The sequence below is a fragment of the Ailuropoda melanoleuca genome, chromosome X (assembly GCF_002007445.2).
Source record: "Ailuropoda melanoleuca isolate Jingjing chromosome X, ASM200744v2, whole genome shotgun sequence".
Lineage (NCBI taxonomy): Eukaryota > Metazoa > Chordata > Mammalia > Carnivora > Ursidae > Ailuropoda > Ailuropoda melanoleuca.
This window is the reverse complement of record NC_048238.1, coordinates 64579280-64651368: the sequence shown is the minus strand read 5'-3', so window position 1 is coordinate 64651368 and position 72089 is coordinate 64579280. Positions and strand designations below refer to the sequence as shown.

The 72089-nt window shown below is 36.8% G+C and overlaps 1 protein-coding gene, 1 non-coding gene and 1 pseudogene across 2 annotated transcripts; 1 reads left to right on the top strand and 2 right to left on the bottom strand.

The window, feature by feature from the left end:
- Positions 1-1924: 1924 nt before the first annotated feature.
- LOC100466038 (polyadenylate-binding protein 4-like) lies at positions 1925-3771 on the bottom strand. Its single transcript, XM_011236261.2, is given in 2 exon segments — positions 1925-2967; positions 2970-3771. Coding segments are annotated over 2 exon segments (1845 nt in total).
- A 33054-nt stretch (positions 3772-36825) lies between these two features.
- LOC100465540 lies at positions 36826-37173 on the bottom strand. The gene has a single exon (XR_002144461.1). It is a non-coding gene; the product is annotated as a cyclin-dependent kinase 2-associated protein 1 (transcript).
- Positions 37174-54209: 17036 nt separating this feature from the next.
- LOC100466283 lies at positions 54210-54721 on the top strand (annotated as a pseudogene).
- The last annotated feature ends 17368 nt before the right edge of the window (positions 54722-72089 follow it).

Here is a 72089-nt window from a genome sequence, read left to right as displayed (position 1 = left end):
CTTCACTCAGGCAAGCTACAACAATAAAACTGTGAGTTTTTCAAACCACCCCCATAACGATTCATATTTTGTTTGTGGGTCCAATGCTTATGGCTTTTTTTGCCAGTCAGTTGGGCAGCTTGTCATCTCACCCATCACTTGGCCCTGTTCTAACTGTACAGTCACACTGAGTTTGAACAATTATTGCCTATTTAGGTCAGAGGTCAAATCCTTGCTTCTCAAATAAAGGGGCAATCTGTGTTTGGGGCAAACACACTCTTTTGTAAAACACCCATTCTTAGCAGATGGTAGAAAGACCAAAGAACAAAGAAACTAAAAGATTCTAAATCAGTCCAGATTTGCCACTGCTTGGAATGGGTTTTATGCCGAAGTTGTTCCTGAAGGAGCAGCCCGTATGGAGTGCTGAAGAAGTTTGTCTTAGTACCCAATTAAGTAATGTGAATTATATATTTATACATGGAGAACATCTGAGATACTGGAGTAATCCAAGGTTAAAACATGAAACTATAAATTTTTTAAATTTGAATTTTTTATTTTCTCCTTACATTTGTGCATTAAATTTTTCCTTCTTCCCATTTAGCTAAGAGTTTACCTGCCAGTTATTTTAGTCTAAGCTGTACTCTTTAAGTTAGCATGCATGAAACCCTAGTAATGGAGATTTTGATCATAGTAAACCAAGTAAATATAGCTCAAAACATAACTTTTCTAGTTTCTTTATTTTTAGTTCCATTTTTAAGAGTAGGACTTGTTGAATGCTATTCACTAGCCCTGTCTTTTTATTAGATTATAGGTCTGAGTTATCAAATATTTCATTTCTTTACACAATTTTAACTAAACAACTGCTTTATGAAAAATCCTAAAATTTTATCTCTCATACAGAACAATTTTTACTACAAATTGTTTGTATGAAATCTAAAACTGTTCTTTCAACAAAAATTTTTCAACAAAAATGATGTATTTAACTTTAAAACAAAGAAAAATATAAATCTTTATGGATGGCATTATTTTTTCTGATCTATTTTTCTTGTCTTTGGTCAACAGTTTGGATTTAGTATAATAATAAAAAAGGAGGAAATTTTGCTTTAAAAAATTTACATGGTATTGTCTCTGTTCTTATTCAGTCTCTTAAGCTTGTTTACTTAAAATGCTTTAATTTAGGTCAATAATATGTATTTATATATACTGCAATTTTCTTTAGAATTTTCCATTTTATATTGTAATATTTTGTGAAGCTATTCATGAAATAGTTGTAGCTATTGGAATCTTTCATATTTGTACCTTCTGTTCATCTTTTACTAAAGAATTTTAAAACTCAAATTACATTTCCTTTTGGAATAATTGAGTAATTGCCAAGTAAAATCCAAATACCACATTCTAGAATGTAAAACACTGGTGTCATTTTATACTACTTATAAGAAAAATGTTAAAGATAAAAACTGATTTATTGTTTTCTGTGTAATTTTGCCATAGTCCTTCTACATCCTTTGAAAATACTATATTTTAATTTTTTCTTTCCTCTTTCTCTTTTTTATTTCCTGTCCTTATATTCTGTATTTACTTTAATTTTTTAAAATTTTTAAAAAATTATTTATTTGAGAGAGAGCACAAGTAAGGGGAAGCGGCAGAGGGAGAGGGTGAAGCAGGCTACCCACTGAGCAGGGATCCCAACTTGAGGCTCAATCCCAGGTCCCCAGGATCATAACCTGAGCCAAAGGCAGTCACTTAACCAACTGAGCCACCCAGGCACCCCTCTGTTTACTTTTAAAAAGTGAATAATAAAATACCAGTAGTGAAACCTGACATTTGCTTGGTAAAGTATAAATTTATTTTTCTTTTAAAAAATTGTTTTTACTCTCATCATTTTCTCCAATGCTTATGCTTTTTGTTGTTTGGAAATTTCATTTCTCCAAGCAGGAGCTTCATTTTACATAAATTGGATACTGGGAGTGCTGTTATTAGCTTTCAGGGCAATAACTTGAGCTTGGTTGGACTGCAGAATAAGGATCACTTCATTAATCTTGGCACGGAGAAACTCAGGATATTTGAGCATATGAAGAATTTCGGCATCATCCATCTCCAACAGTATTCCAGAGATTTTTCCAACCAGAGTTGGGTGAATGGATTGAACCAGAGGTACCAGCTTTTCACCCAAGATACTCTTCTGAGTTGTAGCTGATGCCAACACAGACACATTTGAAATATCATGACCAACAGGGATAGGCTTCTGAATAGATGCTGGCCTTCCTACTTTAAATTTAAGAGGCCTGCGGACATCTGCAATACCTGGAACTTTTTTGAATCTTTGGTTTGCATGTGGTCTTAAGGCAGAAGTTTGAGGGTAAACAGCTATTTTGGAGGTTGTCATATTGGTGATTTGATAGGTTGACTTGACCCCTCGCACTTGTGGCTGTATGAAAGTGCTGATTGATGGCTTAGGTGTTGCTGAGTGGATAGCATAATGTATATTCTGAGATGGATGATATTTGGCCCTTACCACAGGCTTGCAAAGATGTGCACTGCCACATTGAGACTGAGGAAGCATTGGTATGATGTTATTGGATGATGTTATCTTGCGATAGTTGAGTATAGGATTATCTCCATCTCTCACAGCTGAGATTCTTTCCATATAGTTCTTGGTGAGGAAAGCCTGGCGCTCATCCTTACCTTGTGCAATAGCTACATACAGTGGTTTGGTGATCACAATTTTTCCATTCATTGCCATGACAGCTTTATTAGCTTCCTCAGGAGTTGTGTAGCAAACAAAACCAAAGCCTTTTCTGTGGCCTGCCTCCATCATGACCCTGGCACTATAGATTGTGCCAAAGAGGGAGAATTCTCTTCTCAGTGGTTTGTCATCAATATCATCTTCAAGATTTTTCACATAAAGGTTAGCACCCTTGCATTTAGTGAGTTTACACTGTTTTATTTGTTCAAATTTATGTTTTAGTTCAGATTGTCTCTCTAGTTTTTTTGGGCTCTATAAACATAAACTTGATTTCCGTTAAGGACCTTTCCATTCATCCCTTCAATGGCTTTCTTGGCATCTTCAAAATTCTCAAAATTCACGAATCCAAAGCCTTTGGATTTTCCACTTTCATCAATCGTAACTCTTACACTTAATACAGAACCAAACTCACCAAAAACCTCTTTAAGACATTCATCGTCTACATCATCTCCAAAATTCTTGACGTAAACATTGGTAAATATGTTTGCTTTAGCTCTGAGCTCTGCTTCCCTTACTTTGCGAGGTTTAAACTGCCCAAGAAAAACTTGGCTACCTTTCAGCAGAATGCCATTCATCTTTGCAATGGCCCTTTTAGCGGCTTCTGATTTCTCAAAATGCACAAATCCAAAACCCCTTGATCCGTTTTCATCGGTTACTACTTTACAAGAAACAATGTTTCCAAAGACAGAAAATGTATCATAAAGGGACTTATTATCAATAGAGTTGGCAAGATTTCTGATGAATATATTGCCCACTCCACTCTTACCAAGTGATGGGTCACGCTGGGACCACAAAATACGCAGTGGCTTGCCATTGATAATATCAAAGTTCATTGTGTCCAGAGCCCACTCAGCATTGGCCCGCACCAAGAAGTTCACATAAGCGTAGCCCAGAGAGCGGCGTGTTAGCAGATCACGGCACATCCGAATTGAAAGGATTGGCCCAGCAGAACTGAATTTCTCATACAGCATTGCCTCATTCACTTCGGGGTGCAGGTCTCCGACATAGAGTGTGGACATTTCAAACTGGGGAACTGAAGCACTCATCTTAGGTTAGGTCTTGAGCGAAATCTTGAGGGAGGTCTCAAGCAGGCGCCAAGACCAGATCTCTCTCAGTGTAAGACAGTCAACGAAAGGAGGAATGGAGGCCAGATACTCTCTGCTTGGCTCCAGCCACAGTCCCAGAGGGAACTCAGCCCTCGAAACCTGATACTAGAGACCCGCGGTTATGGTGAGTCATGAACATTGCCTACAGATACCCACCATCCCGGATTGTGATGCAGTCTGGGATTGTTTGACGTCATATGCGTAGGCGGCACGTGCGGAGGGGGGAGAGGCATGTGGGCAGCCTTTGATGGCGTCTTTTGTCTGTGCTCTAAACCCAGAAGTTCTTTGTCTCAGCCACCTCAGGCAGCCTAGGGCAGCAGCCATAACTGCTCTGTGGGGTGCTTCGAGGCAAGAAATATGCCTCCAGGCAGTAAAAATCAGGTAATTCAGTGGTCTTTTTCTGAGTTTACTTTTTCTTATCTCTAACTCACCACCTCTATTCTCCCCACCCCCACTCCTCCCCTCTCTTCACCTTCTCTCCTCTGCTCCACCCTTCCCCACACTCCATATGTGCGCACATGCGCGGGCCTGTGCACACATAAGCGCACATGTCTGTGCTTTCTCTTTGAAGGCTTTTTGGGGGCAAGCCGGAGAGGGAGGGGCAATGTTTTTAAAAAAAATCTCCAAATGGATTCACTGCTGTTAACAGCTTGGTTGGGCTTAGGCTTTAAGGTTACTGCTTATCTTTGGTATTAAAATTTTGCTTCAAAATAAATACCAGCAGCTTAAACCTTAGATGTTTCTGCAGTAGGAAAATATCACGTTTAGAGCAAAATGAAAGAGCACTCTATTATTATTCTGTCTTGAATTGACTGATGGAAATTTGCTGATGTACTGTTAATTTTTTACATATAAAAATTAGTAAGAATTAGGGGTTACTAAAAAAAATTGAGATGAATTCTCCAAACCACTCACTGTTCATCCTGTTTGGGGAATTCCTGTACATATGTATTAATGGAGAATGGACCTTGGACTCAAGTTTAGGAAATAGACAATAATTCCCTAATTTTCTAATGATTCTTTAAACTCTAAAAGGGTATTATGTCCTCTTCTGGTTGCTTCCAAAAATAACCTTCATGTGAGAGAATAAAGGGTTTTTTTTTCACTGTATAGGTCTTGTATTTTATTTTGTTTTATTTTAATAGGTTTATGTAAAAGTATTTGCAAATTGTAGGGCAGAGCAGTAAAATAAAACAAACATTTATTGAGCGACTTGATTGTATTAATTCATTGGGTCTATACAACCTAATGAATTTAGTACTTTCATTGCTGTTTTACATATGAAGAAACTGAGGTACAGGAATATTAAGTAACTTGACAAGATTGTATAAACTAGTAAGTCTCAAAACTAGGATTTGAACATAGGCAGCCTGGCACTCATTCTTTGTTTCTACCCCACATCGCCTTCCTGTAATAGGGGGGAAATGTTTGTTTTTCTCTCTATGTGACCCATCACTATAGATTTCAAACTAAACTTCTGTGGGCCCTGAAACAATAGCTCCACAGATTCTGAAAGAAATCTACGGTTCTAAGAAAATCTAGTGTTTATTAACACTCTTAATGTAGTTGGCACTGTCTAAAACTTTGGAACTGTATTCAAATGTATCTATTATATATGGTTGAGCAGATTATTCACACTTAAATTCTTGGACATTTACTAAGATCAGACATTTTCTGATCAATTGTACTGATGCTGAGCTTTGAGTTTTTTGAACCCCAAACCCAGTAAATAATGTGGCAAGGTGTTATACCTGCATTTAAGCCAAATGTGTACAGAAAGTTTGTGCATTTTAATTTTAGATTTAGCTCTGTTGTCTTTTTAAAATTCATATTGTCTCAAAATGAATTTAAAAATTTAAAAATCTACTTCATAATACTTCAAAATAAGCTTTTATTCCTGGTTATTTTCTATGCCAAGATAATACCCTAGTTTATAGTTTATACTGTGATTATCCATGAAACTATATATTATTATTTTTATATTTTAATTTTTTATTGTTATTTTAGTCATCATACAGTACATCATTAGTTTTTGATGTAGTGTTCCATGATTCATTGTTTGTGTATAACACCCAGTGTTCCATGCAATACATGCCCTCCTTAATACATTATTAATAAGATTTAGCAATGTAATGAAAAATAAACACTAACATTTTCATTAAGAGTTGTATAAACACATACATGCATAAATAATAGTAGTAGCACTACTATTACTTAGCAGAGAAATTTAAGTTACTGTCCTCTATATGATGTCATCCACACCATTAAACATTTACTAAGATTTAGAAATTCAGTAAGCAAAAATTCACTGCAAATTTTAATATGTTGAGGATCATTAACTTCACTGTGTCAATTTGTTAAAGGGACAAATAGTGATTTTACAAATAATTAGATTTAACAAGCAGACATGAATTTATGCCCTTCTTGCTTTTAAGATGCATATAATGATAGATGTACTGTCATGCAAGCTGTTGTTTTTAGGTACACAACATCTCTTAAAGTCCTCAAGAAAATGAAATATTTCATGTCAATTACTGATCAGTGACTGTGTAAAATGATTAGTGGCTTTTCTTCTTTTAGTTACTTTTAATTAAAGCTCATTCATCATAGCTTAGAAAGATGGAATGTTTTCAGGCTGTTTTTATTAAAAATGGCAGTAAATCTTTAAAAGTACATGACGATAGTTTCAGGTCAATAAAATTGTTTTCATAGTAGTTGAAATTTATATAAACTGCATTGGTTCCTCCTTCTCTCTTCTAAATATGTTCCTTAAGACAAATTTGGAGGGGTGCCTGGGTGGCTCAGTCAGTTAAGCATCTGCCTTCAGCTTAGGTCATGATCCCAGGGTCCTGGGATGGAGCCCCACAGCAGGCTTCCCACTCAGCAGAAAGCCTGCTTCTCCCTCTCCCTGCCACTCCCCCTGTTGTGCTTTCTGTCAAATAAATAAATAAAATCTTTTAAAAAAATTTGGAAAATATTTTTTTAATAATATCAGGTTTCATGTATTTTTGTAATGCCACACTTATGATATCATGGCCTTATGAGAAATACCTGTAGGGAAGGAAACAGATTTTCATTGTACCCTTCAAAATCTTCTGGCTGGTTTAAGAGATAAATTGACATAAGGCAGATTAAGAGGAGAAAAAAAATACAAAATTTAGTTCAATGTGCACAGAGGCCCAATAATGAAATTGAGACCCAGGTAGTTTTTATACTTTTTAGACAAAGAGAATAACTCTGTGAGGAATTGACAGGAAAATGAAAAATTAACTCTGGGATTTTCAATTACTAAGGAATTCTAAACAGAATTTGAGCTGAAGTAGTAAATAGGTAAAAAGTAATTAGGTTTGTTTATACAGCCACCCTTCCTTGCTCTAAATTTCCCATCTCTAGTGATAAGGATGTCTCTTTACTTTCTGGTATAGAGAGGGTACCTTTTATATGGGAGATTTATTTCTTGCTTTCTGGAGACAAAAAGGGGGAGTCAGAGGTTTTTTTTTACTTTGGGGGGTTTTTTGCATTGTCTATCTTGTATGTAAGTTTTATTTAGAATAATCAATATGCCAAAGTCGTACATTTTCATTTTGGAGTGGCCTGTCCTTGTTCCCTACATACCTCTTCTTTGATTTTTTTTTTTAGTAATTCCTACTGGACTTCTCTGTGCTATGGCCATCGATTTTTACATATCGCAAACAAATCTCTATGAAAGGATTAAAATTAATGACATTCAAGGTCAGATGCGAGATAAATTCCACAGTGAGGAAAATGACCGAATAACAAGCTCTCAAATCTTTATACTAAGAAAGATGAATTAATAGTTTTAATTAGGAAAAAAAAACTAATTGCTGAAATACATTTATACATTTTTAGTTCACATTTTTAGCTAAAGCTATAAAATCTAATGTACTTTTTTGAGAATATAAAGATTCCCTCTAAGTTCTGAATGTGAATGAGCACCTCTGAATGAGATAAGATTTTTCTGGAGAGGTGTTCAGGTCTACTGGGCTGGGAGCCAGAAATATAATGTCCTGGTTCTCCTCTAACTTGTAAAGATAATTCTTTATCCTCTCTGTGCCTACTGTAAGGATGTTATTAGAATAAGAATATTGAGGTATTATTAAGATTTTTATGGCTAAATGGAGACAAATGGTGACACAACTTTATGTTACCTTACAGGTGGTACTTTACCTTTCCTTTTTTTTTTTTCAAGCAAAGGCTATTTGACAAATCAATGTAGGTTTTTAAAATTAATATCCTCTTATGACATGAAATCCTTACTTGAGATTTTTACATTCATATTACTTATGAATTGAAAGTTTCAAATTTAAAAAAAATCAGCAAATTGATAGTTTTGATTCAATAAACATTTATTAAAATAGTAACTTTATATTCTAAATTTTAAGACAATATTGGGAGACTCCTCTTTTCCAGGAGTCAGTGAGTGAAAGGTAGATATCAGTCAAAAATTTCTCAGTAGATTCTCTTTAGTTTCTAACAAAGGTAGGATGAAGAAATGATCAGATATTACCTGGATGGGTTTCTTGGCCCTTCAATAGTAAAGTTTCTCTATTTTCTCTGTTGAACTTTGTATTAGGGGTTTCCAGAGAACAGAACAACAACAACAAAATAGGATGTGAATAAGACATGTGTATATCTATAGCTATCTATCTATCTACCTACCTGTTTATTGAAAGAGACAGAGGAAGAGGGAGAGGGAAAGAGGAGAGAGAGGGGTGTAGGGAGAGATAGTGAAAGAAGGAGAGACAGAGATTTATTTTAAGGAATTGGCTCATGTAATTGAGGGGCCTGGAAAATCCAAATTCTGCAGGGCTGGCTTAAAGGCTGGCAATACAAGGTGGTGTGTTGATGTTTCAAGAGTTGAAAGCAATGTGGAGGCAGAATTCCTTGCTTTTTGAGGGACCTCAGTCTTCTTTCCTTAAGGCCTTGAACTAATTGGATGAAGACCACCCACATAATGTAGGATAATTTGCTTTACTCAGAGTCCACTGATTTGAATTTTAATCTTATCTAAAAAATACCTTCACCCCAATATCCAGACTGGTGTTTGATCAAATATCTGCATACCCTGACCTAACCAATTTAACATATAAAAATAACCCCCACATCTATTTTGCTCACCCATCTTTTCTCTGGCAACCACCAGTTTCTTCTCTGTATTTAAGAGTCTGTTTTTTGTTGTTGTTGTTTGTTTATTTATTTGTTTTTTGGTTTGTACATTTGTTTTTGTTTTTTATATTTTATTTATTTATTTTTTAAAAGAATTTATTTATTAGAGAGAGAGCAAGCCGGGAGTGGGGGGAGGGGCAGAAGAGAGAGGGAGAAGCAGACTCCCCTCTGAGCATGGAGCCCAATGTGGGGCTCAATCCTGGGCTTCTAGGATCATGACCTGAGCCGAAGGCAGATGCTTAACTGACTGAGCCACCCAGGTGTCCCTGTTTTTTGCTTTTGTTTTTTTTTTTTTTAGATTTGCCTTTCTCTGTCTAACTTATTTAAATTAGCATACTACCCTTTAGATCCATCCATGTTGTCACAAATGGCAAGATGCCATTCTTTTTTTATGGCCTACTAATATTCCAGTGTGTGTGTGTGTGTGTGTGTGTGTGTGTGTGTGTGTATAACATCTTCTTAGCCCATTCATCTATTAATGGACACTTGTGTTGCCTCCATATCTTAGCTATTGTAAATAAGGTTGCAATAAACATATGCATGCATATAACTTTGCAAGTTAGTATTTTCATATTTTTGTCCAGATCATAATGTATTTTTATTTCTAATTTTTTGAGGAACCTCCATATTGTTTTCCACAGTGGTTGCACCAATTTACTTTACCACTGACAGTGCACAAATGTTCCCTTTTCTTCACATCCTTGCCAACACTTGTTATTTCTTGTCTTTTTGATACTAGCCATTCTGACTGGTATGAGATGATATATCATTGTGGATATCTGTATTTTTCTGATGATGACTGAGGGATCTTTCCATGTGACTGTCATCTGTATGTCTTCTTTGAAAAAATGTTTATTCAGGTTTTCTACCTATTTTTAAATCAGATTGTTGTTTTTATGGTTTTGAGGGGATTATGAGGTCAAACATCCAGTTAAAAAAATAATCATCATAGAAATAGTCAATATAGTCAGTAATATGTCATAATGTATAGTGACAGATGGTGTTGAACATTGAGTAATGTATAAAATTGTCTAAACAATATGTCATACACCTGAACCTAATACAGCATTGTCAGTTATACTTCAATATGAAACAAAAAGTAACCATTATAAACTTCCAGTTTTAAGCAGAGATTCAAGACCACACTCCCACTTTCTGGAGGAGTAGAGAACAAGAGGGTTTCCCACAGTTAAGTACAATGCACAAAAGCTTTTCTTTGTTGAGGTGAGCAATTTTATACAATGCTATCAATGGCTTAGATCCCAGGAATTCTCTAGAAAATGTAGTGTTTTGTGTAAGGAAAATAATGGATGGCCAAGGCAGCTTACCCCGTCATTAAAACATTATATCTACAGTATAATGTACTCCCCACATAGAGTCACACTTGTGCCAATTTCCTCCACCCATTCTTTGCCAGGGCTGCTATGTAATTCAATCAATTCAGAGTGTAGGCTATGACTACCCTATCAGTGCTTCTTAGAACTGGGAATGTCTGGGGCTCTAATCCCTGGGCATTGGCACACACAGTTTGAATCAGGGATCTTGAAGGTTGGGCCACAAATATCTCATAGCTCACTTGATAATTGAGTTGACTTTGCAGCAGGACATAAAACACATAAAATTATCTAACAGAACAACAGAATTAACATTGGGTCACTGTTGTATGCCTGTTACCATGTTTTGCCCATATTGTTACAGGATCTCTGTAAGGTGGATAACATCCCCATTTTACAAATGGGAAAACCGAGGTGCAAAAGTTGATAATTAACCCATTTTCGCATAACTTTTAAATATAAGATTCTTGATTGAATTCAGGTTTTTCTAACTGAAGAATATAGTGATGAGCAAACAGGCATGGGTCTATTCTTCTGGAGAAATGCTTTTTTTATTTTATTACTGTTTTAGCACATGCTATAAGCAGTGCCACGATGAGAAAAATATTAGATTCGTGAAAGAACTGTGTTTGTTAATTTCTTTCTGAGCAAATCAAAACCAAAAGCTGTGTAATCAAGCAAGACTGTTTTCACTCTGCCCTTTTAATCTTCCAGACAGATACAAGGGATGAGAGATAGTACATATCTTCTTTTTACTGAATAAAAGTCCCTTGTCATATTTGGCCTCCTAAACTAAAAAGCTTACTGTCATTCAGCTTTGTTTTCAGCAGAACTGATTACCAGTGATGTTCTTCAGCAGTATTCTGATTCATGCAGCTTGTTGCTTGACACTTCATAAATGAAATGTTTAATACATCTTTAACTATAATAATAGTGTCAGAATTCATGGTTCCATAGTTAAATATCTGTCAGAATTTCCATTACAGAACTTATTTTCTCTGGTTTATAAATATACAAAAACTGGGTGTAATGAAACTTGAATTACATAAGCTAATTCAGTGAGGAGTTAAAATACAGGAAATTAGTTACACTTCATCATCAGTATCTTCCTATGTAAGGCAGAGGAAGGTTCATGAAAAGATACAGTAAAATAAACAGTGAATAACTTGGTCTTCAATTTTGCTACTGGCTATTGGTCTATTCAGGTTGTCTATTTCTTCCTGTTTCAGTGTTGGTAGTTTATAAGATTCCAGGAAGGCATCCATTTCTTCCAGTTTGCTTAATTTGATGGCATATAATTGCTGGTAATAATTTCTAATAATTGTTTTTATTTCCATTGGTGTTAGTTGTGATCTCTTCCCTTTCATTCATGATTTTATTGATTTATGTCCTTTCTCTTTTCTTTTGGCTAAGTCTGACCAGAGGTTTATCCATCTTATTATTCTTTCAAAGAACCAGCTTCTAGTTTTGTTGATCTGTTCTACTGTTTTTCTTGTTTCTATTTCATTGATTTCTGCTCTAATCTTTATTGTTTCTCTTCTCCTGTTTGGTTTATTATGTCTTATTTGCTGTTCTTTCTCCAGGTCATTTAGGCATAGCGTTAGCTTGTTCATTTGGGATTTTTCTACTTTTTTTGAGAGAGGCTTGGATGGCTATGTATTTCCCCCTTAGGACCGCCTTTGTAATATCCCATAGGTTTTGGACCAGTGTGTTTTCATTCTCCTTAGTTTCCATGAATTGTTTCAGTTCTTTAATTTCCTGGTTGACCCAATCATTCTTTAGGAGGATGCTCTTTAACTTCCAAGTGTTTGAATTCCTTCCAATTTTTTCTTGTGATTGAGTTCCAGTTTCAAAGCACTGTGGTCTGAAAATATGCAGGGAATAATTTCAGTCTTTTGGTATTGGTTGAAACTTGATTTGTGACCCAGTAAGTGGTCTATTCTGGAGAAAGTTCCATGTGCGTTCAAGAAGAATCAGTATTTTGTTGTTTTAGGGTGGAAGGCTCTGTACATATCTATGAAGTCCATCTGGTCCAATGTGTCATTCAAATTTCTTGTTTCTTTGTTGATCTTCTGCTTAGATGATCTGTCCATTGCTGTGAGGGGAATGTTGAAGTCTCCTCCTGTTAATGTATTATCATCAATATGTTTGTTTATTTTGATTGTTAATTGGTTTATATAATTTGGCTGCTCCTGTGTTGGGGGCATAGATATTTACAATTATTAGATCTTCTTGTTGGATAGACCCTTTAAGTGTAACATAGTGTCCCTCTACATCTCTTATTATGGTCTTTGTTTTAAAATCTGATTGTCTGATATGAGGATTGCTACCCTAGCTTTCTTTTGAGGTCCATTAGTGTGGTAGATGGTTCTCCATCCCCTCACTTTCAATCTGGAGGTGATTTACATTCAACATGAGTTTCTAGTAGACAACATATGGATGGGTCTTGCTTTTTTATCCAATCTGCAACCCTGTTTCTTTTGATGGGAACATTTAGCCCATTTACATTTAGAGTGACTATTGAAAGATATGAATTTAGTGCCATTGTATTGCCTGTAAAATTCCTATTTCCATAGATTTTTTGTTTCTTTCTGGTCTATGTGAGTCTTGGGGTCTCTCTTCATTTATGGAATCCCCCTTAATATTTAGGCTGCCTTGCTGGTCTCATATTCTTTCAGTTTCTGTCTGTTCTGAAAGCTCTTTATCTCTCCATCCATTCTGTATGACAGCCTTGCTAGATAAAGTATTTTTGGCTGCATGTTCTTCTCACTTAATACTCTGAATATGTCTTGCCAGCCCTTTATGGCTTGCCAGGTTTCTGTGGACAGATCTGATGTTATTCTGATATTCTTCCCTCCATATGTAAGGAATCTCCTCTCCCTGGCTATTCTCCGGATCGTTTCCTGGGCTGTAAACTTGCAAGCTTCACTATTATATGTCAGGGTGTTGATCTATTTTTATTGATTTTGGGAGGGTTCCTCTCTGCCTCTTGGAGTCAAATGCTTGTTTCCTTCCCCAGATTACGGAAGCTCTAAGATATGATTTGCTCAAATATACCTTCTAGCCCTCTCTTTCTCCCCCCAACTGACCCCGGGTATCCAAATACTTCTGAAACTGGAACGTTTCATTGCATCATTAATCTCTGCAATCCTTTTCTCATGTGCTACTACCAGCCTGTCTCTGTTTTCCTCTGCTTCCTTGTTTTCCATCAGATTGTCTTCTAAATCACTAATTCTCTCTCTTCTGCCTCATTTACCCTGGCTGTTTTCCAATGGAGATTGCATTTTATTCATAGCATTTATAAGATCTCATTTCTGTCCTTAGAGAGTCTATATTGTCATTAATGTTTTTTTTCAAGCCTAGCTATTGACTCAACGTTGCTATCCTGAATTCTATCTCTAACATTTTGCTTATATCCATATCCATTAGATCTGTGGCAGATGACATTGTCTCTGTTTCTTTTCTTTTTTGGGAGTTCCTCCTTCTAGTCATTCTGTTGAGGGATGGTTGAGTGAATGAGCAGAGTCGAATATATTAACCACAACCCAAGCAAGAAGCACCCTAGTAAAATCCAGAGTGGCTGGAAGCCACCACTGATAAAACAAAGCCAAAATGAAACACAAGAATAAAATTTATAAAATTAAAAAAAAATAAAAAGAAAGCGCAAGGGGAAGCAGGGCTATAATCTCTCAGTGTAGACAAAGAAGTTTGTTTCAGTTGTTCCTGGGTGTATTTTGGTCTGCTTGTTAGAGGGCACTACTTCTCAAAATTACTAGGAAAGTAAAACTTGTATATATAAAAAGGTAAAATTGAATAGTGAAAAAACGACTACAATGATGTATATATCTATAAAAAATATAGGTGTGAAAAAGCACAAAAAAATAGGTATGAAAAAAATATAGGTGTGAGAAAGCACAAGTGAATAGTGAAAAAAACTATAATAAAGCATTTATCTATAAAAAATATAGACGTGAGAAAGCACAAAAAATACAGGAGTGAAAAAGCACAAAATATAGGTGGAAAAATATGCTATGAAATATAAGTTGGTATACTAAACAGCTAGTTGAGATGAGAAGATAAAGAGAAAAAACAGAGGAAAAGCATAAGAGAAAGAATAAAAAGAAAAAGAGTATCATCTGAAAAATAAACCGTGAGGCAACACCTGGAGCTCAATATACAATTTTCCCCTGGTGGTGGGATTTTATGTGATCCCTAGGGCTGTTGTCCTCTTGTTCTCCCAGCCCATCTTCTGTGGGAGGGGCCTGCCATGCTGTTTCTCAGGTAGCCCTGCCAGTGCGGAGTTGCCCTGCCCCTTGTCAGGGGGGTGGGCTCATTGGGAACCAGATTACTGTGCTTTTGTTCTCTGGCAGCTTTCAAGTCTCTTCAAGAGGGTCAGAGCAAAAATGGCCACATCCAAACCTCTGGCAGTCTGCTCTCTTCACTAAATGCTCCAAGACAGTCTCTGTTTCTGTGTGCGCTGCTGAAAACTGCAGCCTCCCACGGTGCAAGCCCACAGTGACTCTCTCACAGGTCCCCCCAGGGGCCTGGGAGAATCCTTGCCCTTTATGCTTCTAAAACCTCGTTTGGCTCGGGCTTGCACAGGCACCCGCATCTTCTGGGTCTTTTCTGGGCACTGCTCTAGAGCCCTTTCCCGGCCGCTAACATTCTGTGATTCTTTGCCCGGTCTGGGACAGGCTCCTGATTTTTTTTTTTTTTTAGGCTGCCCAAGACAAGAGCAATTCTCAGCCAGCCTGACTTGCAGTTTATGATGATCCCCACTGAGAGACCCTTCCTGGGCTCACTGACCTTAAGCTGGTCCCTGGCTCCACTGCTTGGGCACTCTGCCCGTTTGGCTCTGAGGCTTCTTGTATCCCAAGCCCACAATGCTCTACCTATAATTCTGCCTTTTTATTTCAGAGAGGGATGTCTCTCCCTAGAGCAGATTTCTAAGGGTTCCAATTTTGCCCTCCAGTGTTATATCACTTTCCAGGTGCCAGCTTATGGAGGATCCCTCCCCCTTCTGTTAATATTCCAATAACTCCCTGCAGATTCACAACTCTACACATCCTATCTCTCAAAAAAGCCGTGTTTTTCTTCTTGTAGAGATCCAGATATATACTCTTACATCTCAGGCTGATTTCGTGGGTGTTCAGAGTGGTTTGTTAGGTATCCAGCTAAATTCAAGGGACCGGTTGAAATGGGATCCCTTACTCCTCCACCATTTTGCCTTCCTGAATTCAGTCCCTTTAAATTAAGGATTGTTTTATGGCCTAGCATATGGTCTGTCCTGGAGAATTCAATGTGTGCTTAAGAAAACTGTATATCCTATTATTGTTTGGTGGAGTACTCTATATATGTCTGTTAGGTCTATTTGGTTTATTGTTTTGTTCAAGTCTTTGACGTCTTGTTTGATTACCTTACTGGTTCTTGTAGTCATTGTTCAACATGAGGTATTAGGAGTTCCCAACTATTATTGGTGAATTATCTATTTCTCCCTTCAATTCTGATACACATTTTTAAAGGACCTTGTTTTTAGAGCAGTTTCAGGTTCACAGCAAAATTCAGAGGATTATACAGAGATTTTCCTTATACCTCTGCCCCCATACATCCACAGCCTCCTCTGTTTTCAACATCCCAACTGAAGTGCTATATTTGTTACTTTTTTAAAGATTTTATTTGTTCATTTTTAGAGAGAGATCAAGAGCATGGGAATAGGGGCAGAGCAAGAGGAAGAGGGAGAGAAGCAGACTCCCCACTGAGTACAAAGCCCAACACAGCCCTTGATCTCACAACCCTGGGATCATGACCTGAGCTGAAATGAAGAGTTAGACGCGTAACTGACTGAGCAACCCAGGCGCCATTATTTGTTATAATTGATAAACCTACAATGACACATCATTATCACCCAAAGTTCATAGTTTACATTAGAGTTCATTTTTGGTGTCATACATTCCAGGGATTTGAACAAATGTATAATGACATGTATACATCATTGTAATATCATGTCATTGTAATTTCAATTTTCACTTCCCTAAAATCCTCTGTGCACCCCTGTTCATCCCTCTCCCATTCAATTCTGTAAGTTTTTGATTCGTGTATTTTGTGATGCTGTTACGTGCTTGTAAGCTTCTAATTGTTATCCTCTGGATGGATTAACACTTTTTTTAAATTAAATGTCCCTCTTTATCTCCGGTAACAAAATTTTTTTTTAAAGATTTTATTTATTTATTTGACAGAGATAGAGACAGCCAGCGAGAGAGGGAACACAAGCAGGGGGAGTGGGAGAGGAAGAAGCAGGCTCACAGTGGAGGAGCCTGATGTGGGGCTCGATCCCATAACGCTGGGATCACGCCCTGAGCCGAAGGCAGACGCCCAACCACTGTGCCACCCAGGCGCCCCTGTTTTCTTTTGTTTTTGATATGCATTTTGTTTGATATTGGTATAGCCACTCCAGCCCTTTTGTGGTGGCTATTTGCATGATATATCTTATTCTATTTTTTTATATTCAAACCATTTATATCTTTAAATCTAAAGTTTATCTTCTGGAGATGGTGTGTAGTTGGATTTTTTCTTCTAGTCTGAGAATCTGTGTCTTTAGTTGTTTAATCTATTCATATTTAATGTTATTGATAAAGTCAGATTCATATCTTCCATTTTATTTTTGTTTCTGTTTATCTCATATTTTTTTTGGTTTCTCTCTCCCTCCTTTAATACTGTCTTTTCATCAACTATATATTTACCAGTACAATATTTTAATTCCATGAAAATTGTTTCACTACTTTTTAAATTATTTTCTGATTTTGTCCATTTGTTCTTACAGATGTTATTTACTATCTGGTTCATTTCTTGACATCAGTAAAGCTTTGTTTTCACCCCCCTCTTTCATGTTGTTCTTTCTTTTCTTTTTCTTTTTTTTCTTTTTTTAAACTCTTTTATGTCAGTCACCATACAGTACATCTTTTATGTCAGTCACCATACAGTACATCATTAGTTTTTGATATAGTGTGTTGTTCTTTCTGAATATATTACATTACTGCTTGTTACAAGACCAACAACACAAACACTCATAGTTTCATACAATTGCTTTTTAAATCAGTTAAGAGAAGAAATATGTATTTATTTTGACTTATAATTCATAATTATCTTTATCAGTGATCTTTATTATTTTTCATGTAGATTCAGATTACCATGCAAGGTCACTTGCTTTCATCCTGAAGAATTTTGTTTTGAATTTCTTTTTTTTTTTTTTACTGCTTATTAGTTAGATGGTCTTTTTTTTTTAATGATTTTTTATTATATTATGTTAGTCACCATACACTACATCCCCGAATTCTGATGTAAAGCTTGATGATTAATTAGTTGCGTATAACACCCAGTGCACCATGCAATACGCGCCCTCCTTACTACCCATCACCAGTCTATCCCGTGCATATGGCCCCCTCCCCTTTGAGGCCCCCAGTTTGTTTCTCATAGTCCATAGTCTCTCATGTTTCATTCCCCCTTCTGATTACCCCCTTTCTTTATCCCTTTCTTACCCTACCGATCATCCTAGTTCTTATGTTCCATAGATGAGAGAAATCAAATGATAGTTGTCTTTCTCTGCTTGACTTATTTCACTTAGCATTATCTCCTCCAGTGCCGTCCATGTTGCAGCAAATGTTGAGAATTCGTTCTTTCTGATAGCTGAGTAATATTTCATTGTATATATGGACCACAACTTCTTAATCCAATCATCTGTTGAGGGGCATCTCGGCTCCTTCCATGATTTAGCTATTGTGGACATTGCTGCTATGAACATTGGGGTGCATATGGCCCTTCTCTTCACTACGTCTGTATCTTTGGGGTAAACACCCAGTAGTGCAATGGCTGGGTCATAGGCCAGCTCAATTTTTAACTTTTTAAGGGACCTCCACACTGTTTTCCTGAGTGGCTGTACCAACTTGCATTCCCACCAACAATGTAGGAGGGATCCCCTTTCTCCACATCCTCTCCAACAATTGTTGTTTCTTGCCTTGTCTATCTTTGCCATTCTAACTGGCGTAAGGTGGTATCTCAGTGTGGTTTTGATTTGAATTTCCCTGATGGCTAATGATTTTGAACATTTTTTCATGTGTCTGTTAGCCATTTGTATGTCTTCATTGGAAAAGTGTCTGTTCATATCTTCTGCCCATTTTATGATTTGTTTATTTGTTTCTCGTGTATTGAGTTTGAGAAGTTCTTTGTAGGTCTTGGATACCAGTCCTTTATCTGTAGTGTCATTTGTAAATATATTCTCCCATTCCGTAGGCTGCCTCTTAGTTTTTTTGACTGTTTTCTTGGCTGTGCAGAAGCTTTTTATCTTGATCAAGTCCCACAAGTTCATTTTATCTATTGTTTCTCTTGCCTTTGGAGATGTGTCATGAAAAAGTTTCTGTGGCCGATGTCGTAGAGGTTGCTGCCTATATTCTCCTCTAGGATTTTGATGGATTCCTGTCTCACATCAAGGTCTTTTGTCCATTCGGAGTTTATTTTTGTGTATGGTGTGAGAGTGTGGTCAAGTTTCATTCTTTTCCATGTAGCTGTCCAATTTTCCCAGCACCATTTATTGAAGAGACTGTCTTTTTTCCACCGGATGTTTTTTCCTGCTTTATCAAAGATTAGTTGCCCAAAGAGCCGAGGGTCCATTTCTGGGTTCTCTATTCTGTTCCATTGGTCCATGTGTCTGTTTTTGTGCCAGTACCATGCTGTCTTTGTGATCACAGCTTTGTAGTACAGCTCGAAATCCGGCATTGTGATGCCCCCAGCTTTGTTTTTCCTTTTCAACAGTTCCTTGGAGATTCGGGGCCTTTTCTGTTTCCATACAAATTTAAGGACTATTTTTTCCAGTTCTTTGAAAAATGTCCTCGGTATTTTGATCAGGATAGCATTGAAAGTGTAGATTGCTCTGGGTAGCATAGATAATTTATGTTACTTCTTCCAATCCATGAGCATGGAATATTTTTCCATCTTTTTGTGTCTTCCTCAATGTCTTTCAAGAGTGATTTATAGTTTCTAGAATATAGGTCCTTTACGTCTCTGGTTAAGTTAATTCCAAGGTAACGTATGGTTTTTGGTGCTATTGTAAATTGGATGGATTTTCTAATTTCTCTTTCTTCAGTCTCATTACTCATATAGAAATGCAACTGACTTCTGAGCATTGATTTTGTATCCCGCCACATTACTGAATTGCTCTATAACTTCTAATATTTGAATTTCTTTTAAGATGGGTGTGCTAGGAATGAATTCTTGGTTTTCATTTATCTTGAACAAATACATGTCTTAGTTTTGCCTCCATTTTTTGAAGTTAGTTTTTGAGGTATGTATAATTATTGGCTAATGGTTTATTTTTTTTTCCAGTATGTTGAACATACCTTTCCTCTGCCTTCTGAACTCCATTGCTTCTAATGAGAAATCAGCTATTAATAATAGTGGGGGTCCCTTGTAACTAATGAATCTTTTCAATCTTTCTGTTTCAAATTTTTTGTTTTTATTTTTGTCTTTCAACATTTGACTATGATGTATCTGGGTATTTATCTTTTTTTATATTTACCCTGCTTGGTCTTTGTTGAGGTTTTTGGATATATAAAGTTTTTCATGAAATTTGGGAAGAGTTCAGCCATTTTCTTTCTTTCTCTCTCTCTTTCTTTCTTTCTTTCTTTCTTTCTTTCTTTCTTTCTTTCTTTCCCTTCCTTCCTTCCTTCCTTCCTTCCTTCCTTCCTTCCTTCCTTCCTTCCTTTTTCTCTCTCCTACCCTTCTAGTACTCCCATCATGTGTGTGTTGATTTGTCTAATGGTTTTCCACATTCTCTGAGATTCTGTTCATTTTTCTTATGCCTTCTTTCTGTCTATTCTGGTAAAATAAGAGGCCTATAGTTTAGCTCATTGGTGTCCCAAAATTACTGTCCTCATTTTTATTGCTTCCTACCAAAAATCTCATTCTGAGAGTAACCTTAGGCTTGAATGCCCCCACCCCTTAAAGTTGGTTCCTTTTAAAAGAGCTTTTGAGATATTCATTATTAAGCCCTTTCTCCTCCTCTGAAAAATTTTTGAGCCATGACTATCGATTTGGGAGTTTGAACAGTTACCTACTTACCTAATAGTGATTCCTCTGCTTTAGGAGCATGGATCTGAATGTGGGAGGGAACTCTGGACTTCTCACTTGGACTGTGGTTCAAATTCCACAGACTCCAATGTTTTTATCATGTATTGCATATTTTATTCAAGAAATGTAATTTAATTTAATTTAAACTCTTAGATCAATTACTAAAGGTTTAAATTGTTGTTCTTCTAAGTAATTTTATTTTACCACTTATACATTTTTCATTGGCGAGTGGGTCCAAAGAGCTCCCCACATTTCAATTTTGGAAGTGGAACTCTAGCTAAAATTTAATTTACTTCCTTTCCCACTGTAGAAAAAAATAACTGTTTTGGCACAATTTTTTAAAAATATTCTTTCTTTTACTTTTATTTAAATTCAATTAATTGACATATAGTGTAGAGTTTCAGAGGTAGAGTTCAGTTGTTCATCAGTTGCATATAATACTCAGTGCTCATTACATCATGTGCTCTCCTTTATGCCCATCACCCAGTTACCCCACCCCCCACCAACTCCCCTCCAGCAACCCCCCAGTTTGTTTCCTATAGTTAAGAGTCTTTTATGGCTCGTCTCCTTCTCTGATTTCATCTTATTTTTTTTCCCTCACTTCCTCTATGATTCTTTGTTTTGCTTCTTAAATTACACACAGGAGTGAAAGCATATGATAATTGCCTTTCCCTGATTGACTTATTTCGCTTAGCAAAATAGTTATATTTCCATCCACATCATTGCAAATAGCAACATTTCATTTTTGATGGCTGATTAATATTCCATTATCTATCTATCTATCTATCTATCTATCTATCTATCTATCTCTCTATCTATTAATCATCTATCTATTTACCTATCTTTACCACATCTTCTTTATCCATTCATCTGTCAGTGGACATCCAGGCTCCTTCCACAGTTTAGCTATCATCGGAATTGCTGCTATAAACATTGGGGTGAAAGTGTCTCTTCATATCACTGTGCTTGTATCATTTGGGTAAATCCCTAGTAGTTCAATTTCTGGATCATAGGGCAGCTCTATTTTTAACTTCTTGAGGAACCTCCATACTGTTTTCCAGAGCAGCTGTACCAGCTTGCATTCCCACCAGTAGTGTACAATGGTTCCCCTTTTTCCACAACCTCATCAAAATTTGTTGTTTCCTGACTTGTTAATTTCAGCTATCCTGACTGGTGTGAGGTGGTATCTCACTGTGGTTTTGATTTTTATTTCCGTGATGCCAAGTGATGTTGAGCATTTTTTCATGTCTCTGTTGGCCATTTGTATTTCTTCTTTGGAGAAATGTCTTTTCATATCTTCTGCCCATTTCTTGACTGGATTATTTGTTTTGTGGTTGTTGAGTTTGATAAGTTCTTTATACACCTTGGATACTACGCTTTTATCTGATAACACATATTCTCCCATTCTGTAGGTTGTCTTTTGGTTTTCTTGACTGTTTCCTTTGCTGTGCAAAAGCTGTTTATCGTGATGAAGTCCCAATAGTTTTGCTTTTGTTTTCATTGCCTTTGGAGACAGCAAGAAGTTGCTGCAGCTGAAGTTGCAGAGGTTGCTACCTGTGTTCTTCTCTAGGATTTTGATGGATTCCTGTCTCACATTTAGGTCTTTCACCCATTTTGAGTCTACTTTTGTGTATGGTGTAAGGAAATGGTCCAGTTTCATTCTTCTGCATGTGGCTTTCCAATTTTCCCAATAGTATTTTTGAAGAGACTGTCTTTTTTCCATTGGATGTTCTTTCCTGCTTTGTTGAAGATTAGTTGACCATAGAGCTGAGGGTCCATTTCTGGGTTCTCTATTCTGTTCCATTGATCTATGTATCTATTTTTGTGATAGTGCCATACTGTCTTGATGATTACAACTTTGTAATATACCTTGAAGTCCAGCATTGTGACGGCGCCAGCTTTGGCTTTCTTTTTCAACTTTCCTTTGGCTATTCAGGGTCTTTTCTGGATCCATACAAATTTTAGGATTATTTGTTCCAGCTTTGGAGAAAATGTTGATGGTATTTTGATAGGGATTTCTTTGAATGTGCGATAGCTCTGAGTAGCATAGACATTTCAAAATATTTGTTCTTCCAATCCATGAGCATGGAATATTTTTCCATTTCTTTCATAAGTGTTCCATGGTTTTCAGAGCACAGATTCTTTACCTGTTTGGTTAGGTTTATTCCTAAGTGTCTTGTGGGTTTTGGTGCAATTGTAAATGGGACCAATTACTTAATTTCTATTTCTTATTCTCACTGTTAGTGTATAGAAATGCAAGTGACTTTTGTGCATTGATTTTATATCTTGCCAATTTGTTGAATTCCTGTATGAGTTCTAGTAATTTGGGGGTGGATTCTTTTGGGTTTTCCACATAAAGTATCATGTCATCTGTGAAGAGTGATAGTTTTACTTCTTTGCTGATTTCGATGACTTTTCTTTCTTTCTTTTTTTTCCTAATTGCTGAGTCTAGAACTTCCCTCTTAGGACCACCTTTGCTGCATCTCAAAGTTTCTAAACTGTCATGTTTTCATTTTCATTTGCTTCTATGAATTTTTTAAATTCTTCTTTAATTTCCTGGTTGACCCATTCATTCTTTAGTAGGATGCTCTTTAACCTCCATGTGTATGTGTTCCTTCCCAATTTCCTCTTGTGATGGAGTTCACATTTTAAATCATTGTGGTCTGAAAAAATGCAGGGAATAATCCCATTCTTCTGCTTCTGTTTGAGACTTAATTTGTGACCCAGTATGTGATCTGTTCTGGAGAATGTTCCACACGAACTTGAGTACAATGTGTATTCTCTTGCTTTAGGATGGAATGCTCTGAATATATCTGTGGAGTCTATCTGGGCCAGTGTGTCATTCAAAGCCCTTGTTACCTTGTTGTTTTTCTCCTTAGATGATCTGACCATTGCTGTGAGTGTGGTGTTAATGTCCCCTAATATTATTGTGTTATTAACAATGAGTGTCTTTAATTTTATTATATTTGGCTTATATAATTTGCTGCTTCCACATTAGGGGCATAAATATTTACAATTATTTGATCTGCTTGTTGGATAGTCCCTTTAATTAAGATATAGTGTCCTCCTTCAACTCTTATTACCACCTTTGTTTTAAAATCTAATCTGTCTGATATAAGGATTGCTACCTCAGCTTTTTTTTTTTTATGTCTGTTAGCATGATAAATATTTCTCCATCCCCTCTCTTTCAATCTGGAAGTGTCTTTGGGTCTAAAATGAGTCTCTTGCAAAAAGCATATTTACAGGTCTCACTTTTTATCCAATCTGATACCCTGCATCTTTTGATTGGAGCATTTAGCCCATTTTCATTCAGAGTAATTATTGAAAAATATGAAGTTAGTGTCATTGTATTACCTGTAAAGTCACTATTTCTGTATATTGTCTCTGTTCCTTTGTGGTCTTTGTTACTTTTGGGGTATCTCTTTGCTTAAAGGATCCCCTTTAATATTTCTCACAGGGCTAGCTTAGTGATCACAAATTTCTTTTTAGTTTCTGTTTGTCCTGGAAGGTCTTTATCTCTCCTTCTATTCTCAATAACAGCTTTGCTGGTAAGGTATTCTTGGATGAATACAAATTGATAACTTTTGCCAAATCTTTCAATTATTTTATTTCCATTCCATGTTAGCTAGACCTGCCATAACGAAATACTAGTGACTGGGTGGCTTAAACAACAAAAAATAATTTTCTCACAGGTATGGAGGTTGGAACTCTAAGATCAAGGTGCTGGCAGGATTGGTATTTGGTTATACCTGTCTCCTTGGCTTATAGATGGCTGTCTTCTCTCTGTGTCCTCACATGGCCTCTTCCTCTGTGTGCATGTACTCTTGGTATCTCTTCCTCTACTGGTAAGGCCACCAGTCTTATTGGATTAGAGCCCCACATTTATGGCCTCATTTAACCTTTTTTTAAAAAATGATTTTATTTATTTATTTGACAGAGAGAGAGAGAGCCAGTGAGAGGAAACACAAGCAGGGGGAGTGGGAGAGGAAGAAGCAGTCTTCCAGTGGAGGAGCCTGATGTGGGGCTCGATCCCTGAACACCAGGATTATGCCCTGAGCCAAAGGCAGATGCTTAATGACTGAGCTGCCCAGGCACCCCATGGCCTCATTTAACCTTAATTATCTCCCTAAAGGCCCTTTCCCCAAATACAGCTACATTGGGTGTTAGAGCTACAACCTAATTTTGGGGCCTGTTCTGTGAAAGGGAGGTATATGCAAAAAGACCTTCAAAGGCTGATGGAGCCATAATACTGAAAACAAAGTCTGAGAAGTACAGCCAGATGAGAAATGGTTTCTCAAGGGAACTTACAGACAGGAGCATGTCTTGGACACTCACAAGCCAAGAAGATCTCCCCAATCCCACCTCCCTCAAGACCTGCTTTTTTAGCCCTAGGGGCTAGGAATACATTATGAGGGACCACCCAAGAGGAGAATATTCCAGAATAGGTGTATGGCATGGTCATATCTCCAAGGCAGATCAAGGATGTTATGCCCTAAAGATGTACTTAAGGGTGTGGTTAAATAAATGGAAAGAATGTGGGAGGAGAGGGGGTTGTGCTTAAGAAGTTTTCAGAACAGTCATCATGGTAGATTTGTCCAAGATGGCTTTAGTGTGGTTCACACAGGGCAATACAAGTCAATTCATGATATTTTCAGTATATGGATGAAACTCTCCACACTAGCATTTCCAATATTTCTCCCTCCTGCCTGACTTATTGCCAAGAACTAAATCTTGGCTACTCATATTCCTGTCAGGACTCTGGTTAGGTTTCCTTGAGCTGCCCTTTACTCCCAGGATCTGAACAAGCTCTATGAGATACAGTTTGACAACTTGATATATGCCTCAAATGACTCATCACCACAAGATATCATGCATGGCAGGGGGGTTGCTACCTGGGTGGCTTAGTTGGTTAAACATCTGACTCTTGATTTTGGCTCAGGTCACGATCTCAGGGTTGTGAGATTGAGCCCCACATCAGGCTCTGTGCTGGGCTTGGAGCTTGCTTAAGATTCTCTCTCTTCCTCTCCCTCTGTCCCTCCCTTGCCCTCAAAAAAGATACCAGGCACAGGTCAGGTTTATTTTTGGATGAGCCACTCTCCAGACCACTTATGAAATCTGGTGAAATACTTAGGTCATGCATACCCTTATATGAGAGGTAACCATGACAGTGGACAACATCACTAAGAGGACAGACATCTTAGATTCAATAAGTTAAACAAACAGCAACGTATAGTTGAAGGATTTCCATACACCTACCTCTTGAAATTCACTGGACTAGATACCCTCAAGATTCAACTCATGGGTTTTTATTTTAATGCAATCTTTTATATTAATATTTCTGTTGGAGCTCCCCAAATCCACCACTAATTTTGATGAGTTGCTACATGGGCTCATAGGACTCAGCATGCAGTACTCAAAGATAAGATTTATTATAGTGAAGTGATACAAAGAATAGTCAGCATAGGGGAAAGGGCCATGGGAAAAGTTCCAGAGAACACCAGGTCAAGTTTCCAAAAGTTCTTTCCCAGTAGTCACACAGGATGTGCGTAATTCTTTTAGTATCAAAATTTAACAACACATATGAATTGTCATCTACTAAAAAGTTAAGTATAGACTCAGTATCCAAGGTTTTTATTGATGTCTGGCCATATAGGGACCTTCTGCCTAGTAAGTACCAAAATTCCAGACTCCCAGGAAGAAAGAAAGTGTAGCGTAAGCCATCAGGACTGTACAAAATGTCTAGGCATAGCAAATAGCCCTTTTCATTTAGCAGAAGTTTTATTTTGTAGAGAAGTCTTTACCATATAGGTTCCCAGATGCCAGCCATGGATCAGCCTTGTAAGCAGACCTTTCTAGGGATCAGAGTCTCACACCTGCTATGTTAACTTTTTTTTTTTTTTACATTTCAGGCATCATTCTTTTAAGATGCCTGATCTTCCAGGACTCCAAAACAACTGATCTTCCAGGACTCTAAAACAACTGACTCTAAAACAACGCTACACTACTCCAATTGTATGGAAAATATTTTGCTTGCTTTCTATTTTAAAAAGACAGGTAGGTGAAGAGACCTCCTTTTGTGCACCTTTCTGTTTCCTTCCCTGCTTCAAAGGCTGACATGTAAGGATTTCATGCTTGTAGCTGGAGTGGCAATCTTGCAAGTATGAGAAGTCCAAGAGAATCTCACAGATGCTGACTTAGGTCCTTTGCATCATTAACACTTGAATAAGTCCTGAAAAAAAAGTGAATAAATGTAAAGTTTCAAAATTTTACAGTAAATGTAAATATAGTAAATGCTATTTATTATTATATATGGTAGATAGAATCCTATAAAAATATACATGTTGTGATGCATGCTTTTATGTAAGATAGTAACAACGTGCCCTTTAAAGTAATTACCAGTGTACTTTGTCAAGTAAATAAAACCAGCCATTAATTAGAGTGGTGAAAACAAATTTTATTCAGTAACTTCTGACAATAGAGGAAAACATTGAAGCCCAGTGTTATTTGCATGAGGGAGACTGGGTGCTTTAAAGGGAGAATGAGGGCCAAAGGATTAGAGCTTGACTAGAGTCAGAGGAAGGAAAAATTATAAAGTATTTGTCAAAGTCAATGGAATTAGGCCACCTGTGCATGCTAGCTGGCAATGATCTAAATTAGGGTCCTGTCCTCCCATAAAGACTAGGAGACTGAGGCCCTATCCTTGGTGGTGATTACATTTCAGAAGAATGGCTTTTTCCTTAAGAAAGACACTCCCAAAGTTGTAGGAGATACATGTGCTTGTCAGGGGACAAAGGAAGGATTTACAATTGTAAACCCTTTGTAATGAGTGCTCTAAGAAAGGGGAAGTCTGAGGCTAATCATTAGGTGCCAACTAGAACAAATTCTTTTGACAGCTTTTAGCTTTTCCAGACAGGAACTCAAAAGAGGGTTGGGTCATCCCAGGAGCACAGCCTCAAGCTTCTAGAAGCCTCTTTAAAGTTTGGTCAAGTCTCTTTGTGCAGGGGTTTGGGCAGAAGTCCTTACGTACCCATTAGTACTTAAGCTAGCAGTTGAGGTATCACTCATATAGGGGAGTTCCTGACTACATGGAGGAATAGCAACAACAATCTCAGTGCCCCAGTGATTTTGTAATTGTTCAGTAGCATCTTTTTTTGGGAATGACTCTTGTTTTTTTCCTAGGTGCCTTCTATTTAAAACAAAAATCTTATTTGTATTTATTTGAAAACAGGAAGACATATTTTGATGTGTGTTAAATTTTTGGTAGTGATAAATGAGCTTCAGATTTCAGTGATTTACAAAACCAAATGTTTACTTCAGACTTACTCATGTGTCATCTTTGGGTTCCCTGTGACTCTACTTCATCTGATTGTTCATTCAGGGCTGAAGCTGAAGAAATAGTCCATACTTATGACATGTTCTCAAGGCAGAAGGAAAACAGAATTCTCAGTAGCTCTTAAAGCTGCTTCTCAGAATAGCACACCTCACATTTTCTCACATTCTTTTGGCCAAAGCAAGACCTGTGGTTGGGGGCAGTAGGGTAAAAAAATATATTCCTACCATAGAGAGTGCTGCAAATCACATGGCACTTCTTATAGGAAAGGAGGAAAAAATAATAGGAAACCTTATCGTAAATTTTTACATCATAATGGGCAAAATATCTAGCTACACTGCTTGATATGTTCTGTTTTCACTGAAATAAGTTATATAGGTAATCTGTTGTATATATATGATATATAAATATACAGTATATATGATGAATATAAATTACTTATAACATATAAATATAATTATGAATATATTTATAATATTTGTTATATTTTATATGTTATATATAAAACAGATAAACATTCTGTTATATATAATTTACTTCATACATTACACACACCTATACATAGGGTCTTTAATTACATGTATATACAGATTATATAGAAACATACCATTATTATAATTTAAAGGCTTAATGAAAGCTTTACCTGCCGCTTCCAATTTACCCATCCTCAAATTCAGACTCTTCCATGATGTCTTCCTTAATCACTCAAGATACAATGACCTCTCAGTGTCTAAAACTCAAATGCATTTATTATCAGTTCCACAATATTTAAACTTAATTACATTTGTTTTGTTTTCCACTAAATGTTTTATGTGTAACAGTTTTTCCCCCAACGAAATGTCAAACTTTTTCCCTATACAACATCACATATATAATAGATTTTCAGTAAATTCTAGATGACTATGGTTTGTAAAATAGTTACAAGTAGCATAACAATGAGTGGATTTATACAATTTATCTCTTTGGTCAAGTAGAGGTACAATTCCCTTAAAATCTTTAGAAGAGGTAACACCATTTGAAAACTTATTCCCCATTGACACCTTAGTGTAAATCTGTGGATCCTTGCCAGTCTGTAGAAAAAATAAAAGGAATAAGACAAGAGGCAACATTAGAACTTTAACTTCTCAAAGATATTTTAGTGACATTTCTGCACTTAGTTTGACAATTATATTCTGTAAACACAAAACTGTTAGTGTGTTTAAAGTTAAACATGGTATTGTATAAGAATTTTACTCCATTATATAGCAATACCACCTGGTAAAAAAGGTCAACATGTTGACTCTAATAATTGTCATAGACTCAGAGTAATATTATTAACAATGTAAGTCAACTTTTTACTAACGACTTATAAATACCTTCACCATTTTGCCTACCCTCAATCCCCCAGAAATACCATAAGGATTTTGATGCTATATGATAGAAGTTGATTACATGTCTTTGTTTTGTATGGGTTTTATGGAGGTGATAGAAATTTGAATGTGTCTATTGTTGAAATTTTCTTATGTAAGAATGGTTTAAAGAGAATGAGATCATTTTTCAAAAATTATCTGTTGTGTTATAAGAAGAAATCAAGGAATAAGTGAGTATGGATTGAGAAGATGAAAACACTAGAAGTGATAGTCTGCATCAGTTAAATGGCCAGAGTAACCAAGTTCATTAAACTCAGGACAAACCGAGAAGTTAGTTGTTAACAACCCAGGAGCCTCCTTGGTGCTTGATCCCTCTCTCTGCTGTGCTCTCCTAAAACTCTATGCTTACTTCTATATAGAATATTGTGTTAAAATTAATTGACTGCATGTCACTTTCATTAGACTGTAGATTTCTTACATAGCTTAAACAAATTTATTTCTTTATCTGGTACAGCCCAAGGATAAGCAAACCAGAACTGATATAGTGGCTCCATATTCCTTTTAATTTGTTACTTTGCCCCTTTTTTTTTGAGAGAGAGAAAGCTGGGGGAGGGGCAAAGAGAGAGGGAGAGAGAGAATCCCAAGCAAGCTTCACACCCAGAGTGGAATCCAATGTGGGACTCTATCTCATGATCCTGAGATCATGACCTGAGCTGAAATCAAGAGTTGAACACTTAACTAAATAAGACACCCAGGTGCCCCAGTTGCTTTGCCACTTTTAAAGAAAAAAAAATCCACTGGATGTTTTTTCCTGCTTTGTCAAAGATTAGTTGCCCAAAGAGCCGAGGGTCCATTTCTGGGTTCTCTATTATGTTCCATTGGTCTATGTGTCTGTTTTTGTGCCAGAACCATGTTGTCTTGTCGATCACAGCTCTGTAGTATAGCTTAAAATCCAGCAAAGTGATGCCCCCAGCTTTCTTTTTCCTTTTCAACAATTCCATGGCAATTCAGGGCCTTTTCTGGTTCCACACAAATTTAAGGACTGTTTGTTCCAGTTCTTTGAAAAATGTCATTGGTATTTGGATCGGGATGGCATTGAAAGTGTAGATTGCTCTGGGTAGCATACATTTTAAATATGTTTATTCTTCCGATCCAAGAGCATGGAATGTTTTTCCGTCTTTTTGTTTCTTCTTCAATGTCTTTCAAGAGTGATCTGTAGTTTATGGAATATAGATCCTTTACGTCTCTGGTTAAGTTAATTCCAAGGTAACGTTTGATTTTTGGTGTTATTGTAAGTGGAATGGATTCTCTAATTTCTCTTTCTTCAGTCTTATTGTTCGTATATAGAAATGCAACTGATTTCTGAGCATTGATTTTGTATCCTGCCACACTACTGAATTGCTCTATAAGTTCTAGTAATTTGGGGGTGGAGTCTTTTGGATTTTCCATATACAGTATCATGTCATCTGTGAAGAGAGACAGTTTGACTTCTTCTTTGTCGATTTGAATACCTTTTATGCCTTTTTGTTGTCTGATTGCTGTTGCAAAGACTTCTAGTACTATGTTGAATAATAATGACGAGAGTGGGCATCCTTGTCGTGTTCCTGATCTTAAGGGAAAGGCTTTCAAGCTTTTCCCCATTGAGAATGATATTCGCCGTAGGCTTTTCATAGATGTTTTTATGAAATTGAGGAATGTACCTTCTATCCCTACACTCTGAAGGGTTTTAATCAGGAATGGATGATGTATTTTGTCAAATGCTTTTTCTGCATCAACTGAGAAGATCATATGGCTCTTGACTCTTTTCTTGTTGATGTGATCTATCACAGTGATAGATTTGCGAATGTTGAACCACCCTTGCTTCCCAGGGATGAATCCCACTTGGTCATGATGGTTAATCCTTTTAATGTACTGTTGGATCCTATTACTTAAGATCTTGTTGAGAATTTTGGTGTTCATATTCATCAGGGATATCAGTCTGTAATTCTCCTTTTTGATGGAATCGTTGCCTGGTTTGGGGATCACGGTAATACTGGCCTAATAGAATGAGTTTGGTAGTTTTCCTTCTGTTTCTATTTTTTGAAACAGCTTCAGGAGAAGAGGCATTATTTCTTCTTCGAATGTTTGGTAGAATTCCCCGGGGAATCCATCAGGCCCTGGACTCTTGTTTTTGGGGAGGTTTTTAATCACTGCTTCAGTGTCTTCATAATTAATCAGTTTGTTTAAATCAATTTCTTCCTGTTTTGGTCTTGATAGTTTATAGGTTTCCAGGAAAGCATCCATTTCTTCCAGGTTGTTTAATTTCTTGGCATAAAGCTGTTGATAAAAGTTTCTAATGAAAAAAACATCTAGTGGAAAAAAGACAGCCTCTTCAATAAATGGTGCTGGGAAAATTGGACAGCTATATGCAAAAGAACGAAACTTGACCACTCTCTCACACCATACACAAAGATAAACTCCAAATGGATGAAAGATCTTGATGTGAGACAGGAATCTATCGAAATAATAGAGTAGAACATAGGCTGCAACCTCTTTGACACATCTCCAAAGGCAAGAGAAACAAAAGAAAAAATGAACTTGTGGGACTTCATCAAGATAAAAAGCTTCTGCACAGCCAAGGAAACAGTCCAAAAAACTAAGAGGCAGCCCACGGAATGGGAGAAGATATTTGCAAAGGACACTACAGATAAAAAATTATTATCCAAGATCTACAATATCTTCTCAAACTCAATACACGAGAAACAAATAATCAAATCAAAAAATGGGCAGAAAATATGAACAGACACTTTTCCAATGAAGACATACAAATGGCTAACAGACACGTGAAAAAATGTTCAAACTCATTAGCCATCAGGGAATTTCAAATCAAAACCACATTGAGATACCACCTTATGCCCATTAGAATGGCAAAAATTGACAAGAAACAACAAATGTTGAAGAGGATGTGGAGAAAAGGGATCCCTCCCACATTGTTGGTGGGAATGCAGGTTGGTACAGCCACTTTGGAAAACAGTGTGGAGGTCCCTCAAAATGTTAAAAATTGAGCTCCCTTATGATCCACCATTGCACTACTGTGTCTTTACCCCAAAGATACAGGCATAGTGAAGCGAAGGGCCATATGCACGCCAATGTTCATAGCAGCATTGTCCACAATAGCTAAATTGTGGAGGGAGCCAAGACACCCTTCAACAGATGACTGGATTAAGAAGATGTGGTCCATATATATAATGGAATATTACTCAGCCATCAGAAAGAACGATTTCTCAACATTTGCAGCAACATGGACTGGACTGGAGGAGATTATGCTAAGTGAAATAAGTCAAGCAGAGAAACACAATTATCATATGGTTTCACTCATTTATGGAACATAGGAAATAGCAGGAAAATCGGTAGAAGAAGGTAGGGAAGAATGACGCGTGGGTAAACAGAAGGGGGAATGAGCCACGAGAGACTATGGAGTCTGGGAAACAAACGGAGGGATTCGGGGGGGGGGGGTCATGGATTAGGATAGTCCGGTGATGGGTATTAAGGAGGGCACATATTGCATGGTGCACTGTGTCTTATATGCACATAATGAATCATGGAACACTACATCAAAAACAAAGAATGTACTGTATGGTGACTAACATAACATAATAAAAATTATTATTAAAAAATAAATAAAGAAAGAAAAACAAATCCATGAAACAGTTAAAAAACTATGAAGAAGACATTTTCAAGGGGAGGGGGGGCTACTGTAATAAGTATAGGCATATTGCAATGGGGTCTGAAGAGTGAGAAAGATTGTCCTCAATTCTAAATACAACCTGGGCAATTGGAAATTTGTAGCCAAGGAGCAGGTCAGGGTTTCAGCAGATGGAAAATTAATTAGAGAAACATCAGGGGTAAAGGGGATCCTGACTAAACTGATCTGATAGGATTCTTGCTGAAGACAGGCCAAGAAGATTAGATACCACTGGGAGGATAGTGGAGGATGAAGAACCCCATTAGATATGGAGAGTGATCAGATATTGAAGATAGGGTATTGTGGTTAAACTTAGAATTTGTTGTAAAATTAGACAATGCAGAGATGAACATGAAAGTCTAAAAGTTGAAGACTAGTTGAAAAAGCTCAGAGGAGCATGAGTAGAGTTTAGCCAAGGATAGAATCTTTGCCACTGTTCTCTACCCAAGACTTCCACAATGAATATGGTAATCATTAAAGTTATAAAACTAAGAGGCAATCCCTACATTCATAGAATTTTACTATGAAGTCTGTGACACTGCTTGTTAGATCCCACCATTCTCATTTCCCTTTCTTCTTTTAGTAATAAGACCTCATGTTTTATCTTAACATATGACACCCTAAACATAATTATATTCTCTCTTTCCTTCTAGGCCGCATGTGGCCAAGTCACTAAGGTCTTTCTAATGAAATGTGAGAGGAAATAATTTTGCCCCTTTTGAATCAAGCCCCTCCAGAGACAAGGTGCATCCTTCACTTTCTTACCCTCTTACTGCTGGCTGGAGTGCATAAATAGTAGAACGATTTAGATTAGCCATCAAAGTCAACAGAAGCAGACCAACACCAAGACATATTATAGTTAAATTTACAAAATATGGTGATAAGGAAAAAAAGAAAAAAAAATCTTAAAACAGCAAGACAGAAGAAGTTCTTAACTTACAAGGGATGACCCATAAGGCCAGCTGGAAATTTCTTAATGGAAACTTGGCACGCCAAAAGGGAGTGACATGATATATTCAAAGTGTTCAATGGGAAAAATATGCAACCAAGAATACTATCCAGCAAGGCTATCATTCAGAATAGAAGGAGAGATAAAGAGTTTCCCAGAAAAACAAAAACTAAAGGAGTCCGTGTCCTCTAAATCAGCCCTGCAAGAAATATTGAAGTGGATTCTTTGAGAAGGAAAGAAAGAACAAAAGGGACAAAGACAGATAAAATCTCCAGAAACAATGACAAAACAAGTAATATAATGGCACTAAATACATATCTATCAATAATTACTCAATGTAAATGGACTAACCACTCTAATCAAAGGACATAAGGTCCATCAGAGTGGATAAAAAATAAGACCCACTGATATGCTGCCTAGAAAAGACTCATTTTAGACCTAAAGATATCTGAAGATGGAAAGTGAGGGGTTGGAGAACCATCTATCATGCAAATGGACATCAAAAGAAAGCTGGAGTAGCAATACTTCTATAAGATGAACTAGATTTTAAAGCAAAGACTGTAACAAAAGATGAAGAAGGTCCTTATATCATAATAAAAAGTACTCTCCAAGAGGATCTAATAATTGTAAATACTTATGTTCCCAACCTGGGATCACTCAAATATATAAAACAACTTATAACAAACATAAATGAATTCATTGATAATAATACAATAATAATAGGGGATATAAACACTCCACTCACACCAATAAATAGATCATCTAAGCAGAAAATTAACAAAGAAACACTGGACCAGGTGGGCTTAAAAGAAATATTTAGAACATTTCATTCTAAAGCAGCAAAATACACATTCTTTTCAAGTGCACATGGGATTTCTCCAGAATAGATCACATGCTAGGTAACAAATCAGGCCTCAAGAAGTACAAAAAGATTAAATTGTACTATGGAGCTTTTCTGTCCACAGCACTCTGAAACTTGAAGTCAACCACAAGAAAAAAATTGGGGAAGACCACAATTACATTTAGGTTAAAGAACATCCTACAAAGAATGAATGGGTTAACCAGGAAATTAAGAAATTAAAAAAAAAAAAAACCATGGAAACAAAATGAAAACATGATGGTCCAAAACCTTTGGGATGCAGCAAAAGTAGTCATATGAGGGAAGTATATAGCAATACAGGCCTATCTCAAGAAGCAGGAAAAATCTCAAATACACAGCTTATCCTTATAAATAAAGGAGCTAGCAAAAGAACAATAAATAAGCCTAAAGCCAGCAGAAGAAGCAAAATAATAAAGATTAAAGAAGAAATACGTGATATAGAAACAAACAAACAAACAAACAAAAAAACCAGTAGAACAGATCAATGAAACCAAGAGCTGGTTCTTTGAAATAATTAACAAAACTGATAAAGCCCTAGTCAGACTTACCAAAAAAAAAAAAGAGAGAGAGAGAGAGATAAAGGACCCACATAAATAAAATCACAAATGAGAGAGGATAAATAACAATCAGCACCACAGATATACAATTATAAGAGAATATTATGAAAAATTATATGCCAACAAATTGGACAATCTGAAAGAAATGAATAAGTTTCTAGAGACATATAAACTATCAAAACTGAAAGAGGAAGAAATAAAAAATTTGAACAGACCAATAACCAGCAAAAAAATGGAATCAGTAATCAAAAATCTCCCAACAAACATAAGTCCAGTGCCAGACAGTTTCCCAGGATAATTCTGCCGAACATTTAATGAAAAGTTAATACTTATTCTCTCAAACTGTTCCAAAAAATAGAAATGGAAGGAACACATCCACACTCTTTCTATGAGGACAGCATTAACCTGATTTCAAAACCAGACAGACTCCACTAAAAAACAGAATTGCAGGCCAATATCCCTGATGAACACGGATGCAAAAATTTTCACCTAATACTAGCAAATCTAATCCAACAGTACATTAAAAGAATCATTCACCATGATCAAGTGGAATTTATTCCTGGGTTGCAAGGGTGGTTCAACATTCGCAAATCAATCAATGTGATACACCACGTTTATAAACGAAAGGATAAAAACCATATGATCCTCTCAATGAATGCAGAAAAAGCATTTGACAAAGTACAACATCCATTCCTGATAAAAAAAAAAACCCTTGACAAAGTAGGGATAGAGGGAATATACCTCAACATTCATAAAGGACAAACAGGAAAAACCCACAGCTAATATCATCCTTAATGGGGAAATACTGAAAGCTTTTCCTCTACAGTCAGGAACAAGACAGGAATGTCCACTCTCACCACTTTTTTTTAATGTAAATAAGTTTTATTACATCAAGTAATATACACAAAGATGCAAACAATAATTAGTCATTTTCTTCCAGATGTTTGGATCAATTTATAGGTAAGGCAGAACAGAAATCCACATACAGTCTTTGTAGGAAAATGTTGGGGGGGTTCTTGTTAGGTTAGGTAGGTTGCTCTTTCTTCTGCATTTATAACCTGTGTATTTTTTAAAAGGATTTCAAAGCTCTTATAGTCATGCAAGCAAATGCTTAAACACAAAAGATGTTTCATTAAGTGGAATCCACACCATGTGGCAAATGTATACACTAGAAACAAGACCTACAGAATTGTTGTGTTAGCTTATGAAAAGGAACAAAAAACAAAAACAGCCTGGGTTACATAAATGTATTAAAAAAAATGATGAAAAAGAGACACTGGTATCTTTGTGGTGAAATAGGTATATTTTATGCACATCTTTTAAATTAATGCTTACAACAAAAACAAAAACAAAACTGCGGGTAGTTCCTAACTATTTAAAATGTAAATCTTAATCAACTGCAAAATATTTTTCAATCTCAAAGCCTCATGAGCCATGGTAGAGACACGGGAAGGAGAAACCAAACTGTTACCATTTTGAAAGCAGGAGTTTCATCTGAACATGGGAGATGACCTGTAATTTCTCATCTTGGATGGAGATGGAAAACCTTCCAAACTAACAGGCAGCTAGGATCTGGCATTCTGTTCCGTTTCAACCAAGCTTTCTGGAACCAGCCTTTTGGTGTGAATAATGCCTTGTTTAAGTCTCTTCATGGCTCTCGTGCTCTGCACATATGTGGATCTAATCTCTTTCCCCAACTCCTCCATGATGGCCAACAGTTCAGCATATTTGCTTTGGGGTACACAGCTGTTCCTGGTTCCCTGGGTGTAGCCTGGAGAATGTGGCCTGTAGTCACTCAGCAGGTAGCAGTACTGTGAGGATGTCACCAGACTGGTGTAGGGTTGGTGGACATTCCCAGCAATATTGAGGGAAGGGGAAGGCATGTGCACAGCCACGTTTGGTTTGTAAGACATCTCCCTGATCTGTGGGGTGCCCTGGCAGGGGCTCTGAGAGGCCAGGCTCATGAGGGTGGCGGTGGAGGCAGTGGCAAGGCCAGATGGCAGCAAAGTAGCAAGGCAGACCCACAGCCTAGTGCCCAGCTATGTGCCCCACCCCCAAGCCCCCTGACGAACTCCTGCACACTTTTTGTTGTTGACTGCTGGGACCTCAGGAGCAAATATGACTGTCCCTCACCCTGACACCCACTGCAGTGTATCACCCATACATCAGGAAGGCTGGTGCGGGGGAAGCCACAAACTTTGAGCAGAGCCATCAGGCAGGCCCTGGTCAGGAGGGCTAACCACTCTTAATTAATAAAGTACTGGAAGTCCTAACTTCAGCAATCAGACAACAAAAAGAAATAAAATGCATCCAAATCTGCAAGAAAGAAGTCAAACTTTCACTATTTGCAGATGATATGATACTCTATATAGAAAACCCCAAAAATTCCACTGAGAAATTGCTAGAACTGATACACAAATTCAGTAAAGTTGCAAGATACAAAATCAACATATAGAAATCTGTTGCATTTCTATACACCGATAATGAAGCAGTAAAAAGAGAAATCAAGGAATCAATCCAATTTACAATTGCACCAAAAGCCATAAGATACCTAGGAATAAACCTAACCAAAGAGGTAAAAAATCTGTACATTGAAAACTGTAAAACACTGATGAAAGAAATTGAAGATGACACAAAGAAATGGAAAAAACATTCCACGCTTATGGATTGGAAGAACAAATATTATTAAAATGCTTATACTACCCAAAACAATTTACACATTTAATTCAATCCCTTTCAAAATACCACAAGCATTTTTCACAGAGCTGGAAGAAAAAGTCCTAAATTTTGTATGAAAGACAAGAGATCCTGAATAGCCAAAGCAACCTTGAAAAAGAAAAGCAAAGCTGGAGGCATCAGAATTCTGGACTGGAAGTTATATTACAAAGCTGTAGTGGTGGGAATGCAAACTGGTGCAGCCACTCAGAAAAACAGTGTGGAGGTTCCTCAAAAGGTTAAAAACAGAACTACCTTCGGGTGCCTGGATGGTTCAGTAGGTTAAGCATCTGACTCTTGATTTTGGCTCAGGTCATGATCTCAGTGTCATGAGATTGAGTCCCAAGCTCAGCATGGAACCTGCTTAAGATTCTCTCTCCCTCTCCCTCTGCCCCTCCCTCCATTCATGCACATCTGCATGCACTCTCAGTCTCTATCTCTAAAGAAAAAAAAAATAAAGCTACCCTATGATCCAGCAATTGCACTGCTAGGTATTTACCCCAAAGGATACAAAAATACTAATTTGAAGGGACACAAGCACCTTAATGTTCATAGCATCATTATCAACAATATCCAAATTGTGGGAAGAGTTCAAATGTCCATTGACTGATGAATGGATAAGGAAGACAGATAGATAGATATATATAGATATAGATATATATCTATATATAATGGAATCTTACTCAGCCATGAAAAAGAATGAAATCTTCCATTTGCATGGCATGGACAGAGCTAGAGAGTATTATGCTAAGCAAAATAAGTCACTCAGAGAAAGACAAGTACCATATGATTTCATTCATATGTGGAATATCAGAAACAAAACAGATGGAAAGAGAAGAGGTGATCCAGGAAACAGACTCTTACCTAAAGAGAACAAACTAAGGGTTACTGGTGAGGAAGTAGGGATGGGGATGGGTTAAATAGTTGATGAGTATTAAGGAGGGCACTTGTTAGGATGAGCACTTGGGTATTGTATGTAAGTGATGAATCACTGAATTCTACACCTGAAGCTAATATTACACTGTATGTTAAGTAACAGGAATTTAAACTAGGGATGTACTGTATGGTGACTAACATAATATAATAAAAAAATTATTATTTAAAAAAAAATAAATAAAAATAAATAAATAAAAATTGAAAAAGAAGATTCAGCCTGGGTGGTAGTCATTTGAAGACTTGGTTAGGACAATAGCATCAAATCACAAAATGCCCTGTTGTTCACACCATTGTTAAAAGATGCAATTCTTGGGGCGCCTGGGTGGCACAGCAGTTAAGCATCTGCCTTCGGCTCGGCATGATCCCAGCATTATGGGATCGAGCCCCACATCAGGCTCCTCTGCTATGAGCCTGCTTCCTCTCCCACTCCCCCTGCTTGTGTTCCCTCTCTCGCTGGCTGTCTCTATCTCTGTCAAATAAATAAATAAAATCTTTAAAAAAAAAGATGCAATTCTTTCTCACATGGACCTTTTCTCCTGACACAGCAGCTGGCTTATCCCAGATTGAGTGATCAAGGAAAGAGGGGAAAGTCACAGTGCCTTTATGATCTAGTCTCTGAAGTCACATACTGTCTTTTCTGCATTATTCTACTCATTAGCAACGAGTCTCTAAGTCTGCATACACTCAGGAAAGGGCAATTAAGTTATACCTCTTAAAGAGAGGGAGACCAAAGAATCTGTGGGCATATTTAAAACCATCTCTCCAGCCAGTTACTCAGGGCACATTAGATAATCTAACCTTTGAGTGAGGGGCCTGAAAAGAACTAAAAGCATGGCATTTGAGCACCCAAAATCTTAGGTGACACAAATTTAGGACAGGAAATTAGTTCCCAAATGGGAAATGGAGTTGATAATTGTTTAGTATATTCAACTCTGTTGTAGAGAGCAGGAACAGCAGCAATTTAGTGGACACAGACATGCCCAGGGAGTAGCCCTACATATACTGCATACTGGGAAGTTTAAAACAGTAAAATTGAATGTAGTACTGGAAGTCTTAGCAACAACAATGAGACAACAAAAAGAAATAAAAGATCCAAATTGGCAAAGAAGTCAAACTCTATCTCTTCGTACGTGACATGATACTTTATGTGGAAAACCCAAAAGACTCCACCCCCAAATTACTAGAACTCATACAGCAATTCAGTAATATGGCAGGATACAAAATCAATGCACAGAACTCAGTTGCTTTCCTACACACTAACAACGTAACTGTGGAAAGAAAAATTAGGGAATCAATTCAATTTACAATAACACCAAAAACCATAAGATACCTGGGAATAAACCTAACCAAAGAGGTAAAGGATCTACGCACTAGAAACTAAACAACACTTATGAAAGAAATTGAAGAAGACACAAAAAGATGGAAAAACTTTCCATGCTCATGGATTGGAAGAATAAACATTGTTAGAATGTCTATGCTGCCCAGAGCAATCTATACTTTCAATGCCATCCCGATCAAAATACCAACAGCATTTTTCAAAGTGCTGAAACAAACAATCCTAAAACTTGTATGGAACCAGAAAAGACTCCGAATCACCAAGGAAATGTTGAAAAAGAAAAACAAATCTGGGAGCATCACATTGCCTGATTTTGAACTATAATACAGAGCTGTGATAAAAAAGATAGCATGATACTGCCACAAAAACAGACAACATAGATCAGTGGAACAGAGCAGAGAGCCCAGAAGTGGACCCTCAACTCTCTGGTCAACTGATCTTTGATAAAGCAGGAAAAAATGTCCAATGGAAAAAGACATCTCTTCAATAAATAGTCCTGTGAAAATTGGACAGCTATATACAGAAGAATGAAACTCAACCATTCTCTTACACCATACACAAAGATAAACTCTAAATGGATGAAAGACCCTTAATGTGAGACAGGAATCCATCAAATCCTAGAGAAAAACATCGGCAGTAACCTCTTTGACGTCGGCCACAGCAAGCTCTTTCAAGACACATCTCCAGAGGCAAGGGAAACAAAAGCAACAATGAATTTTTGGGACTTAATCAAGATAAAAAGCTTCTGCACAGCAAAGGAAAGAGTCAACAAAGCTAAGAGGCAACCCATGGAATGGGAGAAGATATTTTCAAATGACACTTCAGATAAAGGGCTGGTATCCAAGATCTATAAAGAACTTCTCGAACTCAACACCCAAAAAACAAATAATCAAGTCAAAATATGGGTAGAGGATATGAACAGGCACTTCTCCAAAGAAGACATACAAATGGCTAACAGACACATGAAAAAATGTTCGAAATCATTAGCCATCAGGGAAATTCAAATCAAAACCACATTGAGATACCACCTTACACCAGTTAGAATGGCAAAAATTGACAAGGCAAGAAACAACAAATGTTGGCGTGGATATGGAGAAAGGGGAAGCCTCTTACACTGTTGGTGGGAATGCAAGTTGGTACAGCCACTCAGGAATGAATTAAGTACAGCCACTTTGGAAAATGGTGTGGAGGTTCCTCAAAAGTTAAAAATATAGCTATCCTATTACCCAGCAATTGCACTACCGGGTATTTACTCCGAAGATACAGATGTAGTGAAAAGAAGGGCCAAATGCACCCCAATGTTCATAGCAGCAATGTGCACAATAGCCAAACTGTGGAAGGAGCTGAGATGCCCTTCAACAGACGAATGGACAAAGAAGTTGTGGTTCATATATACAATGGAATATTACTCAGCCATCAGAAAGGACAAACCCACCATTTGCATCAACATGGATGGAACTGGAGGGGATTATGCTAAGTGAAATAAGTTAAGCAGAGAAAGACAATTATCAAATGGTTTCACTTGTATGTAGAACATAGGGAATAGTATGGAGGACATTAGGAGAAGGCAGGGAAAAATGAAGAGGGGGAAATCAGACGGGGAGATGAACCTTGAGAGACTATGGACTACGGTATACATACTTAGGGTTTTAGAGGGAAGGGGGTGGGGATTTGAGTTAGCTGGGTGATGGCTATTAAGGAGGGCACGTATTGCATGGAACACTGGGTGTTATATGCAAACAATGAATCATGGAACACTCATCAAAAACTAATGATATACTGTATGGTGACTAACATAACATAATAAAACAAAATTTAAAAAAATAAAATGAAACAGTAAAATTGAAGGAAAGTTTTCCTAATATAGTTCTACAATAGGTCAGTAATTCCTCAGGCACTGAGCAAGGAAGAAGCAGCAGGTTGAATGCCTTTACAACTGGTAATGATGGGCTTGGTGGAGCAGGAATTGACAGAGATGACTATTCATAATATGTAGATAAGCATGCTGTTGAAATAGATATTGTGAGTCCGTCAGTGAGAAAATACATGGAAAAAACCTTGAGATAACTGGTAAGAAGCTCAAAAATGGTAGTGGCTTGTTTCCTGCCCCTTTCCAGCACACACCCTGGTTTACACATAGTGGTAAAGAGTAGTAAATGATAAGGGGAAGAAAGTTACTCCAAATTTCCTGTCTCCCTCATTAACCACTTCTTCCTACCCTGGTTATATATTAGTAGAATATCCAACTTTGTTATCACAGGGATGGCATCCTCAGATCTCCACCACCACAATGGGGGGGCAGATTCTATCACTACTATTCAGCTAATGTTCTAATTACTGATGTTATTTTATCAGATAAATGATAGTGGTTGAGGTACTTTGTCAGTCTTCTTTGATCCTCACCCTGTAACTCCAGTTTCAACACCTCTAGGCAAATCAATGCCATTTTAATGAGTGTACACCTAGAAGCTACCAGGGGAGGTTTGTAAGGAACTCTCAGGGGAAGGAGGATATAGAGATAATGAGAATTCACTAGCCTGGTTATATGTATTCAGGGTATGTGATTCATAAAGGTTGGTTCTTCCCTAAAAAGAATCAGAGCTAATTGTTGAGAAATGAAGAAGATATAAACAGTAGTCTGATCTCTGGAATGTACCTCTTCATTAAAATAGCCCCAGAGGTTTCTAGTTTGGAAGAAACCTTAATATCTAGGTCCTCTGTTACACAAACCGTCATAGATGATGCCTTATTGAAATAATATTATCTAAATATTTTTCACTGGGTAGAGGTTTCACATGATTTAATTTTAGTTGCTCTGCAGTAGCTCATAGACAGCAACAGTTTTGTTCTATAATCAAAGCAGAAGGCAGAGAAAAACTGGCAGATAATTATGTGTCTGAAAATATTTTATGTAAGCAATACTTTGTATAAGGAAGACTTTAAACAAATGCATTTGTAAATTTTTTTGTGGTGATGATCACTGCTAGTGGCACAAATTTTTTTCATTTAACAAAAAACAATGCTAGAGTGTTGGTGAGGTAATACATGAGAAGGGAAATAAATCACACACACACACAAACGCATCTAAAGCAAATTCAGACTTATGAAATCTCACTTTAAAATCAATGCTTGGGGTGCCTGGGTGGCTCAGTTGGTTAAGCATCTGACTTCGATCTCAGGGTCCTGAGATAGAGCCAGAGTCTGGCTCTATGCTCAGTTGGGAGTTTGCCTGTCCCTCTCACTCTCCCTCTGCCCCTCACCCCACTTGTGCTCACTTTCTCTCTCTCTAATAAGTAAATAAATAAAATCTTTAAAAAATAAAATAAAATCAATGCTCAATTTTTGTCAGAATAATGTTCAGTTTAGCAGTTTCCTTTCTCATTTCTTTTATTTCTCTCCACCCTCGTGTGTCAAGTTCCTAGGTTCTGTCCATTTAACTTTTTATTTTGAATCCTTCTGGTCCCTTCACAGTTGGTTATATATCAAAGGGCGCTGTTGTTCCCTTGAAGGTTGGGAAATAGCCTGTCTGTGAACAGTTTTATATTTAACTACATTTCTCTAAGAGCACAGGTTTTGTTTCTCTTTTCTCCTTAATGTTATTCTTCTCTGTGCTTGAATTTGGTTCACTCTTTTATTGTTGAAGAACTATATTTTTGGATTCCTTTTACAGTATTTATACAGTCAATGTAACAATATATTCTATTGATTAAGGTGAAATCTAGAGAAAGGTGTTTCTCAGTCTCCTTCACTTTCTCCTCATCATGACTCCTACAGCACACACATATCTGCTCACTTCAAATAGAAAGACAAATGTAATGCCTTTCCTTCAAGTTATAAAGGTAGCCCTTTGGCTTCTATAATTCTTTTGTTCAGACTAGTGGAATTCTCGTATCTTGGAGTCAGTTTTTTATAATTTTTGGTTTACTGTCATAGGAAAATATCTCAGCTTCTTCCAGTTTAACATTTTTTCCACGTTAAAGGAAGTCCCCTTCTGTCCTATACAATTCAGTCTTTGAAACATGTTTGAGAGTTAAACATCTAGACTTACATTTTTTTCTTGGATTATAATTTTATTTTATTTTAATTTTTTAATTATTATTCTGTTCAGTTAGCCAACATATAGTAAGTACATAATTAGTTTTTGATGTAGTGTTCAATGATTCATTAGTTGTGTATAACACACAGTTAGACTTTCTTTTTATTGGGAGATGTGAAGGGGAAGAGTGCTTCAAAAGAGCTAAAAATATCCTGTTGTCACAAATGCTTTCTTTGGACTTCAGGATCTGGAATGTGAACTGTGAATGAGTACATTTCTTTCTTTTTAAAAAGATTTTATTTATTTATTTATTTATTTATTTATTTATTTATGGAGAGAGCACAAGCAACGGGAGCGGCAGGCAGAGGGAAAAACAGCCCCCCACACACTGAGCAAGGAGCCCGATGCGGAACTCGATCCCAGGACCCTAGGATCATGATCTGAGCTGAAGGTAGATGCTTAACTGACTGAGCCACCCAGGCGTCCGGAGTGAGCACATTTCTAAGTACAAGATCTAATTGCACGCTCCCTAAGGTCTGGGGAAGTCAATTCAGGCATTATCTTTCCCATAGGTTCTTTGGCCTTATACGCATTTACTCATGGAGGCAAGAGGAGCTAATGAGACAAGCCAGGACTTGCCACATATACCCGGAGAAGTCGGGTAAAAAGATTTATCTTCCCTGGCCACCACAATAAAAGCAGAGTAAATCCTCTCTTAGATCCCACCTTTTAGATACTTAATACTCCACAAGACTCCCTAAATGGCTCTCGTTCATCGTCCTCACTGAATGCTTACAGTTTGTCACTCTAGCAGCAATGGGTGTAAGTTTGAGGAAGAGCAAAATACTTGAACCATAGTGTAAAACACTCATCAAGGTCAATTGCTTAAATAAGGCAGATCTGGGTTCCATCTTTGTTTGGTAAAAGCAGGAGCTTAGGTTGGGTATAAAGGAGACAACAGATACAATTGGTTAGAAGTTCGTCAGTAAGACAATTTGCTTTCGTGCTTGAAGTTTTTTGTTCAATCGTTTCTCATCATCTTTTTTTTTCCGTCTTTGAAATGAAAGTCAAACATCTTAGTTTAGCATACAGGTATTTTCATGATCTAGCCTCATCATACCTGCTTCCATCTCCCAACTTCACTGCTCATCAGTCAATCACTGCACTCTATTCTCGAGTCTTTCCATACCACATTAAATTCCAGAACATGCCATGGTGCATCCAACAATCTTCCCACATGATTCTAATACTGCCTTTATTATCCTTGCACCCTAATACATTACATTCATCTGTTTACATTCTACTCATCTCCTAAATTTTAGTTCACATATCACATTTCCAGAAAGCCCTTGCCTGACCTCTGAGGGTACCAAACAACCCATTCTTTCCTCTTAAATGCTCCTGTAATAACTTATTCCAATCTCTTTTTACACACTTTCTACACATATTAGATTGCATTGTCTATTTTTTAAATGTCTGCATTCACATTGGGCTGAGGTCATTTTTGAGAAGGACTGATTTACATCTTTGTGTTAATCCCAAGACTTTACATATAATAAATGTTAATAAATATTGAATGAATACATGAGAATGTGATGTTTAATTGGAAAGACAGAATATTGTGAGATCTTGAATTCTGGCCATATCTAGAGATTTATTAGTAATTGATGAGCTAGTAGATGATAGATTTTAAAACAAATAAAAGTAACAAAACTGCATTTGTTCACATGCCGTAACTGGATTAAATTGAGCATTTGGTGAGAAATTAATGGCTTGATCTTTACACCAAACTTTGTACATTGTTACAGTCCATTTTATTTTTTATAAAACATTTAGAATGCAATGTCACATAAGCTCTCAATAAAACTATTGTCTAGATGACCATCTCCTCTGATATATTATAACTCTCTTGAGGGTAAACATCATGCAGTTTCTGGCATATAGTAGGTGGTTAATAAATATTGAGTAAATGGGGAGCCTAAAATCAATAATACTTACAACTACCATTTATTGAGTGCTTTCTCTGTGCTTAGAATTGTCTGGGTGCTTTCTGTTTGATAACTACCATTATTTTCCCTGTTTTACAGATAAGGAGGCTGAGAGGCAAAAAGAAATTGCCAAATTTTCTGAAGGTCAGACAAATGGGGTAAATACCATGCCCTTTGGTTCTAAAGTCTGTCTTTTACTACCACATATGTGGATTTCCCTGCAACTATTCCAGTATACTCTCTACCTTCTCCTCCCCCCCCCTTTTTTTTTTACCATGGATGAACTATCCACAATCCTGTCTGATAATCATTTCCATGTTTCTTTTTAATACACTATCACTTTATACATCACTAAGCAATATACCATTGTTTAGCCAGTATTTTTTAAAAATTTAAGTGGATGAAATTATATTGTATTTTATTTTCTGCCTTGCTTCTTTCAGTAAATATCTCTAAGTTTCATTTATGCTATTGTGTGTAGATGCAGTTCCATCATTTTCAATATTATAAAGCTGTGTAAAATACCATTAATTGAGTATTCATCAGTTTATTCATCTCTGTTATTGTTGATGGATATTTGTACTATTTCCAATTGGGAGATATTAGGGACAATGATACAGTATGCATCCTTATGCATTTATCTAGATGCATACATGCATAAGTTTGAGGATAAATACCTGGTAGAGAAATTGCTTGATTATGGAGTATGTGTATGGTCATGTTTACTAGACATTGCCTAACAATTTTCAAAGTTATTGTGTCAATTTACATTTTTACTGGCAATGCATGAGAATTCCTATGGCTTTTTGTTTTTGCTAACCCTTGATATTGCCCAAATTTTTATTTTTAATTTTGCCAAGCTCACAGGCATAAAAGTATTATTTCATAGTTTGGAGATGACTTATAAAATTGAGCACCTTTTCATGTGTAAATAATTTTTATTTTGGTTTTTCTCTTCTGTGAAGTGCTTAAACAAGTTGTACATTTATTTTCAACTGGATTGCCTGCCTTTTTCCTACTGTTTTTTCAAAGTTCTTTATATATTCAGAGTATTAGTTCTTTGCTGGTTAAACCTGTAGGCAATTTCATTTTCTACTCTGGCTTGCCTTTTCATTCTCTTTTCTATGTCTTTCGATGTTCCTATTCCGTATGTCCCAGTGACAACAACTGTCACTGGGAAATTTCTCCCAAGTTTAACTCTCCTTTGGCTCTGACAACACTATTTCCTTCTCTTCACTTGCAGCCCTGTTGATAGTAACAAATGCCAACTGTTGCTGATCTTTGAATTCCTAACTATCCTTTGTTCATTCTCTCTTTTTTTCATGAACCATAATTCTTTTTTTTAAGATTATATTTATCTATTTTAGAGAAAGAGAAAGAGAGAGAGATAGCACAAGTGGGAGGGGCAGACGGAGAGAGAGAGAATCTCAAGCAGACTCGACGCTGAGGGTGGAGCCTGATGCAGGGCTTGATTCCAGGACCCTGAGATCAGGACCTGAGCCAAAACCAAGAGTGAGAAACTTTAGCCCCTCATGAATCTTAATTCTATCTTTTTTTTTCTTCAAAAAGCATCATTATTATTGATGTCATGGTTTTATAGAGTCAGTATCTGGTATGATTTACCTACATATTTACCATTTTATTTGCCTAGACTTTCCATCTGGATTCAGTCTCCTATTTGGAATGCATACACTCTTTCCTACTAGTGGCAAATATTTCCAGTTTTTCATCAGAAAAATGTCTTTTTCTCATTCTTGTTATTTTTCTAATAGCTTTATGAGACATAATTTATTTACCTATCATATTGTTCATCTGTTTAAAATGTACAAGTCAGTGGTTTTTAGTATATTTATAGAGTTGTACAGCCATTTGTTTGTAATAAAAAAAAACAGAAATAGCTCAAATGTCCTTCAATAGGCTCTGCAGGGCTTTGAGCCTTGATTCTTGCCCCCTGTTCTCAAGACTTTGTACATTTTCCTTTTTTTACAGATTTCCTCAGCAAAAGTGCCTTTGTTTTTTGCTTGTGCTTTGCTTTTATTTCTAAATTCCAGCTCTCCCCCAAATATGGCAGTTTTTCTTGATAACACTTTAATTATTTAACTGTTTTTAAAACAAAAACAAAAACTTTATCTCATAGTTTTAATTGCTCACAGCAGGAGGATTAGTCCTAGTAAGCCAACTTCATTTCCAGGAGTGACCCATTCTCTCTTGAACCCATTTAGGTAAGTCATATGCCTGTTTGCACTCTCACTTCCACACTTTCCCCACTCTAACATAAATTGCAAGAGGACTGACACCTGCGAGCTGCATTTCCCAGATTTCCTGTCAGCTTGCTTCTCCCTGGGGTTAGCCAATGAGAGACATTAGTGGGAGAGTGGATGGTGACAAGAAAGGAAAAACCATGTATTTCCCCCACTTTTCTCTTTCTGAGGTAACCTTTCTAGTATCACCTGTATCTTCTCCATGGCTCCAGGCCCCACCACTCAGTGCCTCCTTTTTGTAACTTCCTTGGTGGCTCCTATAGTGGTTTTAGCCTCTGCTGGATTGGACAGGCTTCTGGGATCCGGTTAACACTACTGTCTTCTATTACTCCTTCAGTTCTAGGGGTGGAATAAGTGCCTTTATGTTGCTTATCTCTGGGTTGCCTTACTGTTTTTCACATTAGTTTCCTCAGCTCATCTATCACCAATCCCCTATATTAAATTACCTCAGTTTTAAATATTTAGAATACTTTCTCTGTCCTGACTGTACAATCAGTCACCATTCAAATCATTCTTTAACTCCTGTACTCCACTGAAACTCCTGAGAGACTGACTATGTGAATGGACAATGGCAAGATCGTTTTGACAATAGAACTCTGACCCATAACCTCCATGACAACCAGTCCAGGAAACCAAAGCACAACCGTTTCAGCAACTGGCCCAAAACCTGGGGACCTGGGCTGTCTAGGCGGCTCAGTCAGTTAGGCATCTGCCTTCAGCTCAGGTCATGATCCCAGGGTCCTGGGATCCAGCCCCGCATTGGTCTCCCTGCTCAGCGGGGAGCGTGCTTCTCCCTCTCGGCCCTGCTTATGATCTCTCTTGCTATCTCTGTCACTATCTCTGTCTCTCTCTCTCAAATAAATAAATGAAATCTTTTTAAAAAGAGTCGGGACTTAGTCAATGTTTGCCAGCTTCTCTGATTTCTGCTTCCCCTTCCAACTCAGAGCAACCAGAGAAAACCAAATATGATTCCCAGACCAATCACATACAATGTCCTGCTTTTAACTAGCCTATCTTCAGCTTCCCCATGCCCACAACCTTCAATCAAAGTGATACTGAAGCCCCTTCTTTTTTTTCCACTATAAAGCTTTCCAATTTTTCTGCAAGTTTTTTTAATATCTCCCAAATGCAAGTGATGGTGGCAGTGTTCCTTACTATAGTGAAAGCTCTGAGTGAATAGCTTCTGTTTGCTCTCATCTGGGTGATCTTCATTCATTTTCACACTTTTCAAAGTTTCTGGTGTCATCTACATTATCAAATCTAGCAGTCAATTTTCAGTCCACTTACTTTTACGCAGTAGCATGTGATACTGTTGAAAATTTTACTTCCCTACTATATATTTTTTTAAAAAATAATTTTTTATTATGTTATGTTAGTCACAATACAGTACATCCCAAGTTTTAGATGTAAAGTTCCAAGATTCATTACTTGCGTATAATACCCAGTGCACCATGCAATATGTGCCCTCCTTAATACCCATCACTGGACTAACCCAATCCCCCACCCCATCCCCTCTAAAGCCCTCCATTTGTTTCCCAGAGTCCATAGTCTCTCGTGGCTCATTCTCCCTTCTGTTTACCCACCCGTCATTCTTACCTTCCTTATCCTACTGATCTTCCTGTTATTTCCTATGTTCCATAAATGAGTGAAACCATATGATAATTGTGTTTCTCTGCTTGACTTATTTCACTTAGCATAACTCGTCCAGTCCAGTCCATGTTGCTGCAAATGTTGAGAAATCGTTCTTTCTGATGGTTGAGTAATATTCCATTGTATATATGGGCTACATCTTCTTAATCCAGTCATCTGTTGAAGGGTGTCGTGGCTCCCTCCACAATTTAGCTATTGTGGACAATGCTGCTATGAACATTGGGGTGCATATGGCAATTCTCTTCACTATGTCTGGATCACTGGGGTAAAAACCCAGTAGTGCAATTGCTGGATCATAGGGCAGCTCTATTTTTAACTTTTTCCAAAGTGGCTGTACCAACTTGCATTCCCACCAACAATGTAAGAGCGATCCCCTTTCTCCACATCCTCTCCAACATTTATTGTTTCCTGCCTTGTCCATTTTTGCCATTCTAACTGGTGTAAGGTGGTATCTCAGTGTGGTTTTGATTTGAATTTCCCTGATGGCTAAAGATTTTGAACATTTTTTCATGTGTCTGTTAGTCATTTGTATGTCTTCATTGGAAAAGTGTCTGTTCATATCTTCTGCCCATTTTTTGATTTGATTATTTGTTTCCCTTTTTTTAAAAGATTTTATTTATTTATTTGACAGAAAGAGAGACAGCCAGTGAGAGAGAGAACACAAGCAGGGGGAGTGGGAGAGGAAGAAGCAGGCTTCCAGTGGAGGAGCCTGATGTGGTTGAGTTTGAGAAGTTCTTTGTAGATCTTGGATACTAATCTTTTATCTGTAGTGTCATTTGCAAATATCTTCTCCCATTCCATGGGCTGCCTCTTAGATTTTGGACTCTTTCCTTGGTTGTGCAGGAGATTTTATCTTGATGAAGTCCCACAAGTTCATTTTTTCTTTTGTTTCTCTTTCCTTTGGAGATGTGTCAAGAAAAAAGTTGCTGTGGCCAATGTCAAAGAGGTTGCAGCCTATGTTCTTCTCTAGGATTTTGATGGATTTCCTATCTCACATCAAGGTCTTTCATCCATTTGGAGTTTATCTTTGTGTATGGTGTGAGAGAGTGGTCAAGTTTCATTCTTTTGCATGTGGGTATTCAAATCAGCAAAGAAGAATTCAAACTGTCTCTCTTTGCAGATGACATGATACTCTATATGGAAAACCCAAAAGACTCCACCCCCAAACTACTAGAAGTTATAGAGCAGTTCAGTAATGCACCAGGATACAAAATCAATGCTCAGAAATCAGTTGCATTTCTATACACGAACAATGAGACTGAAGAAAGAGAAATTAGGGAATCCATTCCGTTTACAATAGCATCAAAAATCATACCTTATTTTGGAATTAACATAACCAGAGACATAAAGAATCTTTATTCCAGGAACTACAAATCACTCTTGAAAGACATTGAAGAAGAAACAAAAAGATGGAAAAATATTCCATGCTCATGGATCAGAAGAATTAACATAGTTAAAATGTCTATGCTACCCAGAGTAATCTGCACTTTCAATGCCATCCCGATCAAAATACCAATGACATTTTTCAAAGAACTGGAACAAACTGCCCTTAAATTTGTGTGGAACCAGAAAAGGCTCTGAATCGCCAAGGAATTGTTGAAAAGGAAAAATAAAGCTGGGGGCATCACGTTGCCTGATTTCAAGCTATACTACAAAGCCATGATCACAAAGACAGCATGGTACTGGTATAAAAACTGACACATAGACCAATGGAACAGAATAGAGAACCCAGAAATGGACCCTCAGCTCTATGGTCAGCTACTTTGATAAAGCAGGAAAAAACATCCAGTGGAAAAAAGACAGTCTCTTCAATAAATGGTGCTGGGAAAATTGGACTTCCCTACTATTTGAACATCTTTATTTGTCTCTAGGATATCACATTCTCTTGGCTCTCTTGCTACTTGCTGTCTATTCCTTTTTTGTCTCCTTTGCATGTCCATCCTACTTTCCTTAACTTCTAAGCATTGGGCTGCTCCAGAGCTTAGTTCTCAGACCTATGTATTTGCCTTTCTGGCTCCACTCTCTGCTTTTCTCTACTTTGTTCCACGGCCTATGAGGTTCATCTATTTGGACTACATTATCCAGCTCCTTTGCAACCTTGTCTGTAGTTGGATTCAGTTAATGGGAGTCAGAGGAGGTTATCCAAGGGTGGGAAGAATATTCCTCTAGCTGTTTCTGAATGGTGCCTGTGGGTTTGCTGTGGCCATAGACCGAAGGTCACAGCTCCTTTCAGGAGGCCCTTTTCAGATGGCTCTTTGGATTCTATTCACTACATCCTTTAGGCTTAGGTTGGTATAGGCTCCCTGCCTGAATAACTGCCACCAGTCTCCCCAGAACAAAACTAACATAATAAATAAGGATATCCCAGCAGTTATCTATAGTGCACTTAGATTTTCCCTAATTTTTCTCAGTATGTAAATAATATAGAAGTACTTTTGAACAGGGAGGAATAAAAGAAAGCAAGAATATCATTATAAATCCTTGCATTTATATATATAATCCAAGGTCTATTCATAGAGGGGAATATATATATATATTATAGTTAAGGAGAAAAACACCTAAATCATAGGGGCGTTATCTCAGCTTCACATTCACACACATTTAAACAGTGATGAAGTGAGATTCTAATGATGATCCTCAAAGCCAATATCTCCTGCTACTCTGTTGTCTAAAGATTCTATAGACAAGTTTGCTAAATGGGGTGTCTGAGTGGCTCAGTCAGTTAAGCATCTGCCCTCAGCTCAGGTCATGCTCTTGGGGTCCTAGGGTAGAGCCTCGTGTTGGGCTCCCTGCTCAAGGGGGAGTCTGCTTCTCTCTCCACCCCTCCCCTGCTCATGCTCTCTCTAGCTCTCATTCTTTCTCAAATAAAATCTTTAAAAAAAAACAAGGTTGCTAATTGTCATTGGTTCCCTGTTTCTTTTCTTATTTGCTCTGGGTCTGTCCTTTCATGAATAATTTACATTTTTCAAATATTGGAAAGAAACAAGGCAAGGACACTACCTGAGAAACTAATAAAAATCAAAACACCACCATGCATATTAGGATTTTCAGAAAATAATGAAAATCTGGTTTTATAGCTATACTGAACAGTGTTTGGTAAGTCTCTAGTGTAATGTTTTATTTTATTCACTCTTTTGGGTTCCAGGGTTTTCTGTAGAGATTTTTCTATACAAAGGAAATTTAAGTACTTTCTCATTGATATTGGAGGACTAAACATCTATGGTTTAGAGGGCTTTATTTTTACATGATTATGTTTGAGAAATGTGATTTTTAGCTGTAGTTTATCTAAATGATAAAAATTTGTTTGGTGCATGAAGAATAACCTAGAAGCAGTCTGAACTTTGTCCTTGGCTACTTGGAGGTTATGTTCCCGTTCCTGAAATGTCCTGCATGATAGGAGTGTCTTTGCTTGCCTCTGGCCTGTGGCTAGTAGAGAGTTTTATCACCATGAGTTATGATAGGGGCTTTGGGTCATACAGTCTCAGTTTAGACCACCAGAGGAATTGATGACTAGAGATATTAAGCCCAATGTCTGCAGGGGATAGAAAATAAAGATCAGCTACTTGGGTAGTATGTGATTGAACCCCAGTAAAAACTGGACATCAGAGGTTTGTGTGAGCTTCCCTGGATATCAATACTCTGCACATTTTGTCACACATTAGTGACTGGGTGGAGGTAACACCATCCATACTTGATTGGAAGAGGACACCTGGAAGCTCCTCATTTAAGCCCCTCTTGGTCTCTGCTTCATATGTCTCTTCATTTGGCTGATTTTAACCTTGTAAACTTTCTCTGTAATAATTTATGAATAAAACAACTTTCATAATTTTGTGCATCCTTTCAATAAATTTTCAAACCTGAGGGTGGTTTTGGGGACCCCTGAACTTACAGAAGTGAGGGTGGTCTTATGGAGAACTCTGACCCCTTTAACCTCATACTTGATTAAAGTACTTGCAGGTTGTAACCAGAAACTGGAGTTTCATTTCCATTAGACAATTTAGAAACCTTGAAAAAGAGATTTTCAGAAATGTTGGCTCTGCTGGGAGGTATGTTCTCCGGGCAGCTACCTGGACACTCTGGGGACTCCAGAGGCCAGGCTTTGCTTCTTCAGGCTGTGCCAGGCCCTTCAAGAATTTCTACCAGTACCTTGGTAGATGATTTGGAGTCATATTTTGAGGCTTGTTTTGCTTCTTTTGTGAGTCAGGGCTATGTCAATGGCAGGGATCAGCAAGAAATTAGAACTGGTGTTGATCAGTGTATCAGAAATTTCTGGATATTGTGAGACAGACAATGTTTTTTCCTCCAAAAAATATTGCAATTATTTGTCCAGGAACCAGAGCAAGTTATCAAAGAGGATGTCTCAGAACTAAGGAATGAATTATAGCAGAAAGATGTACTGGTCCAGAAGCACTTGACAAAACTGAGGCATTGGTATTGGACATCAATGTACAGCACAAAAAGCCAGTCGGAATCCCTCAGGGCTCCTTGGCCTACCTCAAGCAGGTATTTGCTAATATGCCTGCACCAAGCACAGCCTGAGTCAAAATTGACCTGAAGGTTATCTGGCATGTGAGTTAGCCTAAACACAGTTTTGACAAACATTACTTCTTGTGGGCTTGACATTTTGGAAGAACTCTTTGCCAAAGAACAAAATTATTTTTGTTTGATGGTCTCACTTAAAAATTTCCCCCATTTTTATAAGCATTACTTCTCGAATACTTTATAAAATGCCTATAGTGCTGGTAAATCAAGTAAATTTTTCTGTCTTTAGCAAAGTTTAGACTGTTCGTGTGATTCCACTTACAGCTTCCTTTTTATGTTTATTTTTTTCTGTTTGTATTTCTTTTTGTATGACTTAATCTCTTTGGGTTTCCAATTTTAGATTAACTTGCATGATCTGAAGGAAAGTTTCTGAGATCAGAGGATGAGGATTTTGATTGTAGGCCTTTTATGACAATTACCCCTCCATGGTAGTGCAGACAAATAGGTAAATTTGCGTGTTTCAAGACTTTAAATTATCTCCAGAAGAGAAATCTAATGCAGCAGTGTTTGTAATGCTTCTGGAGCTCTCAGAATGCGGATATTTTGTAAATAGGCTGAAATGATTTTAATACCGTAGTGTACCTAGTATACCTTAGTGTAGTAGTAATACAGTAGGATCCTTAAGTTGATGTTGAATATTATTTGGGTTAAGTTTATATTTTGTGTTTTTTTTTACTTTTTGGAGTGGGGTATGTAGTAGGAGCAGGGATATGCTAAATTTTGTTATGCTATGCAGTGATGAATCAGTTTAAGTAAGGGGGCAGACTTTGTTCTCAGCAGGACACTTGAGGCATACATGCAGTATGAGAGGTTAAAGCTTACAATGATTATCTCTTTTCATTTGGACTTTTGTTTGCTTGTGTGGATTTTTTTGTTTGTTTGTTTGGTAGTAGAATTGTCCATTAAGGAAGGTTCTTGCTAATGAGTAATGTTGATTCTAAGGGACTGGGGCCTTGGTGCAGGGAGTGGGCTACAGGGTGACCCTCAGTGAGTTACCACACTCAAAGATCATGGGAGCCTTAGCATTGGGAAGATGTTTTACACTCTTCTTGGTTACACAGGCCAAGAAGATTCTCTATTGAGCTGCTGTTGAGAAATACAGAGCAGCATTGTATGTGGTGCTCCCTGGATGAAATTTTGCTTTCATTATTTACAGTCTCTTATCAGGTTACATCTCCTTACCAGAAACAAATTCTCTTATTGTCTTCTGAACAGGCAGTACTTTTACCACTAGGTGTCTTCACTAGTTTTGTTTCCTTCAGGCTTGAAGGCCCCTCCCTATATAACATTGACATCCACCCTTTCATGGTTGTTTGGCCTGGATGCCTCCTGGTCCCTGAAGCTTCTTCATGCCCTCTCTGCCACATCCCCAGGACATAGGACTTCTCTCTTTGCCATCCTTGCTTGGTTCTCCCTGGGGATAAATGATTTGTATTTGTGCCCCTCATGAGAAATAGGCATTGTTCTGAATGTACAGGGAACACTTATTATTTATTTTTTTATGTGTAATACTTATTACTCATTTTTGTTTGTGTGCAAGTGTGTGGGGCACCCAGCCTGAGGCCAAAAAATCCCATCCATATAGGTTAAACAAAGCTTTTAAAAGTAGTTTTTACTCACATTATATGACTTCAAATTTGTTAATCTGTTCACTTCATGCCAATTAGAAGCTCTGATTGGCAGCTTTAGATTTCTTGATTAAAAATTTAAATAAGCTGGTTAAGTTTTAGGCAGTCTTTCAGTAAAAAAAGATGTTCTTAGTGAAAAGATTGGGAACTATTCTGTTTGGTGCTTAGTGAAAACTTTTGAATTCATATAAGTACCAATTATTGCCATTTCCTTATTAAATTCAAAAGTTTTCTATCAAATAAATAATAATTTATCAAACTTAAAAAAAGAAACCTGAAAAAGAAAATCATTTTACCTGTTTATACTTTCATATTTCTTTTATTTTTCTCAGTCATCAAATTTACTTGATTGTGATTGTTTGAAAATATTACTTTATATTAAAAGAAACAAAGGCTTATAACAGAATAAAGCATGAAATGTTTATACATTGTTAAAACCCTGACTTCAAAGAATGTGTATTGTAGCAGACTACCTTAGAGGGCATTTTTTTTCTTTTTTCTCTCTTTAGGTATATTTTGTTGGAAAAGTTAAAGAAGGATTAGGGTAAGGCTTAAATTAGAGCCAGCTCTTTAGCAGCCTCTGTGATCCCTATCCTGTGGCCCCATTGTTTGTTCATAACCCTCTCTGGAGCTTCCTAGGTGAAATCTAAAACCAGCCTCTATAAATTAAGGGCAGGGAGAGACAGAAGAGAGACAAGCTACTCCAGGTTGATAGGTGGCAGTTTTAATAAGCAAAGGGAACTTCTATCTGAGGCTTGTCTTGGGTTGTAGTAAGACATATGATTTCCCACATCCACCCACCAAATCTTAAAAGTTTGTAGAGGCCTTAACTTAGTTCAGTCATATATGCTGTTCAGTCATATATACTATTCTCAATACCATATCAGTATATCAAAGCTATGTCCTTGGAACAGCCTCTGGGAATGGGAAAGGCAAGTGGAACCCACATTCCAAGGACAGGGGAGGGGGTAAGGGGCCTCTGATAGACTGGGTTTAGCTCATAAGTCAACTGACAATCACATCTGTTCAATGGCATTGGCCCTGCGTAGCCCTACACGATAGTAGAGAGCAGCAGCAAACATGCCTTCATTGGCCATCAGAGGCAGAACTAACCTTTTATTTTTATTATCAGTGACTAGAGATATCTGAAGATATCTGAGCTTGACAAAGACAGAAATAAAAGCAGAAACATGGTGAAGGCTGTAAGCAAACCATGAAAACACATCACACGTGAAACACTCTATGGTGCCCAGCTTTTTTGGTTAATGAGCTAGAGTGTGCATAGAATAAGGGGAAAGATGGCAAAAAGGGGATCCAGAGAAGTATTTGTTTTTGTCTGCATCATCATTTTTGTGTTGCATAAACTCTGTTATTTTTATCTCTGGCCTGGTATGGCCTTGGAAACATGCTATATTAAAATAATCCCTGTTCAAATTAAGGATAGATAGGAATACTGCCAGTGAGAAATTTCATCATTTCAAATTTTCATGAAAATGTCTGTTGACAAAATAAGTGACAAGTTGAAGCTAGAAAAAAAAACATCTAGGATGAGAACTTTAACTTTGTATTGACTACGAAAATGTGTCCCCCCCAAAAAAAAATGTTTTTCACAGCTGTTGTCATTGACTTAAATCTCTCTCCTTGTGAGTTGGAAAGATTATACTATTGGCATACAACAAAACAATATCTATATTTGTGCCCTAACCATTTTTTTACATTTGCTTGCTTGACACTTACCATTTACTGTGACTGAATGCCATTTCCTTAGTAAAAATGCACTTATTTTGACAGATGTCAACTGCATGTACTCTAATGATTTTAACCAAAACTTCAAACAGGTTTTTTACTTATTTAAAATAGACTATGATGTGAACCCAAGTTACTTAAGAACTTTAATATTGTATGGTATATAATATTGTATGGTATATACTGGTCCATCCATGTCCTTGGTATTGTAACCATTTGATGAAAACCTACTTATTAAAGTGAAGTGACTATGACATTACTATTGAACTGTCAAACAGAACTTTATTTCAGTGTCCATTAAAAGCTTTTTTTTTTCATTCCTTGGCTAAACATGATTTTTCCCCCCAGAGGAATTTCATATGATAGAATTATACGGTTTTCAATTTAAGATTGATATACAATGATATACAACTGGTTGTAGAACTTCTGTGTAAGTACAGTAGGGTAAAATCTATCTCTTCCCTTTTTAAAGATTATTCTGGTTTTCTTTGGTTAATTTGGTAGACTAGAGTTTTATTTTTTTTTTAATAACTATTGGGTAAAGAAGAAAGAGCCTGGGAAACTTCCATTGAACACTATTGTATAAAGAGTATTTCTGTGTTATAAAAAAGAGATTTGGACTAATGACTAGACATTAGAGCAAAAGTGATTGCATTGTTTTTTTTTTAATTGCTGTCATAATAAATTACCACAAAGTTAGTGGCTATGTGTTATACCCATTTATTATCTCATAGTTCTGTGGGTTAGAAATCTGACATAGATCTGCCAGGCTAAATGAAGGTATTACCAGGACTGATATCCTTTCTGGAGGTTCAAGGGAAGAATCTGTTTCCTTGTTTATTAAGGTTATTGATAGAATTTAGTTTCTTACAGTGATAGAACTGAAGTCTTCTTTTTCATGCTGGATGTCACCAAGCTCCATTCCCAGCTTCCAGAGGCTGTCAGCCTTCCTTGGTTCATGGCACCTTTCCTTCATCATTATGGGCAACAATAGACCTTCAGATTTCTCCTGTCTCTTCTTTTTTTTTAATTTAAATTCAATTTGGTTAACATATACTGTATTATTAGTTTCAGGGGTAGAATTTAGTGATTCATCAGTTCAATATAACACCCAGTGCTCATTTCATCTAGTGCCCTTCGTAATGCCTATCACCAATTATCCCATCCCCTCACCCACATCTGCTCCAGCAACCCTCAGTTTGTTTCCAATAGTCAAGATTCTCTTATGGTTTGCCTGTCTTTCTGTTTCCATCTTACTTTATTTTTCCTTCCCTTCCTTTATGTGCATCTATTTTGTTTCCTAAATGCCACATATAAGTGAAATCATATGGTATTTCTCTGTGACTGACTTATTTCACTAAGCATAATACCCACTGGTCCATCCATGTCCTTGGAAATGCCAAGATTCCATTCTTTTTGATGGCTGAGTAATATTTAATTGTATATATTTACCACCTCTTCTTTATCCTTTCATCTGTCAATGGATATCTAGGCTCTTTACATAGTTTGGTTATTGTGGACATTGTCTCTATAAACAATGGGGTGCAAGTACCCTTTTGAATCAGTATGTTTATATCTTTTGGGTAAATACCTAGTAATGCAATTGCTTGGTCATAGGCTAAGTCTATTTTTAAATTTTTCAGGAACCGCCATAATGTTTTCCAGAGTGGATGTACCAGTTTGGATTCCTACCAGCAGCCCCTTTCTCTGCATCCTCATCAACAACTGTTCTTTCCTGTCTTGTTAAATTTAGCCATTCTGACTGGTGTGAGTGGTATCTCACTGTGGTTTTGATTTGTATGTCCCTTATGCCAGGTGATGTTGAGCACTTTTACATGTGTCTGTTGGCCATTTCTATGTCTTCTTTGGAGCAATATCTGTTCATGTCTTCTGCACATTTCATGACTGGGTTATTTGTTTTTTGGGAGTTGAGTTTGACAAGTTCTTTACAGATTTTGGATACTAGTCCTTTTTCTGATAAGATGTTTGCAAATATCTTCTCCCATTCTGTAGGTTTTTTGCTTTTATTGACTGTTTTGTTTGCTTTGCAGAAGTTTTTATCTTGATGAAGTCCCAATAGTTCATTTTTGCTTTTGTTTCCCTTGCCTTTGGAGACATGTCTAGCAAGAAGTTGTTGTGGCCGAGGTCAAAGAGGTTGCTGCCTCTGTTCTCCCTCAGGATTTTGTTGGATTCCTATCTCACATCTAGGTCTTTCATCATTTTTTGTCTATTTTTGTGTATGGTGTAAGAAAGCAATCCAGTTTCATTCCTCTGCATGTGGATGACCAATTTTCCCAACACTATTTGTTGAAGAGACTGTCTTTTTTCCATTGGATGTTCTTTCCCGCTTTGTTAAAGATTAGTTGATCATAGAGTTGAGGGTCTATTTCTGGATTCTTTATTATTTTCCATTGATCTACATATCTGTTTTTGTTAACATACCGTCTTGATGATTACAACTTTGTAATATCATTTGAAATCTGACATTGTGATGCCACCAGCTTTTTGGTTTTCTTGTGAGTGTGTGTGTGTGTGTGTGTGTGTGTCTTCCTTTTTTTTTTTTAATGTTCAGTTAGCTCTTTTTCAACATTCCTTTGGCTATTTGGGGTCTTTTCTGATTCCATACAAATTTTAAGATTATTTGTTCCAGCTCTGTGAAAAACGTTGATGGTATTTTGATAGGGATTGCATTGTATGTGTAGATTGCTCTGGGTAGCATAGGCATTTTAACAATATTTATTCTTCCAATCCATGAAGATGGAATAGTTTTCCATTTCTTTTTTTCCAATTTCTTTGTGTCTTCCTTAATTTCTTTCATAAGTGTTCTGTAGTATTTAGAGTATAGATTCTTTACCTCTTTGGTTAGGTTTATTCTTTAGTACCTTATGGCTTTTGGTGCAGTGGTAAACGGGATCAATTCCTTAATTTCTCATTCTTCTGTCTCATTGTTAATGTATAGAAATGCAACCGATTTCTGTGCATTGATTTTATATCTTGCCACTTTGCTGAATTCCTGTATGAAATCTAGCAGTTTTGGGTTGGAGTCATTTGGGTTTTCCATATAGATTATCATGTCATCTGTGAATAGTGAGAGCTTGACTTCTTCTTTGCTGATTTGGATGCCTTTTATTTATTTGGGTCTTTTCTCCTTTTGGCAAGTCTGGCTAATGATTTATCAATCCTATTAATTCTTTCAAAGAACCAGCTCCTAGTTTTATTGATATGTTCTATTGTTCTTTTGGCTTCTATTTCATTGATTTCTGCTCTAGTAATTATTAACTCTCTTCTCCTGCTGGATTTAGGCTTTATTTGCTGTTCTTTCTCCAGCTCCTTTAGTTGTAAAATTAGGTTGTGTATTTGAGACTTTTCTTGTTTCTTGAGAAAGACTTGTCATTTCCCTCTTAGGACTGCCTTTCTTTCATCCCAAAGGTTTTGAACAGTTGTGTTTTCATTTTCATTTGTTTCCATGATTTTTTAAATAATTCTTCTTTAATTTTGTGGTTGATCCATTCATTCTTTAGTAAGATGCTCTTTAACCTCCATGTATTTTTGTTCCTTCTAAATTTCCTCTTGTGATTGAGTTCAAGTTTTAAAGCACTGTGTTCTGAAAATATGAAAGGAATAATCCCAGTCTTTTGGTACCAATTGAGACCTGATTTGTGACCCAGTAATGTGATCTATTCTGGGAGAATGTACCATATGCACTCAAAAAGAATGTGTATTCTGTTGCTTTAAGATGGAATGCTCTGAATACATCTGTGAAGTCCATCTGGTCCCATGTGTCATTCAAAGCCCTTGTTTCTTTGTTGATCTTCTGCTTAGATGATCTGACCATTACTGCGGATAGCGTTTTAAAGCCCCCTTTATTATTGTGTTATTATCAATGATTTTCTTTAATTTTCTTGTTAACTGCTTTATGTATTTGGCTTCTTCCAATTTAGGGGCATAAATATTTACAATGGTTCAATCTTTTTGTTTAATAGATCCCTTTGTTATGATATAATGTCCTTCTTCATGTCTTATTACAATCTTTTGTTTAAAATCTAGTTTGTCTGATATAAGGATGGCCATTCAGCTTGCTTTTGATGTCCATTAACAATTAATGTTTCTCCACCCCCTCGCTTTCAATCTGGAGGTGTTTTTTGGTCTAAAATGAGTCTCTTTTAAGCAGAATATTGAGGGGTCTCATTTTTGTTCATCCATTCTGATATCCTGTGTCTTCTGATTGGAGCATTTAGTCCATTTACATTCAGAATAATTATTGAAAGATATGAATTTAGTATCATTGTATTACCTGTAAAGTCTCTGTTTCTGTAGATTGCCTCTGTTTCTTTCTGGTCTATATTACTTTGGGCACTCTCTTTGCTTACAGAATCCCCTTTAATATTTCTTGCAGGGCTGGTTTAGTGTTCACAATTCCCTTTAGTTTTTGTTTGTCCTGGAAACTCTTTATCTCTCCTTCTATTCTGAATGAGAGCCTTGCTGGATAAAGTATTCTTAGCTGCATTTTTTCCCTATTTAGCATATTATATATGTCATGCCAGCCCTTTCTGGTCTGCCAGGTCTCTGCAGACAGGTCTGCTGCCAGCCTTATATGTATCCTCTTGTGAGTTAAGGATCTCTTATCCTGACCTGCTTTCAGGATTTTCTCTATCTTTGTAATTTGGGAGCTTCACTATAATAGTTTCAGTTGTTGATCTATTTTTTTTTTTATTTTGAGGGTGGTTATTTGTGCCTCCCGGACTTGCATGCCTGTTTCCTTCCCCAGATTAGGGAAGTTCTTAGCCATAATTTGTTCAAATAAATCTTCCGCCTCTTTCCCCCACTCCTCATCTTCTGGGTCTCCTATAATATGGATATTATTTTGCTGTATGTAATTGCTGACTTCCTTCAGTCGACCTTCATGATCTAGTAGGTTTCTTTCCCTCTTCTTTTCAGTTTCCTTATTTTCTTATTTTATCTTCTGTATCAGTGATTGCTCTTCTGCTTTGTTCATTTTAATTTTTATGCCCTTGTCTTGGGACTGCATCTCGGTAATAGCATTTCTAATATCAGTTTGATTAGATTTTAGTTCTTTTATGTCTGGAGTAAGGGATTCTCTAGTGTCTTCTATGCTTTTTTCAAGCCCAGCTAGTATTTTTAGAATCATTGTTTTAAATTTTAGTTCAGACTTCTTACCTATGTCTGTATTGATTAAATTCTTGGCAGTGAGTACTACCTCCTGTTCTTTCTTTTGGGGTGAATTTCTCCATCTCGTCATTTTGTCCAGAAAGGAAAAGAAGAAATAAAGAGAAAACAACAACAACAACAGAAACAACAACAACAATAGCCCACTAGATTTGGGGTTTGTTTTGGTCTGCTTGTCAAAGGAAACAAGAAATTATATAAGAATAAAAATTTTAAAAGAGTTGAAAAAATAAGAAAACTCAAAAATAATACTAAAAAATAAAGAACAAAAGTACAAAGAAAGCTATATACTGTTTTCCCTAAGATCTGAAGCTTTGCAGCCTTCTATGATCAGGAAACTTGATGACAGCAAGTTTATTGTGCTCCTCTTCTAGGGGAGGAGCCTGTTGCACCGATCCTCAGATGGACATGTGCTAATGAATAAGCACCTCCAGGGAGCAGAGAGGCGAAGCTTGGCGTAAGTGGCTCCAGATTCTACTAGGTGGTAATATTTTGCTCCTTGAAGGATTTCAACAATGGTAGGTGGGATGAATATGGCTGGGTTCTCTCTCTAGCCTTGGAGCCGAAAATTCATGCCCCCACCACACTCTTCAGGGAGCCCTCATAGAAAAGCAGTCAATTGCTCTTGTCTCCCAGGTCTGTCAGACCTCTGTGTCCACCTGGCCTGTGACTGAGTATTTTTATCCCAGGCATGAGACTGAGTTTCAAAACTCCAAATGTTATGCTTCCCCTGGCATGGATCCACACTGTTCCTCCTGGGGGAGAAGGGCATCTCCCTATGCTTCTACCTTTTGCTGGACCCCTCCCAGGAAAGCAGTCACATGACCATGCAGCAGTTCACAATTTATGGCAACACAAAGCAGAAAGCTGGCACCTAGGCTCACTGTTCTCAGCCGGCTTCCCTGTTCCTATGCTCGGGAACTCGACCTCACTCTGGCACCACTTGTTCTTCTTGTGACCCTGAGGATCCTCCAACCATGTTGTCACACCTAGGATTCCACCCTACCTCATCACCTGAGCATCTTTAAGCCAGGTATACCCCCCACCATAGCAGATTTCTAAAAGTTCTGATTTTGCACTCTGCTGCTTCTAATACTTTGCAGTAGCCTCCTTAAGCAGACTCCCTCTCCTCGGCTGTATCCTCAGCTATATCACATCAGATTCAAGTCTCCACGCCTCCCACTTTCCAAACAGTGGTCACTTTTCTACTGGTAGACTTGCGACATTTGTTTTCTCAGATCTCTGATTGATTTCTTGGACGTTTATAATGATTTGATAATGATCTAGTTGTATTCCAGGGACAAGACAAACTTAGGGTCCCCATACTTCTCTGCCATCTTAACTCCTCTCTTCCTCTGTCTCTTCTTCAACCATATCTCTGACTGTTTTGCCTTTTTCTTCTACTTTTAAGGGCTCATGTGATTGTATTGGACCCACACAGGTAATTCAGGATAATCTCCTTATTTTAAGGTGTGTAATCGTGTATGTATAATCCCTTTTGACGTATAATGCAACATATTCACAGGTTCCAGAGATTGGTATGTGGACATTTGGGAGGGGAGGCATTATTCTGTCTATCTCAGTGAGCAAGTGATTTTGGACTGTTGATTTGCAACTAGGTTAAGAGAATGCCTGAAGCTCATGTTTCATGTTAGGGTTCCAGAGCTTCTACGGTCTTATATTAGCTATTCAGGAAGAACACTAACTTCACTCTCTAAGCTAAAAGCCAAAAGCTGAAATAAGATTTATGCCAAAAATAGAATTCAGCTGCTACTACAATCGTAATAGGGAAAAGCCAGAATGATAGTCTCTCATAGGTGAAGGACTTTTACATGTTTGAATTGTTTTGAATAGCATATCACTGTGCTAGAGAGTGGGTAGTACAGTTTGGAAAACTTATTGTTTTGATATTTAGTTAAGCATTTATGTCACATTGTAAGTTGGATTCAGCAAAACTTACTGTCCCAATATATGAAAGTAACATTAAGAGATAGTTTCCTATAGAATTTATGTGAATGCACTGTCTACAGTAGGTTACATTAAAGATAGTGGAGGTGATGGGTGTTATATGTAAGTGATGAATCACTAAATTCTACTCCTGAAACCAATATTACACTCTATGTTAACTAACTAGAATTTAAATAAAAAATTTCAAAAAAAAATAAATGATGACAATAGAAAAAGCCTGTAGATTTTTTTAGATTTTTAAAGAAATAGATATAGAAATTTTAGAGAAGAAATATTCTCTTCTGCCCTATACTTTCTATCCTTACATGTAAAACAGTGTTTGCATAGACAATGGTTGAGTAATAGAGTTGGGGATATATCATTAGAAACAAAGTATTGTCAGAATAGTTCATTTGTTTGAAACTGAATTGGCTGATTTTAGATGATAGTGAGAATTTTGTCAATACAATATTTTATTTTGAGGGATAAGAAGTTGTCAGAAATTGTAACTTTGGAGATAATTGAAATTGTTCCATGTTAAAGGAATTTAAAATTTAAAATTAGTTTAAAAAAATTGAGTAGTTAGCTCCATGCTGAGATATCATTGCAATTGACTATATTGCCTTCAGCTTATGGCTCAGTATTATTGCTGGTATTTTCATTAGCTGTTATATGTAAATTGGCTGTTAATGAATGGTTTATTTTTTCAATTATGTTTTAATTAAAAAAGGACATTATTGTGTTCCCAGACTATAAATATTAATAGTTCTAGATTCAATGACTGTTTTGGTGAAATATATACAAAAAAAAATCTTTTCTGAAATGATGTATATCCCATGAGGCATATGTAAATAAGAGGTAGACAAGAAAATTTTTTTTGACAAGAAATTCTTAATATGGCACATGAACATTGAACCAACTGGTGTTCTGTGGAAGCTGTTTTGTGCTAGCTAAATATATATTAGTCACTTGGAAATAGAAAGCTATCAGAGGACCCATTGTACCTGATTACATCTTATAAAAAAACATTGAGCCCCATAAAGATGAGATGGCAGAGCTAAGATTCTTTTGTGGCTCAGGATCAAAATAGGAAATGAACAAAACTAGTTGGACCACCTTTCACCCTACACACATTTCATCAGCAGCATTTCCAAAGTTGCTAGGCTATTTGTATCCCACCCTTCCCATATTCTCTATAGAGGAGGGAGAATAGTAAAATGATGAACATTACCTAGCTTCAAATCTTTACTTATCACTCAGTATCTGTGTGACCTGAAGAAGTTACTTAATCCCTCTGTGCCTCAGTTCCACCATCTATAAAATAGGAAAATGATAGTGCCTACTTCATACAAGAGTTAAATGAGTTAGCATGCATAAAACAGCTAGCACAGTTCCTGGAACTGCATGAACACCCAGTATTGTCAGTTGCTATTATTATCATGGTCATGCCATAGGCTAGATATCAACATAATTTAGCTCCAATAATGTTAACCCTGATGACATAGTTAAGGTGATAGGTCCCATGTTTCATCTTTCTGTACTCTATCATCAGAGCCAAGTCACTCAAGGTGAAGGGAATTAAAGTTCACCACACACTCAAGGGTGAGGGAATTAAAATCCACCTCATGGAAAGGGGGATATCAAAGGATTTGTAAACATATACTAAAATCACTACAGCAATACAATATTTTGGGAGACATATGTTGAGGTTCTATAAATAATCTCTTTCTCCTTATTGTTTCATCTACTAGCTTAATATTCTGTTCATGGATCTTGCCTGCAGCAATTATTGTGGTATTCTAATGGTGATTTTCCATTACCATCACTGCTTTTCCATATATTAATATAAATTATTCCTTTAATTCACCATGCTTGTGTGTCTTTGATCATACTTGCTCTGCCTGACCTTGCCCTCTTGCCCCATTACTCTCTCAATGACAAATATCTTCTTGTCTTTTATGACTCAGTATAAGTCACCTCTTTTGAGAAGCCTAGCTATCCCGTTTCCTATCCAAATCAGAATTTGCCACCATTTTAATTCCCAATGCCTTCCTATAGTTAAGGCTATTATATGACTGACATACATCTATTACTGAACTTTTAAATATGTTTTTCTTGGGGAATATGGTGACTCAGTCTGTTAAGCACCCATCTCTTGGTTTTAGATCAGGTCATGATCTTGCAGTCATGAGATCGAGCCCACATCAGGATCCCCACGCAGTGTGGAGTCTGCTTCAGATTCTTTCTCCTTCTTCTTCCTTCCTCCCCCTTTGCCCCTCCCCACTCATGCTCACACTCTCTCTCTCTCTAAAATAAATAAATAAATAAATAAATAAATAAATAAATAAATAAATAAAATGTTTTTCTAATGATGCTTCTTGAAACACGGGTAATAAATTGAGGATTATGGAAGGAAGGGTGTGGGGGTAGGGTAACCAGGTGATGAGTATTAAGGAGGGCACTTGTGGTGATGAGCACTGGGTGTTATATGTAGCTAATGAATCATTGAACACTACATCAAAAACTAATGATGTGCTATATTTTAGCTAATTGAACATAATAATAATGACTAATAACAATAATAATAAAAGAAATTGAGGGAAAAAAGGCAATGTTTCTTATTATTACTCTGTCCCTTAGGTGCTTAGTACAAAATCTGGGACATTAAAGGCAAAACAGTAACTGCTTGTTAGATGAATGAATGCATAAAAAATCAGTTGGAAAAATTTGATCTTCAGTTTCTGAAGCATTTATTCACATACTAGCCTCAGACTTAAAAGTAACTCAGCGCATCAGAGAACCCAACTTATTTTGAGCAGATTTATAATATATATAAGGGAGACTTTACACATTTTTCTTTCATCTTTCTCTTCCTATTTAACCTGTTTCAATCCTACCTTCCATTTCTACCATATTCCACCTGAAACCATCATTTCAATCAGCAGATTGTAATTAGTTAGAGAAAGTGGAGTGCAGAAGAGTTATTTATGAAGGAGATCAAGGAAGAGTGAACAGACAGGGAGGAGGGCTAACTGGAGAGAACAGTGTCATGAAAGTTAAGGAATTTGACTACGAAGGGACTTACATATCAGAGAACTCATAAGGGTAAGAACACAACCATTGATTTAGCAACAATGAAGTTATTGATAGCCTTTGCCAAAGTTATTTTAGTGCAACTATGGAGGCAGAAGCCATGAATTTAAGACAGCTAATGTATGTTATTAACTTGGCTGTCAAGGAAAGGGGGAGAGAATGAGAGAGCAAGAGCAGAAATAAGCTAGAGGTAGATGTATGATTAAAGGAGTAGCTAATTTTTGTTTAATTTTGTTTACCAAAAACAAAGATGAGCACATATATATTCCGAGTGAAATAAGCCATGAGATTGAGAGTACCTGAAAGAGCACTGGGGAAGAATGGGATCTAGAGCATAGATAGATAGATGTCATAGGAATTGATGCTGCTGATATAACATTAAGGTTAATATTCCTTAAAGGCCTGTCCCTATCACGACTGCTTTTCAGGAGAAGGGAGAAGGAGAATGTCAGCTTCTCTTGTATTAACATACTTGATGTCTGCTCATTCCCCTTTCTCATTTCAGAGGAAAAAACATACATACTGGAGTAGAGAGTGTTGTAAACCCATTAAAAGTATGTATCATTGTTTTTGAGCACACATGATTTTTGAAGAAAACACATTTTTGGTCTTATGGTGTCTGGCCTATATCCCTGTGTTACAAAGAATGGCTTAATTTGGAAGAAATAAAAGAATATCACATCTCTCTAAATTGCTATCTAACATTTTTCTTTTACATAATGCATACAATTTTTTAAGGAAGTGAGAAAATATGTCTTCCATTTATTCAAACCATTCAGACTAGACTTGGAGAAGTCCTGCAAATCAAGAAAAAACAGCTTTCTGGCTGCTCTTTTACTTAGAAATTTAACCAGCTTATCAGGGGCAGGGTATTCCACATCTTTCATACACTAGGCTAAATTTTGTTTTATGTCTCTATAGCATTAAGTCAGGGCTCAAGTTTTGTGGCGCATTTTTGTGGAGGATTATTTTCTGCTCCCTTTCAGCCTTCTAAACTTTTCAGTCAAGTTTAAATTTCTTGTCATTTTTGAGGCATAAGTACTCCTGGAGATAAGAGATGACTGAAAATGACATACCCATATGTAGGCTATGGCACTGCTTATACTTTTTTAATATTTACAGGTGTTTCTACAAAAGGGAAAATCATAGTCAGAGAATGTTTGAAAACATAATTTGATCTGAGAAACAACTTTGAATGTCCCTGTACTTAATCATCTTTAAATTGCTGATGGTAATGCGTGTTCAGAGTAGTACAATGAAATATAGGCATATCTAGGGAAAATACTTTTTAGACAAAATTAAAAACACTCCTTGCCAAATACAGTCACACACTTTATTACAATAATTTCTTTAGTCTTCCTAACTATATTTTTGCATAAGAACACTGTATATTGCAGCACTATATTATTAAAAAAGTAATTTGCATAATTGGGTCAATCTTCATTTAAAAAATTCCTAAATATATATTTACTGAATCTAGGTAACTATTATCTTTATATGACCTGTTTCCGTCTGGTTTTATATTATTACAAACATTACATTTAAATGTTTGGTAAACATCTTGTGTTCTGTGTTTTAAGGATAAGTGTTCTCAGCAGAGTGGAAAGATATCAAACAAGCTATTCTCTCTTGTTTTGCTCAGTTTCCTTAGAAAGCTCTCTGTAATACTTTACATTCAGGTCATCTGATAAGAGGGTTAAGTGTTTGAGTGAGAAATGGATTGAGCAGAGAGGGTAAGTACCCAACTAGATGGAAAAAGGGACCGGGGAAGATATCAAGTAGTTCTTACAATGGTTTATGATTTTCCCTTCTATTTTTTGTTTTCTTTATTTTGAGGCCAATTTTAAAATATTTAAAAGCACAAGGGCATCTGGGTGGCTCACTTGGTTAAGTGTCTGACCCTTGATTTTGGCTCAGGTCGTGATCTCAGGGTTGTGAGATCAAGCCCTGTGTTGGGCTCCACACTGGGCGTGGAGCCTGCTTAGGATTCTATTTCTCTCACTCTGCCCCTCCCTCCCCCTCTCTCACTCTCCCTTTTTCCCTCTAAAAAAAGTTTATAAATACAGTAAGTGATTGAACAGCTTAACAAGCATCCATGTACACCAGTCCCAAAATAACAAATGTTAACATTTTCTTCTTTGTGCCTCAGATATTGTCATATAAATCAATAGTACATTACAAATAAGATTGAGGGCCTCTTTGTTCTCATTTCCTTCCACTTTTCAACTTCAACTGCTATGTACTAATTCACTGAACAAATTCAGTTTACTTAGTCATTCCCCTGCTGAAGAACACACAGGTTGATTACACTTGGTTTTAACAACAATAGCAGTATGTACATATTTTTTTGGTGCACAAATGGGAAAGTTTCTCTAGAGTATATAATCGTAAGAATTTATGGGTTTAGGGAATGACAGTTTTCATCTTTAATAGATATTTTCAGATTGCTCTCTAATAGATATTTTCAGATTGCTCTCTAAAGCAGTTCTGCCAGGTTACATTCCTATCAATGGATTGTGGGAGTTCATGTTTTCCCACATCCTTCTCATATTTTTTTTTCATAATCAATTTTCTTTTTCCTATTTGGTGACTGAAATGGTATTTTACTATTGTTTTAGTTTCTATTTCTCTGATTTCCAGAGAGATTAATATTTTACCTCTACTGGCCATTCAGGTTCTGTCTCCTATGCATTTCCCATTTATTGCATCCTTTGTACCATTTAAAATCCTGAATACTTCTAATTTGTCTTTAGTATATGTAGTAAATATCTTTTCCAAATCTTTTTTGAGACTTTTAACAAAAATTTCAGTGTCATTTTTCATATATAATTTATGTTTTTGTGTGGCCAAAGTCTTTTCTCAATGAATTTTCTTTGTGTCTGGTCAAAAAAAATTATGTCCTTTCCTGAGATCCTAATGACAATCTCCTGTTTTTCTCCCAACAGTTTTCAGTTTTTCCTTTTTAATTCTTTTCAGTTCCTTTAAATTTAACTTATATTGTATGTATGGTCTGAAATAGGAATACATTTCTTTTTTTCCCTAATGGGTAACACCAGTTGTTGAAATGCCATTTATTGAACTGTCCATTCTTCCCCACTGGAAATGCAGGTTTTATGCTCCCATATTTACTTAAATTTGTATCTGTTCTCCATTTGTTCTCATTAATCCATGTTCCTGTACAAAGAACATGTTTTTTTCAACTAAGAAAGCTCTATAAGAAGCATTGATATTTAGCATGTTACTCCCTTCCTGACCCCAGTACTTCTTAGTTTTATCCAAAATATCTTAGAAAATCTTACAGCTTTAGTTTTCCATATTAATTTTTTTCTAATAATTTACTGTGAACCATTTCCAAACATACAGCATGTTGGAAATAATTTATTTTTATTGAAGTATAATTAACATACAGTGTTACATTTGTTTCAGGTATACAATATAATGATTCAACATTTCTATACATTACTTAGTGCTTTCTATACATCACTTTAAGTGTATTCTAAATCCCCTTTATTACTATTTAAAAATTTATATTTTCTTATATTTTATTGAAGTATAATTAACATAATTTACTGAAAGTTTCAGGTATATATCATAGTGATTTGGTATTTTATACATTATGAAATGATCACCATAAGTGTAGTTACCATTAGTGACCATACAAACTTAACTAACATAATATAATAAAAGATCATTTCAAGTAAAAAAAATATATTATTGATTATATTCTCTATGTTGCATATTATATCCCCATGACTTATTTATTT